Source organism: Bubalus kerabau, chromosome X, assembly GCF_029407905.1.
Source record: "Bubalus kerabau isolate K-KA32 ecotype Philippines breed swamp buffalo chromosome X, PCC_UOA_SB_1v2, whole genome shotgun sequence".
Lineage (NCBI taxonomy): Eukaryota > Metazoa > Chordata > Mammalia > Artiodactyla > Bovidae > Bubalus > Bubalus kerabau.
Window position 1 is genome coordinate 94,429,022 of NC_073647.1, and position 68,368 is coordinate 94,497,389.

Below are 68,368 nucleotides of genomic sequence, written 5' to 3' on the forward strand. Positions count from 1 at the left end.
ATCTGTGCCCATATACATATGTGCGGTGTTTGGGTGTGGGTACCACTCCAGTACTCTTGCCTGGAGAATCCCATGGACGGAGGACCCTGGTGGGCTGAAGTCCATGGGGTCGTGAAGAGTCGGACATGACTGAGTGACTTCCCTTTCACTTTCATGCATTGGAGAAGGAAATGGCAACCCACTCCAGTGTTCTTGCCTGGGGGGGGGACCCTGGTGGGCTGCCGTCTATGGGGTCGCACAGAGTCCGACACGACTGAAGTGATTTAGCAGCAGCAGCAGCAGCAGTAGCAGCATGGACCCAGGGTGTGGGTCTTTGTGTAGAGTGCATTATGGGGGTAGAGGGAAGCATGAGGTGGGCATGTGTGGTGTATATGGGCATAGATGCAGATATAGTGATGTGGAGGGAACCTGTGTGTGTGTGTGTATGCATGGAAGGTGAGAAAAATCTGTTTAGATGTGGGGTATGGATATGGAGTATAGAGAGGTATGCAGGTATCTGGATATGTGCGCTGGGGAAAATATATGTGTGGAGTGTGTATGGAGTGGTGGGAGAATGTGCATATATGTGAGGGGGTCTGTAGATGTAGGGATGTGTGTGTGTATGTTTGTGGAGGTGAGAAATAGTTGGACACATGGGGATGGATGTGGGCCATGTGGACATGTGGACATGTGAGGGTATATGGGTGTGCAGATGCGTGACTGACTAAAAGGAATATATGTGTATGTGTAGGGTGTTTAGGGATGTGAGGGTAGGAGAATAGAGATAAGGACAGGACACCAGAAAATAAATTGTTTTTACAAAACTCAGCCATGCCAAAATCTGGAAGCAGAGACCTGGCTTGAGGCCTAAGAGAAGGTGTGAAGTTTGAACTGAATTTCGAATGGCATCTCAACATTCCAGGAAAGGACCTAGGGATGTGCGTAAGCTCCGAGCAGTTGGGTAAAACCATGGGATAACAACCTTGTGACCACCGTCATTAGCACCAGCTAGAGAACCCAGGGGCTTGTTCTCAACTCCTCAGCCTTCTATCCTTCCTTTGAGAGCTCAGGCTTCCTTCTAGGCATCCAACAGGGAACCATACCTAGCACTCCAACCCGATAGTTGAGGGTGATGACGATGACGTTGCCATAACTGGCCAGGACACTGCCGTCAATCATGTTGCCTGTCCCTTCCATGTAAGAGCCTCCATGGATGTAGACCATGACAGGCTTGGCGCCACTGTCCCGGATGTCTGCAAGGAGAAGGGTTGAGACACAGGCTGGGTAGGCTGCCCTTCCTCCCCCACCCCCGCCAGCCCTGGGGTGGGGTGCGGGCAGCAAAGCTATCCCAGGTTCCAGGACACCACTGCCATCTCTGAGGGCAGGACTCAGGGGGCTGTTCAGCCCAGAGCTTGGGCCATCGGCCAGAGAAAGTCAGATTCTGGTGATGTTTTTAAAGACTGGTTTCAAGTGCCTCCCAGCTGAAGGCAGCCAGGTGTGCCTGATACAGTGAGTTCTACAGAGGCTATGGCTGAGCCCTGGGGGACAGAGGGCAGGAGGAAGAGAAAGGGCTGGTCCCTTAGCTGGATCAGTGAGTCCCTGCCCTGGGCACCCAGGAGTCCTGGGACCTGACATGGCTTTAGAGAGCAGGGGCTGGGGAGCCCTGAAACCCCCAAGGCTAGACCAGTTACATGGAAATACGGCCATTGGCAGCAGCTGGCCCCCCAGTGCAGACAGAGACAAGAGGTGTGGGGATAAGGGGCGGCACAGGAAGAGAACAAGGGAAAATGTGGGGACAGGGGAGAGAATGGCAGAGATGGGGTTGGGGGGACCTTACTGACATGGTTTCTCAACCATGTGCTCGTTTACCCCATTCTCCCTGGGCATTAGGCAGACTTAGCTGCAAACGCTGGGGATGGGGAAGAGGTGGGGCAGAACTAAGAATGAGAGAGCCCACCCCGAGTCAGCTCTGAGATGAAGATGGAGCCTCCACAGAGGCCACTCAGCAAGGGATTTTTAAGTGGTTGCTCCCAAGCCGTGACTGTCCCAAGTGGGGACAGGGCTGATCTCCTAGACCTGCAGCACACCCCCCACCCCCGGCCTGGGAGCTGGGCTGCACCCCGCTGCCCCAGCACACCCTACCAGCCACCAGTGGGCCCCCTTGAGCTGTGTGGCCCCCAGGGGTGGGGGCCAAGGCATGGAGGTAGAAGGGAATGCTCTCTGCTGCCGCAAACACAACCTGTTTTCCTGAGGAGGAAGGAAGACTGGTTCAACCGTCACCCAAAGATCTTATGCCATCCACTGCCTGGTCTGTGGCGTATTGGCCTCAGCCTGGTGTTTCAGCCTGGTTCTTGTGGCCGTCCTGAACCTAATACAGCCCCTGACCCCAGGCCATCTCTCTCTTTCTGGGCGAAGGCCAAGGAGGTTCTAGGTGGTGCTGTTCCCCAGCCCCTGGGGTCATCACTGCCTCCCTCCTCACTTCCCTCTCCCAGGAGCCAACCTCCCCACAAAAACACAGGGGCTCCTGCCATTCAGGTTCCTCTGTGCCTCTCCTCACCCCCCACCCTCCTCAGTCCTGCTTTCTCTCCACTCTCCCTGCTGCTCAGTTGGGGCAGGTGCCCAGGAACCACAGAAGATGGGGAAGGAAGCTGTCTCCGGGCAGTGGGGGACCCCGTAGCTCTGCTCGTGGTCCCCTGCTCCTGCCAGCCGTGTCCATCACCCTGGAACTCCCAGTGGCTGACCAGGCCAAAGATGGATGAACAGCCCAACGGCCTTGTACAGGAACAGAAACACACCAACGGACAGACAGACAGACAGACGGGGCTTCTCCCCATTGAGAGAGGGAGGGGCTCTGTGCCATGCACCAGCCGCCACGCCCTGCAGCCCCCAAATACCTTCATCTTCATCCCCGTCATTATCCGCTAAGTCCTCGCCCTGTTTCTTAGCGCCGGATCCTGGGGACCAGACACGGGGAGACACAACAGCACAGAACAGAGAACAAAACAGAGAGAGAATTCAAAAACAGCATGACTGCAGTGTGGCCCAGCAAGCCAGCTCTGGGCCTGGGCCCAGGACAGGCAGGAGGGATGGCAAGAACTGAGGGAATCGGTGGGCTGAGGCCCAGACCTTCATCAGGATGATGGTGTTGCAGGCCCCTGCTGTGCTGGCCTCACTGCACCTCCCTACCTGCCTCTCTGTCCCCAACAGCCTGTCTCAGCCAACCACCTTCCCAGTTAGGAAGGAGGCAGCAGCAGGTGGGCCAGGGCATGGAGCTGGAGACCATCTCAGGGGAAGGCCTTCTCCCAGGTGGAAAGGGCTGCACATGTGTACACAGGCCAGCTGAGCTGGAGCGTGGGGGCAGGCGCCAAGGGTGAGAGGTGGCATCACCACCATGTAGCTACAGACGTGAGCTGTCAGGGCAGAGCCAGGGACCCTAGTCCTAAGCTATTTGGGCTCAGTGGGCAGCCTCAAGCTGGGTCTCAACTGATCCTGATTCCCACAGGAGAAAATGGGAGATGAAGCTTTCCCTCGCTGGGACCTGCTCTGAGTAATGGCAAATGGGGCTCCTGCCCACAGGAACCAGGCCTGAGAGCAGCAAGCATTGCTCTGAGATCAAAAGACAGCCAGAGAGGGAGGGAGGGAAGAGAAGGAAGGGGAAAAGGAGAAAGGGACATGAGAGAGAGAGAAACAGAGATAGGGATGATGGTAGCAGCTCCTACCATGTACCGAATGGTTACCATGTGCCAGACACTCTACTTCTGCCATATTGTTTGATCCTTACACCCCAGTGAGGGAGGGACTATCTTTACTCCTGTTTCACTGATGGGGAAACTGAGGATCAGAGAAGCAAAGTGACTTGCTTAAGATCACACAGTTAGGAAGTGCTAGAGGTGAGATCCAAACCCAGGTCTGCTTGATTCCAAAGTCAATGGTCTTTCCACTGCACCATGCCACCTTTCTGGGATGGGGAAAGGGAAGGGAAAAAATAAGTCAGGAAAAGAGGTGGATCATGGGGAAGGGGGAAGGGAGGGAATAAGAGAAAAGAAGAAACTAGAGGAGAGAAGTTTAGGACCTGGCTGAGCTGGCACCAACTCTCCTTCCCATTCTAAGGAGACAAGAAGTTCATCTTGAAAATGGCTTTGAGAAAGAAGACCCACCACCCGGGTGCTGATCAGTGTGTGGAAACAGAGGTCATTCTACTGTACCCCAGGGCTTATCCTGTTGTCTAAGATATCAGATACTCTTGGCCCGGAGGCAGCAAATAGCTTTCTTTCTCAGCTGGTCTGGGTTCCCTTACAGCTATTAATCAAAACAGGAGCCGCCCTCAAATTATAAAATAACTTTTCAACTAGGGCAAGAGCCCAGCCTGAGGGGCAGAAACTGCCTCTGGCTTTCTGAACCTCTAGTGGTGCCGACAGTCTTAACACCTGAGGACAGCACTGCCCTCAGAAACCCTGTGGGGCCTGGGGCGTCATCACCCACGCAGCAGAAAGCCCCACCCCGTCCTCAAACAGCAAGGAATCACTCATCCTTAAACATGAATTCCCTCCAATTTGATGAAGGTGGAGGTGGGGGGACAGGGCACACCTTCCCCAGGAATTTCTTCATTTACTCTGGACCCTGACTTAAAAGATGCATCCCTTTTGTCCCCTTCTGGGAATGTCCCTGGCTTGCTGCACTGTCCCAGCCTCCTTTGTACAGATGCTTTGCTCCCTCTGCATAGCACTCACTGAGCAACTCCTCGCTGCCATGCCTGTCCCCGCCCCTCCAGGGACTATAGACCACCATCCCCGAGTCCAGTACCGTGCTGCTGCAGATGCCCAACCAGCCCTGCCTGCTCTGAACACACCACCCCCATAACCATCTCTGGGGACGGGTCTCCCCTAAGAGGCAGGCTTTTAAAATCTGTTCCAAATGGCCAACAGGCCCTGGATAGGGAACTAATTTGAGCAGCTAAATGACCAGATGCCCTCTCCCACGCTGTCTGGAACCCACTTCCCAGCTTGGCCTGTGGGGCTTCACTAAACCAGCTGAGTTTCAACACTAGCCTATGAGCTTCTTCAGAATAGCGATCAAGTCTTTAGTTATTTCTAAATCTTTCCTCTACCTCATATCCCTCCACATCCCAACAGCACCTAGCACATGGCCTTGCCCATAGTCAACAATCACGATTGGTAAATGTTTGAACTTGACTGGTGCTTCCAGGTCTGGACTCTTAGGACTGGACTGGACTGTCCTAGGCTCTTACTGGTGCTCTGGGGGATCAACAGCTCCTAGGAAATGGTTAATGTCATTGCCTCCCCCTCCATCCCCACACCCAAGCAAGCAACTAACTACGAGAAGCAGGTTTAACAGACCCTCTTCATGAATTCTTTTACAGGTTAAAGGAATGTTAAAAGGAATGTTAAGACTGGAATAGTCCTCTACCACCTTCAGATGCAGAAACGGAGGTTCTCAAAGGAAAAGACTTGTCTAAGGTTTCACTGTGAGTTAGCAGCTGATATGGGACCCAGGCTTGTGGCTCCCAGACCCATACTCTTTATGAAGTACCTCCATCTCCTATCTTCATTCATGCAAAAGCGTTTTTACTGATTGCCTTCTGAGCTCTTTACTGAAGCCCTGAGCTGGGTGTGGGGAGGTGGTGGAAAGCTTATCTCCGGGGCAGGGGACCTCCCTCAGAGCTTCAGTGTGCATCAAAAGCACAATATACACATTTCCGGGCTCTTCTCCCAAGAGATTCTTACTCGGTAGGGAATATCCAGTCCCTAATGACCCCACCTGGGGGAATCCTGCCCTATGATTTCAAAGGAAAACAAACTCCAAGCTTGCCAAAGGGTTGTAGGGACCAGGCTGTGATTTTCCACCTGTTCCTTAGTCTGTTATTGCTTCCAGTTGATTCACCCCATTTGTATTTCACCATTTGTTTCAGAGGGGAGGTGGGAATGACCAGATGGGAGTTGCCTCGCATGCTACAGTGGAAAGAACACTTCCCTGAGGGTCAAGAGACCCAGGTTTTGGTCCAGGCCCTGCCACAGACCAAGGAAGGGACCTTGAGCAGCAGCAAGTCACTCCCCTGGGCCTGTTTCCACATCTGTAAAATTGGGAAACCAACTCGTGCCTTATAAGCTTCCAGAGAAGGGAGGGGGGGTGGATTTTCTGAGGTAAGTATGCAAATACTTTGCAGAAAACAAAGTGGTGTTGGAACAGGAAGAGTTATTATACAGGTGGTGGGGGGACAAATTCCTCCTGGCAAGAGTGCCAATTTGAAATTTGAGATCTTGTGCCTCCTTTGGAGTCCACAGTTCCCAGAGACCTCCCAAGGTCTGCCATCAGGCCAGCCGGGGGCACTCAGCTATGCCCTGGCCAGAGGCGGTAGACAGGGTGGCAGGGTTACTACGCCTGGGTACCGTTTGGTCTAAGCTCCAGGGCTGGAGAGTTGAATCTCAACTTTCAACCTGGGAAAGAGCACGGAAGGATGAGTTGGCAGCTCCCTCACCAGGAAAATGGCAGAGCCTCTGGCTCCATTTTGGTGGCTTAGAGTTTCTCCTGAGGTGACCTGGAGGAAAGCACTGGCTTGGTCTTCGGCACACACTTTAGGGTGGAATTGGGGGCCAGGAAGTTTGAAAGAAACGGGGTTTTGCTGCTTCTGCTCTGAACCTGCCTTAGGCCACCAGAGCCTCCCTGAGGGGAGCCGGGGCCCTTGGATGAGGTGGAACTTATGCCTGCTCACCGACCGCCCCCTGAGCCTGGGCTACTTGAAGGAAGGCTGGGTCCTCAGGGGCAAGGGCAGGTGGGCAGGCAGCCCTCCCTCTCTCTCTCTCTCCCTCCCCGCCGGCTGGCTACCTACCTCCTTTCCTACAAATTTTCTTGTTGGGCTTTCGGGCGCATTCCTTGGAAATCCGCTTTACTGTAAAATGAATAAAAAACTAAAAAATAACAGGAGGCCTCTGCCCAGGGGCATGCACCCCCCACCCCCCAGGCCCCAATAGCTGCTCTGCAGGCGGCACATGGCAGAGAGCCTGTCCCACCATCTCCTTGTTTCTGTCACTTACCTTAGTGTGACCCCCGCGGGAGGAGGCATCAGCTAGTGAAAGAGGAGGCACCTAAGCACTGCCCACCAGGCTTGCCCCCTTCCCCCCACACACACCCAGCTCCCTTGGCCACACACACACAGGTGGAATGGCAACAGGGGGGCCCGGTGGAGCCAGCATCCTCCCGCGGGGAAGCTGCCAGCAGTGACCCATACTCCCCCGGGGAACCCCCATCCAGCATCTGGCCCTAGACCTGTCAAAGCTCTCAGGCCTGGCCAGGCCCATCCTGTGGTAACAGTGTCACTCACACATGGGAGCTCAGACAATGCTGGGAGAGGAAAGAACAGGGAGGAGGAAGAGGGAGGCCAAGCCAAGTGATGGTTAAAAGCCTTTTCACAGACAGACAGATGCATGCTTCAGGGCACACGACCACATGCCAGCCACAAACACGGTGGGGCGGGTGGGAAGCAGGGAGGGCACAGCGCCTGGCCGCACTCACCATCCTCCGTGGGCACATAGACGTTCAGGTAGAGGCAGTCCTCGTTAGGCTCCTGGATGTAAGTAGCGACGATATCCAAGTTGGCGGTGAACCAGACAGGAAGCATGACTTCGGGCACAGCTGTGTGGATGTTCTGGGGGCACACTGGGGGAAACTGTGTGGCGTTCCGGATGCCCGACCAGGATGGGGGCGGTTCAGGGGGCAGGAAACGTTTCTCGCCGATCGGGGGAGCTGCGTAGGGCACCCCAAGGTACTGGTCCACAGGCCCCAGGATCTCACTGGGCAATGGTACCCGGGCACCCCTTAGCTTCCCAAAGTGAGTGTTGACTGTGGGTGCTGGGGCCTGGGTACTGGCCCTCAGCACCAAGCTCAGGAACCACAGGGTGAGGCACAGGCTCCGGCCAACTGTGGGCTTGGGGCTCAGGGACAGCGAAGGTGGGCCAAGCCACAGCCACATGTTCCGGGCCGGGGGACTGGCAGGAGAGGCAGACTCCAGGGTCACAGCATCAGCCCAACAGGCAGCCCCTTCATGGCCACACTGACTTGAACCTCAAAACTGAACTCCCGAGGGACACCTACAGGTGCCCGGCAACGTACAGAGCAGGTCGTCCGAGCACCACCGCTTCAGAAAGGGGACTCCCTCAGGGCCAGACAGGCCTGTGGAAAGAGGGAAGTATGCGTCATCCAAGATGGTTGGGAGGACCGTGGAGTGGGTCTTTGGGGCCCTACTGTGCTCGGGCTGTTCTCTTATAGTTAAGAAAGGTTTCTTCACACCCGGGATTCCAAGGACCCTCAGACTGCCATTCAGAGCCATTCGCTGCACCCAGGGAAGTGGTTGGAAAAGCCAAGGGGATGGAGAGATTGACAGTTGTTGCCACTGTAAGTTGCCAGTCCCCAACTTCAACTTCTCAGCCAATGGAGTTCATCGGGGTCAACTGGAGCCAGAGTAGCATGTGGGGGAACAGGAAGTGGAGCTCAAGTTCCTGGGTACTCTTCCTGGACACTGAGCTCCTAGCCTCCAAGACCCATAACCCCCATAGGGTCCTCCACGTCAGGAGAGGGTAGGATTGTGCACCTCACTCCAGGACTAAGGCAGAATAAGGGAATATGCATCACATAAGCAAAGGGGCCCCTAGAGAGATCCCCTCTCTCACTGGCAGGGCAGGGGGCAGGACAGACATTCACAAGAGTCCCCAGGCCCTCCTGTACATTTCTCCACAGCCCTCTCTGCTTCCAAATACTTAAACATCAGTCCTTTCTGGCAGTTATCTCTAATTCACACGGGGTGCCAGAAACTGAGGCAGAAAGAAGTCTGCCTAGCACCCTAGGCATTGTTGATGCTCAGCCAGTGTAAAATAAACAACGGAGGGCGGGGGACACACACTCAGAGACTCATAGAAATAAACTCACAAAGACTCAAGAGGGAGTGAGAGAGAGAAAGCCGGAATCACAGACACTGTGATATTCACTCAGGGACATACATTTCAAACCCACAGAGACCCTCTCATATAGTCCCACCTTCTGAGACAGAGAGCTTCACAGAGCCAGAGACTCACAGAGAGATACATTCAGAGACACACACAGAGACTCACTGAAACCTAATCACACATACCACATAGGTAAATACCCAGGGACACAGGCAGCGTAATGGTGACACACAGGTGGAGACAGAAGCAGAAATAGCAACACCCTCGAGGCACACAGGCCTTCCGATACAACAGCTTACAGTCAACACACATACATAGGCACACACAGACACTCCCGCATGGACACACACACACACACACACACTTGAGTTTCCCCCTATTTCTCCCGCCTTCCAAGATTGTAGGCCTGCTCCTTTAAGAACTGGCTGAAGGGGTGGGGGAGGGAGAATGGGAACGCCCGGCCACCGCCACCAAGAGAGGGGAATGAGAGCTTGTGTGTGTGTGTGTGTGTGTGTGTGTGTGTGTGTGTGTGTGAGAGAGAGAGAGAGAGAGAGAGAGAGAGAGAAAGGGAGAGGGAGAAAGGAAGAGAGAAAGGAAGAGGGAAAGAGAAAAAGGAGGAGGAGGGAGGGCGGGCAAAGAGACTAAAGGGGGGCTCAGAGGAAATGGGGAGAAAAGTATGGGTGGTTAGATCCCAGACACTGCCCAGAATGCACCCGGGTGGGGGGAGGAGGGGAAGGGGTAGGAGTAGGGAGGTGGGGCAGGAGGGAGTGGGTGTGCGTGTGTGTATGGGGGGGCTAGTCCGCAGCTGAGTTCACACAATCCCCCCATTCACCGTCTCCATGGCAACTCCGGGGTACAGACCGCTCATTCACACGGCTTCCCCGCCAGCAACCCCCCCCCACGCCATTAACCCCCTCGGTGCTGCCCCTCCCCGCAAATTCCATTAACCCTTTTGAGATGCCTCCCTCTCCAGTAACCCTTGAGCACCAAATGCTCTTCTCCTGTGAGTCAATTTCCTGCAGCCCTTCCCCATGAACACCTAGACAAATCAACCGACCCCCAAACGCCCTCTGTACCCTAGGACCCACTGTGAGTCCCCAAGGCCAAGATCTCCATCCTGGTCCAACTTGCAATTTGGGAGAAGACAAGGGGAGGTGGCAAAGCCGGAGATTCAGAAAGCATCTGGGGGGTATTCTGGGCTGGAGCAGTATTGGGCGGGGGGCATTGTGCAGGAATGGACTGGTGTCTAGAACTGCAGTATTGGGGGCTTTGCGGGTTCTGAATGGTATTGGGGGATGGAGCTGCAATGGAATGGGTGAGGATAGGATAAAGGCCTCCGTTGGGGGGGGGGCTGCAGAGAGTGGGGGAGGGAGTCTGGCTGTGAGATGCTATGATGGAAGAAGGATGGGGCTGCACTGCGGGGGAGGGGGGACTGGCAATGTGCAAAACAGAAACGGGGCAGGGGGCCCTCAAGAGGGGTATTTTGATGAGCATGCGGGCAGGGCAGTGGAAATAGAGGGACCATGGGCGGGAGGATGATAAGGATGCGGGATTCAGGGAGGAAGGAGGTGGAGGGGAAATGCGGGGGAGGATTGGAGGGGGGGTCAGGGGTGCCGATGAAGAACATGGGGTTGAGGATGGGGTGCATTGGCTGGGAAGTGGAGCACCCCAGGATTGGGAAGGGATAGGATCGGGGCAAGGTATGGGCAGCTAGAGGATGAGAGACCGGGGCAGGCGGCCTCACCTGTTCCCCGGGCTGTTGCGAGCGACTGAACCGGGCCACGGACCACCCATATCGCTTCCAGGCCAAGGGCTCCGCACCCGAATCCCCGAGATCTGCTCTCCGGCAGCCTGGCTGCTGTGCCCGCGCACCGAGGGGGCGCGCTGCGCGTACCCGGACAAGGGGGGGCGCGGTCCCTGCCATTAACTCCTTTTGCGCCAGAGATGGCTCAAGTCCTGGGGCATGGCCCAATTCCTCCCAGGCTCAAACACACTCTCCCCATCCTCTCTCACACACACCCCTCAAATCACAGATAGACGATCTTCCAGGGCAGCTAGTTCAAACTTTACCTTCAAAGCTTGAGACCTCAAAACAAAGGGAGAAACTGAGGCACTGCCTGCAGGAGTCCTCAGTCACACTCCATGAAGACCAGCCTCCAGCCCACTTGGTATCCCTCACCTCTCCTCAGCACCAGCACCACTCAAGCACCAACAATAGGTGTGTAGTGTGGGGTGCACTTTGCCCTCATCCTGTCACTCTCAAAAAGGTCAGCGTTGTTCCTTTCTGTTGGGGCATGTCAGACTCCGGCTGTCAGCATGCCAGTTGTCCAACCATGTCAGTCTCTCCCACTCCAGACCCGGCTGTCTCAGTGTCTTGTGTTCTGTGTGTAGGGCACCTGTCCAGTTTCATTAGCCCCCCATCCGAAGCCCCTCTGAGTGTCCCTTATCCCAGCCAAGCCTCCACCCGTATAGTTCCTCAGAACGTTTCTGTCAGGATAACACAGGGCAGAAGAAAGCTTCAGTCAATTATGTTCAACTTTATCCTGTTGGACAGTTCCTCTCCTTGTGCACACTACTCTTAAATTTAGTAAGTCCCATCTGAGCAAGGGCTTCATGGACCTCAGAGGGACTTGTTTTTGGTAACTTGGGTATTGATTGGTGCTCCTGGTTTTACCAGCACACCTGACAGTTCCCAGTGCTAGAGTGCAACTATGGCCTGGATGGTATCCTGAAGTTGTCCAATCATCAGGTACCACCCACCTATGAGGTTGGGACTGGCCTCTTCCAGCCCCACCAGAGGGCTCCATGATAGTAAATCAGTTGCCTCTCATGGATAGTCTTAGATCTTGAGCCCCAAACCTGAAGGCAAGGGTGCTGAAAATGGCCCTGCCACAGTTCCAAATGTCTCTGGAGCAACATTTTTGAGTTTTCTCTACTATAAGATGGGAGTGAGGAGGTCACTCTGGGTAACTGTGAAGATGGGTCGTGTGAAAACAAACAGTTCCAGTAACAGAGCAGAGAGAGAAAGGGTGCTTCCTTTCACTGGTTTCTTTTCCTCCTGGAACCATTCTGCCCTTCCACCACCTAGGTGATGGCAACACTTACCAATGGAGGACAATGTTTTGTCCCAGAAATGTGACTCAGGGAACTTCTCTATCTAGGACATCACTTGTTGCATGATGGGGACCATACAAGGTGGCCCAAAGGATAGGCAGTGTCTGTCACCCCCACCCCCCACCCTGAAGCTTATTCAAAACCCAGTGTGGGGTGGGTGGAAGAAGAATCAGGTTCCAGTGATTTTTCCCCTGGTCCAGTGGCTCCTCCCCAATCCCAGCAGTGTTTCCTCCATGGAGACAAGCTATACAGAAGCCACACCATCTAGATGAGAAGATGAGCTGCCCTTATTGAGAGACTAAGGCTCTAAGTCTTAACGTATTGCCAGGTTATAGAAAGGAAGAGATGGTAGCAACCCAATTAGAATTCAGAAATGTAGGGGGTGGAAGGTGAACAGGAGAGATGATCTGAAGAGAATGAAGGTGTCCACTTGCTGGTCCAGCCCCGACACCCTTCCAAGAGCCCGCCCTTCCCGGACACGCAGATTCACACACTTTCTTTGCAAAGAAGCTCTGTGTATTGGGTGCAACAGCTCTGGGGTCTCTATATAAATAATATACAAAACCCAACAGCTCAATGCCTCACATTAACAAAAATACTAAAAACTCATTAAAAATGGAGCCTAAGGGAAGAGCCCCAACCACTACTGGTGCTAGCCCAGGAAGAGGACTGGGAATTAAGAGGAAATGGTGGGGCCACATCCAGTGTACAAGCAGTTCCTCCAGGTGGCTCAGTAGCGTCCAAATATGTTGGTACTGGGCTGTGGCTGGGTGTCTGTGAAAAACCAGAGACTATCAGGGATGGGCAGCTGAGCAGGGGCGAGGGTCTGCATGAGGAGAGCCACTCAGGCACCAAAGGAAAGGGGTAGAAGGCAATGCTTCCCCCTACAAGCTGGGCTTGAAGCAATCACCTCAGCCACTTTTACCTCTACCCTCCCCCCCTCCCCCTCCACCACCCCCCCCACCAGTTATTCTGCGGAGGCACTCCTTGGGCAGGAAGGCAGGCTTACTAGAGAGCTGTTGTTGGAGCTGCCGGACCAAAGCTGCTGTCTGTTGTTGTTGCTGTGTCTGCTGAAGCCCCTGGCGCTGGAACTGAGGTGAAAACAGGACATGGAAGGTGGAACTTGAATGTTCCCCATCCTTCTCATCCTCACGTCCCCACCCATCTGTAGAGGGCCTGGGCTTGCCTCCTGCCTCTCCCTAGCTGCACATGCTGCCGCCCCAGTGGGGGCGGGGGGGGGGGGCAGGGGCTGGAGTCCAGCAGCTACCTGGGGCTGGGACTGGGGCTGGGGCTGAGGAGGAGCCGCCTGCTGCTGCTGCTGCTGGTGTGCTTGTTGCTGCTGCTGTTGCTGCTGCTGCTGCTGTTGCTGCTGTTGCTGCTGCTGCTGCTGTTGCTGCTGCTGCCATGAAGACAGAAGAGATCCATGTAAGGAGAGCAAGGGGCTGAACCTCAGTGGTGGAGGGACAGGGAGAGCAGAGGAAGCACAGGGAACTCTGGGTCTGCTGCCTTCCCTGCTCAGGGAGCTGCAGAGAAAATCTCATCTGGAGTGCCCAGCAGATGACCCCCAACTCTCTCCAACCGGGACCCCTGGAAAAGTGGGGAGGGAAGGAACTAACTTCTCAAGGCCCCACTACATGCCAGCTCCCCTGCGGGTACTTAAGGTACTTGCACTGCCTCATTCTATCTTTTTGTCTTTTTTTAAATCTATTTAATTGAAGGATAATTGCTTTATAATATTTGTTTGATTTCTGCCATACATCAACATGAATTAGCCACAGGTGTACATATGTCCCCTCCCTCTTGAACTTCCCTTCCACCCCCTTCCCACCCCTCTAGGTTGTCACAGAGCACCAGGTTTGAGCTCCATGAGTCATACAGCAAATTTCCACTGGCTCTAATTTTACATGTGGTAATGTATGTTTTTCAGTGCTACTCTCTCAATTCATCCCATCCTCTCAATCCCTCTGCTTGTGTCCACAAGTTTGTTCTCCATGTCTGCATCTCTACTGCTGCCCTGAAAAAAGGTGTTCATCAGTATCATCTTTCTAGATTCCACATATACACATTAATATATGACATTTGTTTTTCTCTTTCTGACTTACTTCACTCTATATAATAGGAGAACCACCCAGAAGAGCCTGTGCCTCTCCTTGCTCTCTTCCCCTCCTCCTCCTCCTAGGTCTCCCAGGTCCCAGATGAAATCCCAGGGCCTTACCCGCAGGATCTGCTGCTGCTGCTGCTGCTGCCGGATATGGTACTGTTGCTGCTGCTGCTGCTGCTGCTGCTGCTGCTGTTGCTGCTGTTGCTGCTGCTGCTGCTGCTGCTGCTGCTGCTGCTGCTCAGGCAGGATGGAAGCCGACCGGATGCCGGCCTGGACACCCTGGGGGCCCAGTGGGGTCATGGTGCCTATCATGGGTGTTTGCTGCAGTGTCTGGTGGGAAAACCTACAAAGACAAGGAGAGGCAGAGATCAAGGCATGGGCTGTGGGGGGAGAGGGGCAGATGAGCCCCAGGTCTCTGACCCAAAAGAAATACCAACAGGCCATTTCATTCACTTCTGTCACCAACCAGAAGAGCCTTTTTGGCTTGTGACAGATTACTAAGTTGGGGAATGAGAAGCAAAGACAACCCCCTACTTTAGTGTCTCCTAACCTTCATGGTTAGGGATTTTTCAATTCTGTTGTAGCTGTTTTTCTCTTATGAAAATGAAACACAGCCTGAGCATAGGCTAGCTATTCTATAAATACTCACTAAGGTTGTTCAGCTTATTACTATTGTCAGGGTCTTGAAGACTGCTGAGTTCTATTGCTCCTTACACTTTCCTGACCCCAATTGGTACTTCACCTCAACAGGCTACTGGCTGGGTCCTTGTCTCAAGTCTTCTGTCACCTTCCCTTTGCATCCTCTCCACGTGGTGGTGGTTTAGTCGCTAAGTCATGTCCGGCTCTTGTGACCCCATGGACAGTAGCCTGCCAGGCTCTTCTGTCCATGGGATTCTCTAGGCAGGAATACCGGAGTGGGTTGCCATTTCCTTCTCCAGGGGATCTTCCCAACCCAGGAATCAAACCCAGGTCTCCTGCATTGGCAGGCAGATTCTTCACCAACTGAGCTATAAGGGAAGCCCATCCTCTCCACAAGACCCATGTTAATTTCTCAACATGCCCAAATCATCACATCATTTTCCTGACCAAGAGCGCTTTCGGATTGTGTCTCAACCCCATGCCAAGCATTCCAAGCTCTCTCTCAACCTGTCCACTCCCAGCCTATCCCTACTCCTTCCCTGTCATGAATCTTAAATTCCAGCCAAGCTCTTCTCCTGCCTGTCCTCCCAGCCACCCTACATGTCTTTGTTAATGCTATGTCCTCTACCTGGGATCTCCCTCCTTTTCCTCCTCCACACAAATCCAAATCACAGCTATCCTTCAAAGGCCAACTCAAGTCTGACCTCCTTCATGAAACTTTCTCTGATGATTCAGGCCCACAATGATATCATCCCCCACTTTTCCTGAATTCCCATTTTATTTGACAGCACCCAACTGCACAGCTGATTGTATCTTTCATTACCATGTTCTCTAAGTACTCTTCTGAATAAGTCTCTTCTTCCCAGCTAGAGTAAAAATTCTGTGTGGTGAAGGACTTTGGATTTTTTTCCAATAGTTTTCCTCACCCCACCTGGTCCTAGCATAGTGCTGGCCACACAGTGGGCACTTAATCAGTACCTCTAAGTAAGGGACTTTTCTTCCGGTCCACCCCCACAGTGTTCTCAACCCTAAGCTGCAGAACCTCAAGACATGATTACAATGTCTTTAGTAAGGCCTAACTGACAGTCACTAAGGTGGAAGGATGTGTTCACTGGTCCATTCCAGCACTAAACTGCTCTAATGGTAGCTAGATGACTCCTTCCCACACACTGCATCTATGAACTCCAGGTCTTTCCTTCTTACAAGCATATAAGTGATTTATCCTCTTTGGTTCTCAAAGAAACTTTGGGAAGCAGGCATGAGAGTACTGGCCACCAGTGCCCCTTCCAGCTCTGGCATTTTGTGTTGACAGGCCAGGTATGTGCTCTTGATGCCTCCAAAAGTTCTGACTAGTCTCACCACATCCAGGCCCAGGTGTCCCCAAATTGAAAGCCTCAGTGTCTCCGCCATGCCTGGCTCACTTGGGTACCTTTGAGTGGAGGTCAGCCCATGTCCGTAGGTTGGGGCCTGCTGGTGCACATAGCCACTGGGCCGCTGCTGCAGGTGGCGAGTAGGATCTACAAGAGTAGGATTGGTAGAAGGGTGGGTGCTCTGGTAAGGCTGGCTGGAGTAGCTGGGGGGCACCATGGTACCTGCAGGGCCTGTGTGTTGCTGCAATCCCACATGAGAAACATAAGGAGTATAGCCCTGGAGGGGAGGAGGAGAGAGGGTGTCAGAGCCAGGGGTGTGCAGACCAGCGTGCCTGGAGAGCCCCAAGTCTCCCCACCTTGCACCCTTACCTGGGAGGTCTGCAAACCGTACGAAGAACTGGGAGTCATCTGATGGACAGATGACTGTCCCAACATCCCTTGACTCTGTTAGAGGGAAAAAGGAAACAAACTCAAACTCTGGAAATGCTTTCTGGTGCCTCGTTTCTTGCATCTCCCACTCTCCATGTTCTTGTGAAGACCCCAAATTCCTGTGACCTTCAAAAGCCCCTCTCCCTGACGGCCCTCCCTACGGCCCCTCTCACTATCTTTGCCTGGAGCTGTTGGCGAAGGCGCTGTCCTTGGGGCACTGCAGGCTGCTGCTGTCGGTACACAGACGTCTTGTAGGAGGCAGGTTCCAGTCCCATGACACCAGTCATGGTCGTGGGCAGCACTCCAGGGTAAGGTGGGCGGGTAGGCAGCTTCTGCATCGGTAACCGCACAGGGCGGTATGGATCCACACGGGGGCCACCTGGAAAGGGAAGCCAACTGACCTCTTTAGGCTCTTTGTCCCTCCATCCCCTGCTCAGCACCCTGCGCATCTATAGCTCCTGGGAGAAGTGGCATCGCCCTTCAGATGGGAGGAATATTCGGGTCAGTCCCTCGCACCCAGTGGCTGGTACCCACCTGCTGGCAGTGGCTGGTTCTGGGTGTAGAGGCCTATGGAGCTCTGCCTGTAGCTAAGGTGGGAGATGGAGCTAGGGTTGGCATGGTGCAGGAGGTCTGGAGGCACTGTCACTCCGTAGGGGCCACTTCGGCCTGGGCCCATTCCATAGTCCTGTGTGAACGGCAGGGGAGGAAGGTGAGAGGGCTGGGGTCAAGTGGGAAAGGAGGGCAGAACAGGAGGTGGAGCTATGTGGCTCATTGTTTTAATTCTAAAAGTACTCCTTCCTCAAATGCCCCTAGCCCTCCCACAACCAGGATCAGGAAGAGAGTGGGGCTGGGAAAGACGTGCACAGGGACGGCATGCACAGGGACGGCATGCACAGGGACGGCAGCAGCAGTGCTCACTTCCGTCTTGGCGGCAGGCTGGCTGCGCTTCTTGCCCTTGGTGGACTTCTTCTTGCGTTCCTCAGTGCTGGGTGGAGCAGCTCCAGGTTTGTCAGTTTTGGGGGGCTCTGGAGCCTTTTTTTCAGGCTCTAGCAGGGTGGGGGCAGGGGGTTCCTCATCTTCTGGAGGCAGTGGCAGTGGCTCCAGGTAGTAGGCGCGGGGCCGGGGCCTCAGGTGTGTGTGGTACAGCAGCAGCCGCTGCTGCTCCTCTCCACGGGCCACGCGCCGGTCCACCCGGACTGTTCCAAACCAGCCCCAAGACAGTGGCGCTGATGGCTTCAAGCCCTCAAAAAGATCCCAGGGAGAGATCTTTTGTTTGGTGGAAACCTGAAGACCCTGCTCCAGAAAATGAGAAATAGTGAGCTGCTGAAACTTGGAAAATACAACACAGACCTTGAAGGCTTGCAGGAGAGGGAAAAGTATCTGTTGGCAACAAAAGAAAAAAAAGTTCATGGGTAGATTCAGGGAAGATGGTGAGAGGAAGACAGACACGGATATACACACAGGGGAGGGAGAATGAAGAGGGGACGGTAGGGAGCAGAGGGAGACAGAGACAGACACTGACAGTCAGAGGAAGACAGATATAGAAACAGGAAGGCAGAGAAAGAAAAGGCAGTGAGAGACTGAAGGGAGCCAGAGAGACAGACAGAGAAAGGGAGAGAGAGAAAAACAGGAAGAGAGAGACAGGCCGAGAGAGAGAGATACAGAAAGATAGAGACAAATAAGCAGGAAAACAATGAAGAGAACACCTATAGGAAAGGATTGGGCTTCCGATTTGGAACCCTACATCCTTATTCTCCTCTCCCTCTACTACACACAATGATTATGATTACTCAATAAATACTGCAACTCACAGAAAGAGGGGACAGAGAAAATCATGCTGAGATAGGTGGATGGGAGGAAAGAGATGCAGGGATTAAAGAGATGTGGGCCATCAGCCAGGCAGATAGGTGGGGTGCAGGCTGGGCTGGAGCAGGATGGGCTGTGGGTGGGGCAGAGGAAAGAGGCTGGGGTGCTGAGAAATGGGTGGCAGGTACAAAGGTGATGGGGATGATGGGTAGTGGGGAGGGGTAAAAGGAGAGACCAAGGAAAGAGAATGAGATTCCCAAGACAGGGAGAAGATACTTGAGGAAATTAAGTGATTATCTCACACCCCAGGGATGGTTCTTGCTTCCTCATGAAGCCCAATGAACTTGTTGCAGCTATAAGGTTAAAGCAGGGGAGGCTCTGGCCCAAAGGGGAACAAAGGTGGGAGGCAGGAAGCAGGGAGTGGGAAGATAATGGAACGTGCCTCCTTCTTGAAGATGGAGTCGAAGCCAGCAATCTTGTTCCCCTTGGTGTCAATAAGGGAGCCCTGCGGCTCACACGTGATCACATCTCGAGTCGGCTTGGGCAGTGGCAGCAGCTGGTAAACTTTTTCCAGACTATCCGACTGGCGTTCCGCCAACTCTTTCTGCAGGCACAAGAAGACGGGACAAGAGTTTCAGGACACAGGAAACAAGGAATGGGACCTCTCAGGGGCCAGCACAGAAGCTGGCCCGAAGAAAACCCTCAGTAAATCCTCACTAAACAAGTAACAAAGAAGACACAGATGTGTGAGGGAAGGGTAGAGGGGCAGGATGATGTCACTGAGGCTGGACTCCCTCAAGGAAGAGGGGGGAGGCCTCTAGGCCTTGCTCCCTCTGCTCACCCGCAGCTTCTTCACCAGGTTCATGTAGGCACGTTTGTTTTCCTCCATGCTGCCCTGGGAGATGCTGGACATGTCTGCAGCTAGGGTCCCATTGATGAGCACGCTTAGCATGTCCAGGACAGTGGTGAAGAGCTCGCTATAGCAGGAAGCCAGGGAGAAAACCAGAGGAGAAAGAGTTTCAGACAGAGATGGCCGGCTTGGACATGAGCAGGGAGCAGGCACCCAAACCGTGTGAGAAACCCCAGACCCTGGACCTCAGAGCCCAAAGTGTCAGCCACATCTACTTCCAGGGTCATGCACCTGGTTTGGGGGAGGGGCTCCTCTTGGGGGCGAAAGTGGAAGGAGGGGAGGGGGATGCTTTACTTGTTGGACTGCATGTCGACAGTGCCGCTGATGATGATCTCCAGGAGGAGCACAGCCCACTCCGTGGTCTGCTGGGTGCTGCGCTGCACTGTGTCAAACATGCCCCCCACCTGCCAGGGCCACATCAAGTCAGTCAGATGGCTCAGGGGCGGAGGCCAGCCTTTGGAAGCTCAGATTAGAACCTGGGCTACATGATCTCAGGCCAACGACTTAATTCTCGACCTCTCTGGGCCTTGGTTTCCTTACTTATGTAATGATGAAGTTAGACCAAAGGATGTCCAGGATCTCATTGAACACTCCACAATAGGTGTCTAGGGCTTCTCGGGCCCAGAAAAAATCTACAATACTGAGGCAGGGTCCCTGCAAGGATACAGTCTCCTTAACCACTTCCAGGTCCCACGTCCTTCAGGAGAGATGGGTTAATACGTGAAGATCCAGGCGAACCTGGGCCCTCATCTGCATCCTCGCCTCCCCAGGCTGGGGCTTCTTTGTCTGTGGTCCTAGCTCCACCCCTTTCCTCCTTCTTCCCGGCTCCCTCTCTCACCAGGTTGAGCCGCAGTTTGAGTGCCTCATGCATTAGCTGCTTTGGTTTGCAATCGTCTAAATACTGGTCATCTCTCCAATTAGTCACAATCTAAGACAGAAACAAGTACAACACACAGCTCGGATTTCATCGTGTCCATGCCAAAGCACCCAGGGTGTTCTTGTCAAAAAATACTGAAGATTAAGAGTACATAAGTAGCCTCTTGGCTGCATCCTCCTCCGCCCTCCTGCCTAGCTCCAGGCCCAAAGACCCATACCTGGTGGACCTGGCTGTAGAGCGAGGTAAGGAGTCCCTCACGCTGCTCATCCTGCCCCTTCAGACATGTCAGCACCAGGGATAAGAAGGGCTGCTGGCTCAACAGAGACATGCTAGAGACGGGAGAAGAAAAAGAGCAGAACCAGGTCAGGCGACTTCCAACCTCATTCCTCCAAGCCCCCGACTCTACTCTTTTAACATGTAGCCTCTTGTTTGACCATCTTTCTTCTCCTCCAATTGTACCTTTTTCTGATTTTGACCCTCACCTCTTTGACCCAACTTCTCTTCCTCCCTGGGCCTCCTCTCCATTCCACTCTGCAATCCCAGCCCCACAACAGCCACTTTACCTCTTTTGCTTTTGTCGATCACGTTCTTTGCGGGAAGAGGAGTCCAGGTGCTGGCCGTTCTCCAATTCTTCCCCAGCAGCCTTTAACACATGCCCCTGGACTGAGGTGGGCAGTTTGGCAATGAGAGGAGCCACCAGCCATACACCCGAGCGTTCTAGGGAGCTGGAGAGATGGCACGCGCAGGGTTACAGAGGAGCCAGGCAAGGCTGGAACAATCCCTCCTCTCTTTTCTAGATGGACATGCCTGACACCTCTGGGCAGCTGAAATCATTTGCACTACTGGAAGAGAAAACTCAAAAGGGGATGGGTCCTAACACATTTCTATTCAACCTGAGCACAGGCTTGGTCTTGCTGCTGCTGGGCATGTTGCTTGCAGCATTTCCAGAAGATGACCCTGTCTCTGCAGACTGTTGGAAAACCTCGATTGTGGCCTTGGCGATGTTCTCTAAGAGGGAGTTCATCTCCTAAGGAGGATGAAAGGCACAGGGGAGGTAAATAGGTTAGCTGGTGGCAAAGGCAAAGAGATAGTAGGAGAGATAGGAGATGAAGACAGAGGAAGGCACCTGTGGAGGCTGATGGGAGGGTAGGAACACAACTCTGTTGGGCATCATGCCCTCCACCACCTTGCAGTACTTCTCCAGTGCCCCACTGTCTTCTCCTTTACATACCCCCTTACAGCTGTGGCCACAGAAACAGCCTCTACTACCACAGCTGTGAACCTTCCCCACAGCTCAGAGCCCCAACACTCTCAACCCATGTCCCTTATCATCAGTTCCACACATCCGCCATCTTCCCATCCTCTCTTATCTCCAGAACCCAAAGATAGAACCTAGGCTCTTCTATGGCAGCCCCCTTCCCTGACACATATTGTTGGAAGTGAGCATGAGAGAGGGTCTGGGAACCACTCACATTGTTAGGGGTCTGCTTGATCATGAGCTGCAGTTCCAACGAAGACTGGCGCATGGTCCACTGGTCCAAGTTCTGTGACAGAGACCCCATCAGCAAGCTAGTCATCACTGTTTCATCCCAGCCACTTAGTACCCTGATGCCAGCCCCTGATCTCTCACAACCTTGAATCACATATGCCTGGAGGTCTGAAAGGGCCCTCGACTTCCCCTCTTTAGGAAAGATCACACTTAAATAATCCAAAATGGCTGAAAAAAAACTATCCTATTTCAAAAGTTGTTTTGAAAAAATTTCACATCTTCCCCAGTTTCCTGCTCCAGAGCCTCACATTCCTCTGCATCAGGAAGTTCTGCTTAACGCTTAACTTAAATCTTTGATGTTGAAGTTGAAGCTCGCCACTCCTGTTTTCAAAGTCCTTTACAGACCCGAGGGCTAGTCTTAGTTAATCTCTCTGAGGCATTATCTTCTGTCAGCTGAAGAGGCCTCATTCCTTTAGGTTTTCCTCAACAGCTTTATTTTTCCACCCCCCAGTCACATGAATGTCTGCAGCAGTGTGGTGAGGCAGGAAGGGTGCAGGCAGACCTGGGCTCCTATACTGACTCTAAACTTACCAGCTTCGTGAGTTACTGAACCTCGGTCAAGTTACTTAACCTCTTCAAGCCTCAGTTTCATTGATGCTAAAACAGGGATATTCATACCTACTTCACAGGGTTGTCAAGACTAACTGAGGAAATCTACATAGAGTACTGAGCATGGTACCCAGCATGAAGCAGCCATTCAATAAGCAGTAGCTTTCCAACAGCATTACTACTCATCACTGAGCTACAACCGACATGCTAGACACATAAGACCAAAACCTAGACCTCCCAGATGCTCTGTCTCCCACTGATAAGCCAAAGCCCTACTCCAGCCACTTGTGTGCCCTCACCCAATGGTTCACTCTTGAGTCTAGACCATATTGGCTTGACTTCAAAACCCATGCTGGAGCTGTTTCTCTCACCACCTTTTGTCCATATCCTCATTCATCTTCCTACTTAATTCTCCCTCTCTTTTTCTCTCAAAGTTCCCATCATTTCACCCCAGGTTCAGGCCCCACCACTTTCTCCAAGACCCCCGTCACCTTGGCCTACCTGGAGAATACGCTTAATGCGTTGCCGCTGCGGGTTTTCCCCATCCTCGTTGTCCAGCAGCCGATGTGGGTAGCAGATAAGCTGCATGAGGCGCTGGGCCTGGGCACTGCTCAACACTGGGTCTTGCAGGTCATTGCTGTCCTCACACAACGATTTAAGGCAACGTTCTCCTACCCATTCCTGAGGAAGCCAAGAATCAGGGGACTGGGCCAACCACTGAGGGGCTTAGGAATAAGGGGGATGGACCAGAGGTTGGTGAGGGACAAAATGTATGGCGGGGAGGTGGTGTGATCATGACAGGAAACGAGACTATATTATATAGCAGCATTTAAGAGGTCTGCGGGAGAAGGTGAGACTGACCTGCTGGCAGATGCTGCGTAGCACGTACTTGGCATAGACATCCAGACTGGCTGTCTCCACAGAGATGTTGCGGCCACCCTGCCTCCGACTGCCACTGCCACCTCCTCCCTCCTCCTCTGGAAGTTCTTCTGTTCCTCCTGTCACAGTGAAGCCCGAACCCTTCAGTTCCGCATCCCCTGCGGTTCACGGGTGGGAGATATGGAGTGCAAAGTGAGATCCCAATGCTGTGTGGAGACCTGCCCCAGAGCCACAGAAGCAGCACTCCCCAAATCCTGCCCTATGGGACAGAAACATACTTCCCTCCTTCCTATCCTCCAGAAAGGTCAGACAGACCACCTTTAGGAGGGAGAAAGACTGTCCTTTGTAGTTTAGCTGGCGCTCCACCCTATACACACTTTTGGCACCACTCTTTCTACCCCCATACCAAGTACAAACACAGCCTTGAGAACAGCAAACACAGCTCCATCCACGATGCGGTTCTGGGAGGCAGCCAGCAGGTGGCGGTCACAGGAGGAGCGGATTCCTACAGTAGGCTTGTCTGGTGGAGAGAGCTGAAGTCAGGGGGAAGCCAAAGTAGAAACAGTGGGGGTAGGGTAGCCACACTATCCTTGGCAGCCTGGCTTGGATGGAGTCACTTACTTCCATCCGATTGGCAAGGATTGAGTTGAGGTGTCTTGAAAAGGTGGAGGAGGATGCGGCAGGTAAGCCGGGCCCCTGGCTCAGAGTCCTGTTCACTGCAAGCTACAGAGAAGACACAGAGGTGGGGAAAGGATGAAGGTGGGCTATATGTGGGTTTGTGGGTGCTGAGGCACTAAAACGGTGGCTGAGGTCAGGCAAAAGGAGATAACACATTGGAGAAGAGGTGAGGGAGCCAACTGTTCTATAGTGCAGAGGGGAGAACCTGGAAGGGTCAGGAACAGGAAAGACTGGGGATACAGGTGCAGGGTCAGAAAGAGGCCCCTCCCAGCCTGAGGCACACAACAGAACTGGCTTCTGGTGCCACCAGGAGGCCCACAGTGAACAAGGAGAGCATGGCCATTGAGTGTGTATTGACATTGGGGGTTTAGACTTTCTAAGGGTCACAAATTGGTAGTTTACCAGCATTAAGGAGTGAAGGGATGGCCGCACAGCGAATCAGATCCTCCAGGAGCAAACACTGCCGAGCGATGAGGATGGCAACAAAAGTGGCCAGGGAGTCGTGAAAAGACAGGTCACTGACCTGGAGGAAAAAAGCAGACACACACCAGGACTCAGTGTGGAAAGAGTTCTCCTACTCTGAGTGCTGGGCCTCCATTCTGCATAAAGCTGTCCCTCCACTCTCACAGTCCCTGGGAGCAGACTCCTGCCCTGGGGACTGCCCGGTGCGCCCCCACCCCCAGTCTCACATCTACATTGCAGAGGAGGTCGTTGAAACCACAAGTGCCATTGTTAGAGGAGCAGCACAAGGCCTTAAGCACTCCCAGCCACTCTGCACTCAGTGACTTGCAATAGCCGGTCAGCTCTGCACACAGGATGGCGATGTCATTCACCCTGGGGAAAAGTACAAATGCCCTCAGCAAAAACCTTGTTCTGGCAAAACCTCAGACTCATTAACTTTTCATCGCCACCCCGGCTATAACCAAGGTTGTGGTACCTCCCGGGCAAGTCATCCCTCCCAACATCAGGCGGGAGCGTGGTGCCCATGCCTCACTCAGTACGCCCCATACCTATCCGAATCATGGTGCCCCACACAGACGTGCATAAGGGCATTGCAGACAAAGCTGTAGCGGTTAGCAGGGTTCTCACTAAGACTCTTGCCTAGCCCTGTGTAGGTGAAGGTGTGAGCGGCGGGGTTCTCTAAAGTGTCGATCATGAACTCGGGTGCCCAGCGCATGTTGGACTCTGACGGCTCCACGTTGCAGTAGATGGTATTCTTTACCTTGGAGCAGAAGTCGCTGTAGGGGTAGGGGAGAGGAGAGAGCAGTATTGAGGAAGTGCTAGTGAGCCAGAGGGATGGTCAGGAAAGAGGAGAAAAGAACAAAAAGGAGAAAATGAGGGACCAAGGGCCTTAAGGCAAGAAGAGGGGAAATGGGACAAAGCAGACCAACTGGGCTGGAAAGAAACCCAGTGAGGATAAGGCACAGGGGCCCCAGGAGGCGGGGAGGAGGAGCGTGGGCCCTGCAGGCATGGGCTGGAAGCAAGGCTGATGAGGAAGGAGGCCCACTCTGGGGACCAAGAACACTTAGAGGACACTGTCCCCAAATGACCCTGCAGACACAGCAGGGTGGTAGGCTGTGCTCTGCTCCTGAGTTGGGCGATAGCGAGGAGATGGGATGAGGTCCCACTCTCTACCCCTTACCTTCTACCTCTCTTACCTGAAGAGTTCCCCAAATTTGCTCTTTAAATGGCTACAGGAGGTGTACAGATCATAGAGATATGCAAGGATACAGCGTTCTGCAGAGGAACCATCGGATCGGTTCATCCCATGCTTAACTACGCCACACAGCCTGTCAAGAAAGGACAAGGTCGCACCTGGAGCAATGGCGGGTCTGGGCGCCAAGATTCCTGTCCCTCCGCAATGTTCTGTCCCCTCCCTACCAGGAAGGCATGCAATTCTGCATTGCAAGAGCCTTATGTGTTCTCTGCAAGTCATTTCCAACGGCCTTCACCAGGGCCCCGTGGGTTTTGGTTATTCTGAAGCTCCACTTACCCCTCAAAGACCTGTGCCATCTGGTCCTGGTTGAGGATGAGGCAGGCGTGATAGTGGCGCAGGACAGCCACGATGCACAGGCACAGGCTGGTGGTGTAGCTGCCCACCAGATCTGAGGATTTGAGAAGCAGTTCGGCCTCGACTACACTCAGTTCATTCAGCAGCTAGCAGAGTGAGTGGGGGTTGAGAAACAAGAAGAGGCCTCAAATGTTATACATCATTTCTTTTCCTGTGAGAAAACTGGAGCCCTTTCCTGCTAGAGATGCCTCAGCCTGGAAGGGCTCCAGTGGCATATTCCACTGCCCTTTATTCTATTAACAACAAGCCACATCAATGATCTACCCAGTGTCCAGGATACAATCCTATGAAATCCACAGTGGAAGGACAGTCTGTGCCCAGTGCTCTAATCCATCTCTCAGGCCTCCCCAGGGAGCACTTGAGTCTCTATTCCTGCTGGCTTAGCTCACGGGCCACTCCCCTGACACTAGCCTTTTGGTCCCTCCAAATAACATGGGACACTGGCTTGAGCCTCTGCTCTTGTCCTTGTGACCCTGTACTGCACAAACGCCCTCTCCTTCATCTCCCCAACTCCCCCACCTGAATGGCAAAGTCGATGAGGCCACTGATGCTGAGTGAATATTCCATGAGGTCGAAGATAAACTGCACATGCTGCACCAGAGGCAAGTGGTATGACATGCCAAGGGCAAAGCTCGTGATCTGCTCCAGAACATTCCGGGAGACCTAATAAGGGCAGTGGGAGTGAGATGGGAGTGGAGAGAGGTGAGAAGAACCAGGGCAGCAGGAAAGGATGATGGGGAAAAGGGGTGAGAACAGGAGGCTTAGCCTGCCTGGGGGAAAAAAAGATAAGGAGAGAAGGAAAACAGGACAAGGAGACCAGAATGTGGGAAGGGGGCTGGACTTAGGCCCACACCTGAGCCGTGACCTGGTGTTGGTCATAATGTGAAAGGTGCTGGAACTTAGCAAAGATATCCTCGGCAGTGGGAAAAGCTTCAGGTCGGTTTCGTCGCCGCTTCTGTCCATCCTCCCCACCTGAGGGGACAGTTGAAAGGGACCAGTCAGGACAGGGAAGATAACCAGGCAACTGGGGGTGGGGGGGTATGGAGAGAAGGCTATGGTGGGGAGGGAAAGGGGAAGGAAGGGAGGGAGGGAGGAAGGGAAGGAAGGAAGAGGGAAGATGGGAAGGGAGGGTCAAGGAAGGGGTGGGGGAGGGATGAAGGGAAGGGAACAGTGAAGCAAAGGTTTGGAGGACCACAGACTATGTGGACCTTAGAGGAGTACGTACAGGGAAGTGCTAGGTTGAGGGAGGGAAGGGAGAGGGAGGGCGGGTAGTATGGGGCTTACTGTGAGGTACCTAAGAATGTCAGGTCTCCAGGATTCAGAGGCACAATAGGAGCAAGCTGGTCTGCAGAGGGGGGGAATGAGGGGGGAAGTTTCAAAAGGACTAGAGCTCTCAGGAGACTCCAAGAGACAGGACATTGGGACATGACTGGGAGTTCCCTATGCTGGGGAAGGGAAGACTGACTAAGGCGCTCTTTGGGGGAGATCTATTTCAGGTGCCTCAAACCCACCAGTTTCTGCTGTCCCCTTGCGGTTCAGAACCTTCAGGATATCCTTGGTAATTTTCTTGATGGCATGGCGGGCATCATCTCGCTGCTTTCCCACCCCAAACAGTACGACCAACCGCTGGTTGCACTCATGGCTGCATGACTCCTCCTGCATCCCAGCAGCACCATCAGACTCCAGCAGGGATCACTCTCCCTCCTCTCAAAAGCATGCTCCATGCCCCTCAGCACCCCAGCACTCCAACCCTTCCCAGCATACCACACCCTTAAGAACAGCTCCAACCCCTCGGCAAAGTCCTTGGACAGAAACCTGGGCTCAGAACAGAGGGTCGGAAGGTGTTGGCAAACGGTACCTGGGGGATGGGAAAGTGTGTGGCATACTGCACATGCCGTGGCTGGTCATAAAGAACCCCAAGGGTTCCTTCTAGCTTCTCCTTGGGTGGGGGCTTCACCTCCTTCTCAACATCTGGTTTCTCAGGGGATGGACTGCCCTTCCCCTCACAGGGCATAGTAGGGGAGAACAACTAAGAGAAAGGCGAAAGGGCAGAACGTTTAGAGGAAGACAAAAGGATTGCAGGGGGCGCATAAAGAAACTCCCCAAAGTGGCATAACAGAAGGACCTCAGGAGCTGGATGCTTCCACACCAGTATGTAACTTAACTTACTGAGAAATCAGGCTTTTCCATGTCCTCAAAGAGCACACTGGAGCTAGGGTCAATGTCCATAGACTCTGAGAGCCCTGGATCCTGAGTGTAGAGAACAGAAGTGAAGCTGCTTTAGCCCTGAGGAGCTGCTCCCCACCATCTCAAAAGGTTGACTGGAGTTGAAGAGAGGAGCCCATACTGGGAAAAGCATTGGTTCCAGATCCAAGCCTTGACTGGTCCCTTAACCTCTGCAGGCCTTGGTTTCTCTCAGCTTTAAAATGAGGATAAAGATATCTCGTGGGGGTGGGGGGCAGGGGGTGGCGGGGAATTCCCTGGTGGTCCAGTGGCAAAGACTCGGCACATTTACTGCCGTGGTCCCTGGTTGGGCAACTAAGATCCCACAAGCTGTGTGACACAGCCCCCGTGAAAAAAGAAAAACAATACCTCACAGGTCTGTTGTGAGAATCAAATGAAAAAAAAAAAATAAATAACTTGAGAGTGCTTGCTAAACTGCAAAGCACTAAGCAAATCCTATCCTCCTTTTTTGGTAAAGGATTCTCAGAGGACTCATGGAGCCAGGAAGATGGGGCTGTCAAGAAGAAACAATCTAGGACAAGGAAAAGCTCACTCACCTCCAGCTTGCTGCTGCTGCTGCCCTCAGCCTCCTTGCGCTCTGGGTCATCAGCTGGGTCATCAAAGGGAGAGGGAGGCCGGGGACCAGGGGCTCCGAAGGCAAGGTCCCCTCGGGAGATAAGGGTGCAAGTGTACATGTTGTGGGAGAAAACATCATGTCGAATCAGTTCACAGAACAGCAGTACCAAGTTAAAGAATTCCACTCGTTCACTCTCACTTCGGGGGTCCGCTGGAGAGAGGGAAGGAGAAAAGATGAGTTAGAGGAGCACAAAAGAGACAGGCAGAAAGAAAGAAATACACCGAAGGCATGGTGCTCCTAGGTACCTGAAGTAGACAAGAATAGGAATGACTCAAAAGAAAAAAAAAAACCAACAAAACCAAAGCTATTGAGGGACAAAGTGTGGTTGGTTATCCTACCCCACCTTCTGCCCCACACACCATCTCCTAAAGGAATACAGCATCTCTACTATTTATACGTGAAAATGCGTCAACTGCATGCTCTCATTCTTATTCTTATCTTTATTTTTTGACCCTGTTGAACTGTAAGATGATCAAAGACTAGAATTATGTCCAAAAGTCATTATGCTTAGAGCTCAAGACTGAAATATATTCCAGAAGGCCCTTCACTATGCTTTCTGATGACAGGATGGCTGAGTCTAGGCAGAGGGAACCAGAGAGTGGCAGGTCCATACTCAGCATGGGAGCCTGTGTATCCAGAAACTGTAAGAGGACATCTTGGAAAATGGGAGCACTGGGAGCAGAAAGGGAGCCAGAGGCAATGGAACCCTTCTCATCTGCAGCTTCCGATTCTCCACAACGCTGTAAGATGAAAGAACAGACTATAAGATTGGGTTTCAACTATTTCTTCACTCGCCCATGTGCAATCCTTGAACTACTGACTGTTCTGCTTCCATCCCCAAGGTTTTTACTTCCACTCCCCTCCCCTGACTCCCATTTTCTTTACCATCTCCCAATTGCACCTTGGTCGCTTCTCTTAACTCTGACATGGTTCCGTTCCTTTCTACTTTTGCCTTATGTCCTCAAATTTCCCTGTACATTTTCTACCACTTCTTCACTCTCACAATTTCAACTTTGGTCCCACTACCAGCTCAATCTGGCTTCGATCCCAACTGCCACTGCCCCATGGGCTGCCCCTAACCTCAGCCTCAATCTCTGCCTGTCTCTTCTCCAGCAGCTTGGCTACCACCATCGCACGATGCCGACCAGAACGCTTGCAGCTGACAGCCCATTCACACAGTAATGATACCACTGCATCATCATCTGAGGAGATCTGGAGACCAAAGGAAGATAGGGTAAGTAAGGTAGAGTTGAGGACAAAGAACCAAGTTCCAATTTCCTAGTAACTAGACTCCATTTTTGGAGAAGGTAATGGCACCCCACTCCAGTACTCTTGCCTGGAAAATCCTATGGACAGAGGAGCCTAGTAGGCTGCAGTCCATGGGGCCACACAGAGTCGGACACGACTAAAGCAACTTAGCAGCTGCAGCAGACTCCATCTTAAAATATCCTAGGCTCAGTAAGATGGGTAGTCTCTTCAGACATCCTCTGGCTTCAATGCCTCACCACACTTTCCCCTCATATATACTGTTGCTTTTGCTCTGTTTTTCACTTCTCTTCCCCTTCTTGCTTATTACCTCGTGCCCATCCTTGCTAGGCCCCAATCCAAAGATTCGATTACAGAGGGAATCAAGAGAGTTGCTGAAGTCAGAGCGTTCAAAACTATGGCTGTCCAACACTTCCAAAGTATGGAGTACTCGTCCAATGGTGAAGCCTAAGGAGGAAAAGTGGTAAAGGGGACTTAACTAGAGGCCTGGTCTACACCAACTCTCAGATCTGTATGTCCTTACCATCCTGATCCTTTCCCCAAACATTCTTCTTATTGTCTGTCTTCTGGCACCCACCTGCAGTAGCTTCCTGGCACTTATCAAAAGACCAGCGAACCTCAACGGCCTGTCCTCGTTCCTTGATCTGTTGCTCGATCTCCCGCAACTTTGCACGGACCTGCAAAAAGGAGGGCTTTAAGGATGTAGTAAAGCATAAAGAAAAAGGCCAGGGCTCCAGGCTAAAAGAACAGTTGCAGGCGCTAGGTCACTATTTCTGAACGGGTAACTTCTCACATCCCAGTCCCCTGGGGGTACCAGGCTATTGGTCAGACTTACCTGCTGAGTGAAGGCACTGTTGCCCTCTGGCATGGGCAGGTTGGAGGGGGCAATAGGCAGGTGGTCAAGTGGTGAGCCAGTCTTGATTCGACTATCAGTCAGTGAATAGTGCCAAACCAGGGCACTAGGACAACACAGCAGGATGGTCTGCCAGACAGAAACAGCTAAGTCAAACTCGGTTTCCATGGCTACCTGTCTAGAAGCCCACTATAAGACCCCACCCTTTGGCTTCTGATCCAAGTCATTCTGAGTCCCTGGGGTGGCACCACTCCATCTCTGAGCCCCTCTCCTCATCTACCCTCCTAAAGGCTTTGGGTCTGCTATTTAGGCCTGGATGGGTATTAACTGAAAAGGAACTAACACCCCATGAATGAGAAGCCAACAATTTCCAAGCAAATTCTCAGTGCCTACTTTTGGCCCCAAGTTAGAATCACTCCCATTTTCTAGGACAAGCACCTGACTCTTCTCAAGATGCCTCTTAATACTAATACTTTCATGGGACCACCCAGTACCTACCTGAAGGATACAGCTGAGGCCAAAAACTAGGGGCCGGTGCTGAGGGCACATAAGCAGGTCACTAAAGGGTGTAGAGGGTGTGCTGCTACTTGGGGGCTGAGGAGCAGGGGTGGTGGGCAGTGTGCTTGTCGACTGAGCAGACATCACATGAGATGAGTGACTGCTCACACCATCCAGCTGCAGGGCCAGTCTCCGTGTACAGAAGTAGGCGAGGCGGCGGGAGAGGTACGCAGACTGAACAAACTCTCCAGAGTACTGTGAAGACATGACGATCAAACCCCCCAGTTCTCTCCGAGGGACACAGCTCTTGTGCCTTATATCTCCTCAAATCCTCCTGAGACCCCCCCCACCAAATCCTAGGCCTTACTCGAAGCAGCAGAGGCAGCAGCAGTTTAAGCAATTCATCCTCTCCAGGGCGGATTTTCTCAAAACACTCAAGTACCCAGGTCAGAAACTCATGTCTGTCCAGCATTCCGTCCTATGGACACCAGGGGTGGGAAGGCGATGAGTTTCAAACAGGGACTATTAGAGATGAGGCAGAGAAAGTAAATGAAAGGATGAGGAAAACCACCAGTGGGGCAAGGTGGCAGGTGGACTCTGCTCCATGTTGGCAGAGTATGAGGTCAGGCTCATTTCTATGCAACACGACACACTCTCCTTCCTACCTGAAACATGAACATGGCCAGCTTCTCGTTGTAGTCCCACTGCCGGATTGCCATCTCAACATCATGGGGCAAGGGCCCTATCGTGGAGCCACAGCCCCCACTTCCAGCAGGCCCTGGCCGGTAGTATTCAGCCATCTTTTGAAGCTGCTCCCATAAGCACTTGGTGATGATCTGAGTCCATTCTAAAAAAAGATGGGGAGATGGCTATTTTACAATGTCCCTCTGCTTAGAACACCTTCTGTCCCTCACCTCCACTCCCAGTCACCATGTTTCTAAATCCTATTCATCCCCATATAGGCTCTAGTCAAATGCCACCTTCAACAACAGGTCCTACTGTATAGCACAAGGAACTACATTCGATATTCTATAGTAAGCTATAATGGGAAAGAATACAAAAAAGAATGTAGATAAACACACACACACATGTATAACTGAATCACTCTGGTGTACACTAGAAACTAATACAACAGTATAAATCTACTATACTTCAACAAAATAAATTAAAACAAAACAAAAACAAATATCACCTTCCTAAAGCCTTTCCAGGTATCCCCAAAAGAAAATAACCTTTATGTTCACGGAATTCTCAAAGAAACTTCTGCCTCCATTTTTTTAATATTACATAATATTATTTATTTATTTTTGGCTGCTCTGGGTCTTCATTGCTGCACACAAGCTTCTCTAGTTGTGGTAAGTGGGGCTAGTCTCTAGTTGGGGAGTATAGGCTTCTCGTTGTAGTGGCTTCTCTTGTAGAGCACAGGCTCTAGGGTGTGCAGGCTTCAGTAGTTGGGGCACATGGGCTCCAGAGCACAGACTCAATAGTTGTGGCTCACAGACTTAGCTGCTCCGAGGCATGTGGGATCTTTCCAGATTAGGGATCGAACCCATGTCTCCTGCACTGGCAGGTGGATTCTTTACCACTGAGCCACCAAGGAAGCCCCTGCCTCCATTTTTGACATTATGTTTCTATATTTAATTATGGGATTTGTACAGTGGCCTTAGCATCCCTACTAGACTATAAGCATCCTAAGTGTAGGGATTAGGTAGTGATTATCTTTATAGCCCAGTACCCACTCCAGTGTTCTTGCCTGGAGAATCCCAGGGATAGCGGAGCCTGGTGGGCTGCCGTCTATGGGGTCGCACAGAGTCGGACACGACTGAAGCGACTTAGCAGCAGCAGCAGCAGCAGCAGCAGCACACATACAGTAGATACTCAAGACACTTGATGTTTACTAACTGAGTGAATGCAAGATACAAGCAGAAGCAAGGAATATAGATGAGGAAGGAGAGTAATTGCAAGGTTTCTCCACCACTCTTTGAAGTGATCAGTGGAAGGATCCCTGGTATTAGGAGTTACTCACCTGTGAAGGGGTCAATATGTCTCTTCTTAACCTTGGTCTCTGAGATTGCTGCATAGTAGGCACAGGTCATCTTAATGAGCCAGGCGGCCCGCATCACAGGCACTGTGTATTTGGCTAAATACCCAAACACTTCTTCCTTCTTACTGAAAATAGGGACCTGAATGGACATTGCAAACAGTGAGACTTCTCTCACCCCAGTGAGCTGACACCCATGTACTTCAATCTGAGAATCAGAGGGTACTTGGTACTCACGTTCCCCTCTTTGGCCTGAAGAACAGGAAACAGTACCTCACCTTTTTGGCTAGTTGTGTGAGTGGCTTGGTACCAGCCAGATCAGTAAACCAAGTGTTAATGGCACTCTGGGATCGTGCAGTCACCAGCCAGAAGTTGTCCTTCTGGTTCACTTGGGGCTTCCTTCGACCAATGTCAGGGAGGGTGTTACAACGTAACTTCTCTGTAATGATGCTGTTGAAGTTGGAACTGATCTGAGGGAAGAAAACTACACCTCAGGGTGGGAAGAAGGGGCAGAAAGGTGGCTGTGCCTTTGATGGGCAAATGCCAATGTGGTAGCATTAGGTTACAAAGGAAAACACCGCCAGTTAGGTCATCCCTTTACGTCTTCCCAGCCTAGGGCCTTTGCTCCCTCTCAGATTCTTCCAGCCTTTTCCTTCAGCCTGATGGGGTTGTCTCACCTTGGCAGGATTAAAGTTGACATTCTTGGCAGTGCCATGTTCATCCCCAGAGACAGCAGGCTGGTTATTGAAACCTTGTTTTACATTCAAGGCCGTTAATTCATCCTGAGGCAGGAAAACAACATTTTAGCTTTTTTCTTCCTTGGGGGAGATGGTGGTGGTGGTGGAAGAGGGCAGAAGAGAAGGGAACAAGGGTGGAAAAAAATAGGAAAATGATTGGGGAGTAGATAACACATTATTATTTAAAAATAATCTCATATTCATTTGGACCCCACCCTCACCCCCACAGTACTAAGATTCCCAATCCCCAGAGCTCGCTCAACAGCACTCTTCCCTTGTGAGTTTACAAGCAGCCTTAGTTCACCCAGCCGCCTCAGACAACTTTCTGAGGTCTGTGTGTAGAGGGGGCGCCTCCAGCGTGGCCCCAACATCACTCCCGGTTCTAGCTCAGAAACCAGCCCCCACCTCCCCCAGGTCTTACTCTCCGACACCAGTCCACTTTACTCTTCCCCCTTTCGGGACTTGCGCTCCCACAGAGCCGCCCCGCCCCCGCTCCCCCGAGCCATCAGTGCTTCCTCCTATGCCGATTGCTGGCCCCTGGCCCCCTGGGAGCCCGAATTTCTGAACTCACCTCCTTCTGTTTGGGATCTTGAGGGTACACATCAGGAGGCCCCAGCCGCGGCCGCTTCAGGGGCCGGTGTTCGTAGCTCAAGATCCCAAAGGCCGCCATCTTGCTCAGCCCGTAACGACAGAGGCGCCAGCCGGGCCCGATCGCGGGGGGGGAGGGGGGGGGCGGGTAGGGGAGAGGGAGCCGAAAAGAGGGGCGGCGGTGGCGAGGACGGCAGCCGAGAGACTACAAGGGGCACGTTAGAAACTCCCGATCTTTGCCGGAAACTACCGAGGGAAACCGAGGGACGCCGGGAACCGTCTGACAATACCGACCGCAGCAGGGGCGGGCCCAGCCCGGCGTGGGGCGGAGCTCCGCGCCCCCGGAGCTTTTCGGCGCCCGCCACGGGAGGTGGATTTCACTCAGTCAAGATTCCTGCAGCGACCACCAGTCGTGTGCTGCACTGGGGATACGAACCTGCGAGGTGGGAGGCGGCCGAGGCGATGAGCTCCTACTGGAACTGGGTTCTCGGAGCCTCTCTCAGTTCTCGGCCTCGAATAAGGGCTAGATCGTCTGTAGGAACTCTTGCCTTTTTCAACCGCTTCTTCGTTTTCGCATCTGAAAAATAGGTATACTACTAACACCTCTTTTAAGGGACTGTTGCGAAGATTAGAAACTATATATGCATGAGAAAGCACGTGTTAAGCCCTGAAAGGTCGGCTCTAATCCCTCAAGGTCTTTATGATACATCACTGAGGTTCTTAACCTCTTGTGTTTCACAATCCCATTAAAATGCTGATGGAAGCTAAGGCCCTTCTTCCCAGAAAAAAATGCGCATAGAGATATGCAAAATAGATACTTTCTAAGAAAAGGAGTATGGCAAGGCTGTATATTGTCACCCTGCTCATTTAACTTATATGCAGAGTACATCATGAGAAACGCTGGGCTGGAAGAAGCACAAGCTGGAGTCAAGATTGCCGGGAGAAATACCAATAACCTCACATATGCAGATGACACCACCCTTATGGCAGAAAGTGAAGAAATAAAGAGTCTCATGATGAAAGTCAAAGAGGAGAGTGAAAAAGTTGGCTTAAGGCTCAACATTCAGAAAACGAAGATCATGGCATCCGGTCCCATCACTTCATGGCAAATAGATGGGGAAACAGTGGAAACAGTGTCTGACTTTATTTTGGGGGGGCTCCAAAATCACTGCAGATGGTGATTGCAGCCATGAAATTAAGAGACGCTTACTCCTTGGAAGGAAAGCTAGACAACCTAGACAGCATATTAAAAAGCAGAGACATTACTTTGTCAACAAAGGTCTGTCTAGTCAAGGCTATGATTTTTCCAGTAGTCATGTATGGATGTGAGAGTTGGACTATAAAGAAAGCTGAACGCTGAAGAATTGATGCTTTTGAATTGTGGTGCTGGAGAAGACTCTTGAGAGTCCTTTGGACTACAAGGAGATCCAACCAGTCCATCCTAAAGGAGATCAGTCCTGGGTGTTCTTTGGAAGGACTGATGTTGAAGCTGAAACTCCAATACTTTGGCCACCTGATGGGAAGAACGGACTCATTTGAAAAGACCCTGATGCTGGGAAGGATTGAGGGTAGGAGGAGAAGGGGATGACAGAGGATGAGATGGTTGGATGGCATCACCAACTCAATGGACATGAGTTTGGGTAAACTCCGGGAGTTGGTGATGCACAGCGAGGCCTGGCATGCTGCGGTTCATGGGTTCCCCAAGAGTCAGACAGGACTGAGCTGAACTGAACTGATACAGACTAGATACTTTGTAGGGAGATTCTTAGGCCCTCTCCTGAAGTTTATTCATATATCCTCTAAGGGTCCATGAACTTCAGGTTAAGAATCCTTGCTCTATCGAGAGAGGCACCTACTAAGTGTCAGATGCTTTTCAGACGTTGTCTCTAATCCACCCACCCCCCCCTCCAAAAAAACCAGTGTTAGGGATATTATTGTATCCATTTTGTGGTTGAGGAAGCTGATTTTCAGAGTGGAAGTTCACTTGCCCTGTGTTGTATGGCTACTGAGTAACAGTTGAGACTAGGCTACTGAGTAACATTTGAAACTAGGCTACTGAGTAACATTTGAGATTAGGATTTTTTTTTCTCAACTCTCTCTTCCTCTCTCTTTTTTTAAGTAGTGTATCATCTCATTGCTATTCTTTTTTTCTTGCTTTTTAAAGTTGACCTGCATTTGATGTACAATATTATATAAGTTACAGACATACAATATAGTGATTGACAATTTTAAAGTTTAGTTATTATAAAATATTGGCTATATTCCCCATATTGTACAATATATCCTTGTAGCTCATTTTATACATAAGTTTGTGTCTCTTACTTCCTTACCCTATATTTCCCTTCTCCTTTCCCTCTCCCAGGACTTCCCTGGTGGCTCAGGTGGTAAAGCACCTGCCTACAATGCGGGAGACCCGGTTTCAATCCCTGGGTTGGGAAGATCTCCTGGAGAAGGAAATGGCAACTCACTCCAGTATTCTTGCCTGGAAAATCCCATAGACAGAGGAACCTGGTAGGTTACAGTCCATGGGATCGCAAAGAGTCAGTACACAACTGAGTGACTTCACTTTCTTTCTTTTTTCCTTTCTTTCTTCTTTCCCTCTCCCAACTGGTAACCCCTAGTTTGTTCTCTGTATCTATGAATCTGCTTCTTTTTTTAATAAGTTGAATTTATTTTTTAAATAAATAAATTGAACCAACAATTCACTAGTTGGTTGTATTTTTTGCTTTCTTTCTTTTTTGACCGTACCAAGCAGCTTGCAGGATCTTAGTTCCCCGACCAGACCAGGGATCAAACCTGTGCCCCCTGCAGAGGAAGTCCTGAGCCCTAACCAGTGGACTGCCAGGTAATTTTCTATTGTATTTTTTTAGATTTCACATATAAATGATACTGTACTTTTCTTGACTCTTGACATTCTTTCTATAATGATATTGCCTTTTAGAGAAAAGATAGAGTGCTGTAATAAAAGTAACAGATGACAATAAATCAGTTCAGTTCAGTCACTCAGTGGTGTCCAACTCTTTGCAACCCTATGGACTGCAGCACGCCAGGCTTCCCTGTCCATCACCAACTCCCAAAGCTTGCTCAAACTCATGTCCATCGAGTTGGTGATGTCATCCAACCATCTCATCCTCTGTCATCCCCTTCTCCTGCCTTCAATCTTTTCCAGCTTCGGGGTCTTTTCTAATGAGTCACTTCTTCACATCAGGTGGCCTAAGTATTGGAATTTCAGCTTCAGCCTAAGTCCTTCCAATGAATATTCAGGACTGATTTCCTTTAGGATTGACTGATTTGATCTTAGTCAGTCAACAATAAATAGAAAATAATAAAACTAGCAAATAACAAATAAAAGTAACAATAACAAAATGCTGTTGAATCAATGGGAAGACTAATTCTGGTTGGGGAGATGAAGACATATTGGAGAAAGTAACATTTGAGCTAACCCTGAGGAATTTTGATCCACGGAAAATTAACATGGTTTAGAAAATAAGCACAGTGCCTGGCACATATGAAAGCCTCAATAAATATTTACTAAATAATCAATTTATGTAAATGAGTCTCCAGTTAGATCTGTGTTTGGGGGAAGGTACATCTGGCAACAGAATGAAGAATGGATTTGAGAGCAGGGGGCCTTCAGAAAGGGAGGCCAGTTCGTGGGTTCTAGTACTAATGGTGATTAGAGGGAATAAAAGGCTGATTTAGCACAGTGGCTGTGGTCACAGAAAGGAGGACATGCCTAGGAGACACACAACAGGAGAGCTGATCGGATTCTCAGGATGAGGAAGGTGGAGAAACTGATAATGACTTTGAGGTCTCAAGTTTGGGTGATTGAAAGGGTGATGATACCATTAAATGAGATACAGACACAGGAAGAGAAGCAGATGCAGGGCAAGATGAGGAGTTTGAAGGTAGCATTGTTGTTCTTTCATTTCTGAAATCTTCTTGTAAGTCAGACCTCCTTGCCAGTCTCCACAGGGACCCAGCTCTAGAAACAGCTAAGGATGGATATTCTGATTTGGATTAGGTCAGAGGAAAGATAGCTATAGATGTGCTCATGGGAGCCAAGACTGCATTTTCTGTCCAGCCTAAGACAGTAGAGCTTTGATAGCAGTTTCAGGGTAACTGAGTCAAGGAAGACGTTTAGCATCGAAGGAGGGGAGGTTCAGACCCTCCACTCTATGGGATGAAACAATTTAGATGAGAAGGTGATTGGGAATGGTGGTGGTGGTGAACAGATCCTTCCCAGGATCTAGGTAGTCTGAGGATTCTTGAGTCTGTGACAATAGTGGATGCCCAGCTTTAGTCTCTACCTAACACCACATTACAGTGGTGGTGTTATACCTACAGATTAGATTAACACCTCATCTCCTGGAGGAGTTAGCCTGTGTCATAGCAGACATTCACCACACCCTCCGTAAAGCCCTGGTTTCTAAGGTTCTTTCCACCGGAAGTTATGACAGAAGGAAATGTGTGGGTGGGGAGGGGTAGTGGGTAAGGGGCCCAGGTTCCTGACACAGTCAACACCCAGGGAACGAAGAGTAAGCGCCATGTTGAAGCCACCGTTGCCACTCAGATCCCTCTTATTTCTCCAGCTACCTCTGCTGGGGGTGGGGCTGAACCCAAAGTTCCTCACGCCCAGTGGCAATGAAGACATTGGTGGGAAACCTGGGACTGGAGGAGGTTGGTGAGAAGGGAAGCTGTGGGAAGGGGGGCGCACAGAATCCTGCAACCTGCCACCGGGCATTAGAAGGATGCGGGCAGAATTTAAAAGTACTGTAGGGAGGGCAAGGGAAGGGTTCCTTGCTTCACTCTGCTTCTGCTTCTGACCATGTTGTCTTCTCTTCCCCTCCCCCACTTCACTTTCTCTCCAACCTAGACTTCTTCCTGACTTCGACACCCGCTGGGACCCTCGATGTTTCCACTCTGCCCCTCCCAGAGGTTCAGTGTTTTGTGTTCAATGTGGAGTATATGAATTGCACTTGGAACAGCAGCTCTGAGCCCCAGCCCAACAACCTGACTCTGCATTATGGGTATGAGAAGGGGAGAGGAGGCGGGGGTGGGGGGGACGATGGGGTGGAGGGAGGAGGAGGTGATGTGAAAGACTAGATGTGAAAAGACTGTGTGGGGACCAAGAAAGGGAGTAGCCAGCACCCTAAGCTCTCCACTATTTTCTCATGGGGTAAGTCATAAATCAGTTTAGAGGAGCCGAGGCTGGGCTGTGGAAATCTGGAGTACCCAGGTTTATTTACCTCACTGTTATGCTCCCTTGAAAACCTTCTCTAGGTACAGGAACTTTAATGGTGATGATAAACTCCAGGAGTGTGGCCACTATCTATTCTCTGAAGGAATCACTTCTGGCTGTTGGTTTGGAAAAAAGGAGATCCGTCTCTACGAAACGTTTGTTGTCCAGCTCCAGGACCCACGGGAACACAGGAAGCAGCCCAAACAGATGCTAAAATTGCAGGATCTGGGTAAGTTGGAAAGGAAGGTCAAAGGATATTGTGGGGTATTGGAGTATTTAAAGTGGTGTTCTTTCACCATAAGTGTATGTGGCAGAAAAGAGGAGGTGAGGGATAGAATGGAGAAGGGAGGAGGGCTCAGGGGCACTACCTTCAGGATCCTGACTTATCTGGGTCAGGGAAATGACCACACATGCACACATATCTCCAGTGATCCCCTGGGCTCCGGAGAACCTGACGCTTCACAACCTGAGTGAATTCCAGCTAGAACTGAGCTGGAGCAACAGATACTTGGACCACTGTCTGGAGCACCTGGTACAGTACCGGAGTGACCGGGACCGAAGCTGGACGGTGAGTGAGTGGGGATAGCAGCCCAGGTCGAGCAAGTAGGGATAAAGGATTCAATCAGCCAATAGGTATGCTGGTCCCCAGCTCCTGCTCTCTGCTTCTCAGTTCCCCCGCCCACCTTCCACCCTCCTCCTCTGACTCCTTTCTCTCTCCTCATCTTTGAGTTTTCTTTAAGGTTTCCCTACCCATACTCTTCCCAATACCAGAAAGGCAAGTAAACAAAAGCATTCAGTTCTGGTCAGTGAAGGTAGCAGTGTGACTTGAATAGTCAAGAGAGGAGGGAGAAACTGAGAAGAACCAGAAGATGATGTGAGATGGGAGTGGGTGCAGCAGTTTTCATTCTCCCTTCTTCTATAAACACCCATCTTTCCCTTACTCTCTTTCTCCTCAAGGAACAATCCGTGGACCACAGACATAGCTTCTCTCTGCCTAGCGTGGATGCACAGAAACTCTACACGTTCCGTGTTCGGAGCCGTTATAACCCACTTTGCGGAAGTGCTCAGCATTGGAGTGATTGGAGCTACCCAATTCACTGGGGCAGCAATACTTCAAAAGGTAAATTGGACCTAACGCATCACCCTGACCCATGAGCCGAGTACCCCAACATTTCTTACACCATTGTCTTTTGCCCTGCCTCCCTACCACTAAGACCCCAAACTTGGTGGCCCATCTCCCCTCACTGTTCAACTCCAACTCCCAGGAAGCAGGATTTTTCTGTGTAGTGTTGGATCAGTGTGTTGTTAGAGTAGGGGGAGTGGGTTGAGAAGGAGGCTGAGGGGGTAATTCAAAGGGGATACAGAATGTGTAAGATTTCCCTGCAGCATTTCCAAAAAGCCTGCATGGTAAAGATGGCTTTTGGAACCAGGCAAATGTAAGGTTTAAATCTGCCTCTGCCACTTCCTACCTCTTTGACCTTGGGCACATCACTCACTTTTTTGATTCTGTTTGTTTGTAAAATGGACATAATAATTGCTCCCTGGCCCCTCAGGAGTTGTGAGGATTGAATACACACACATATAGTGTTTAGCACAGTGTCTGGCACCAAGTTGGCACTCTAAATGTTGGCACGTAGTAGGGGTACTACAAATGTTAGGTCTCTTTTCCTTTCCTCTTTTCGACAGAGAATCTTGAGAATCCAGAAAATCCTTCGTTGTTTGCATTGGAAGCTGTGCTGATCCCTCTTGGCTCCATGGGATTGATTGTGAGCCTCATCTGTGTGTACTGCTGGCTGGAACGGTGAGAATTCCAAATCCCAGGAAAATGAGGTGGGGGGTGGTGGTGCTGGGAATAGTAGAGGAGGGTTATTACAGGGTCTCCAGAAGCAGAAGGCGGACAGTAAGGAATCACCCAAGAGGATCACCCAAGAGGGCATGAGGGTGAAAGGAAGATGCAGGCACAGGCAACACAGAATCATTTCATTCCATGTGGGAGAAGGGGGAGAAGGATAATAAAAGAGTGTGACTGATGTGCTCCTACTCCCTCTTTCTCCCTGCTCAGGACAATGCCCCGAATTCCTACCCTCAAGAACCTAGAGGATCTGGTTACTGAATACCAAGGAAACTTCTCGGTGAGAACACTGTCATGCGCAGACTTCAGTGTGTCAACTGCCACCAACTGCCTGCCAGCTAGACAGAGCATGGGGGAAGGAAGGGAGGGGAGAGGGGCCTGCACTAACAGTCAGGATGTGGCCGGCCATTTGGGGGATGGGCTCGACACAGAGAGACACCGAGAAGAACTGATCCTAGATTGGTTGAGGCAGATGGAAACAGTGGTATTGGGGGGCCAGGAGTGTGTGTGTCTCTTCTGTAATCACAGTGGTTGCAAATCAGGAGAGTTCCCTTGGCACAGACCCCTGACCTGGAGATATTTGTCTTTAGGCCTGGAGTGGTGTATCTAAGGGACTGGCCGAGAGTCTGCAGCCAGACTACAGTGAACGGCTCTGCCACGTCAGTGAGATTCCCCCCAAAGGAGGGGAAGGGCCTGGGGGCTCCCCCTGCAGCCAGCACAGCCCCTACTGGGCTCCTCCATGTTACACCCTGAAACCTGAGCCCTGAGGCCCTGGCAAGAACCCAAGGTCCTGGAGCCCTAAACTGTGCTAACTTGCCCTTGTCCAGCCAACCTGGGTCCAATGCTCACCTCGCTGCCCATGGCTGATTTTGAATTTTGTTTCCCCTATCACTGCCCCCTCATTCAATATCTCCTACTTGAGAAATGCCCCTTGGGCCGATCCATGTTTCTCATCTCCCCCAGTCCAGCCCTTCCTTCTCACCATATTGCTTCTGCTGTCCCTCCCTCCCAATTTCCATCTACTCTTCAATTGTTCCAGAAACTAATGAGAAATAAAATTTCTGTTGATAATCATCAAGGATGTCTATTGTTGGGGTGGGGAACAAGGGAAACGTGGGATCCAATGAGGGTGGGAGGCACAGTACTGAGGGCACAAAACAGGAGCCATGGGCTCTGCCACGGCAGCAACGGCTCTACAAATTCCCTAGGAAGGAGCTGCTCCAGAAACAGACTTCACTCTAGGTGTCCTACACTCTTTCTGGGGCCCATTTTAGAGTAAGATTTACCATGCTGCCCTGATTTTCTTTGGTTATTGTCATTGCCCCCATTTTCAACACATTTTTATAGACCCTACCCAGGTTCTTCTCCCCTTAGCCTTCCTCCACCTTCTGCCACACATAGCACTTCTGACCTCATAATCCCTCAGCTGCAGCCTCAGGCCCCACCCCTAGGGATGTTGGCTATCCACAACTGCCCATAGCTCTCTCCTGTCTGCCCAGTCTGGGCCTCCTCAGTCAATGTAATCCATCTGCCTCTCCAGCCCCCTGATCTTATGGGTCCACTTGGCCCCTCAAGGCCTCTAGGACACCCTCCTTCTGCCATGACATATCAAGGCTCTCTTTGAAGAGTGAGAAGATCTTGAGAGCATGTTCATCTTTATCAAACATGGAGGTGAGGGGTATCACAGAGCTGGAGTCTATGTGTAGGGTTGGGGGTGTTGGAGGGGCAGTGGAGGGCACAGGGATGGTGTAACTGGGGAAGGGCCACATGCCCCATCCCGTCTCTTCTCAGATAATCAGAAGTTTCTGGCCAATACTAACTGTTCTGTCCTTCTGCTGCTGCATTATGCCCGCTGTAAAGTGGGGTTGCCTACAACAGGTGAGGAGTGTGGGGAGGGGACTCATGGCCAAGGGTCTGAAGTAGTAGGGTCATCAAGCCTACTACTTCGAGCCCCCAAGTCCTCCTGGTGGCAAGAAGAGAGCTCCTTGAATCCCTGCAGCTTCCTCAGCCTGTTCTGGATAGGATCACTGGCCCCTTTCGCTCCCGCTCCCCTTCCTTAGCTGCCTTAATTACTCTGTGGCCTCCCTCCAGAAACCACCGATTTATGTGATGAAACAGGGACAATGAAGTTGTTTTTTCTAATGAAGACTCCTGGAGACTTTGCCAACAAATTCCTTACAGCTCGAAACACCTACTACATTTGTAAGGTGGAGCGTGGGGCACCAGGTAGAGACTTGGGAGCATTCCCCAGAGATAGAGCAAGGCCCCAAAGCTGGACTGTGAATCCAATCCTTCAAATAAGGGCCCCTTCGACCAGATCCAAATTGACTGTCTCTAGTCAAGCCTAAGAGCATTGCCTTCATGACAGTGGTTAAATTAGCACATTCTGTGCCCCCAACCCCCACCCCGACCTGGCTGAGGGGTGGACCCGAGGGGAGGAAATAAGTTACACCAGCCCAAGGTAGTATGGAGTATTAGGGTCCTGAAACTTTGGGCTTTGGAAGAGAGAGGCTGGGTGACGGGGCTGGGTGTACTGCACTACTGTATTCACAGGAACTACAGTTGAGAGTGCCTACAAAGCATTTGTGCCCCTCTTGGAGAACCCAGAACCCAAGCTTATTGGTAAGCAGCATGATGGAGGAAGGAGGAACGTGGAGGGTACTGGATTCAGCTGGGTGATTGAGAATATAGGCTGGGGCTGGTGTAGTCTGTCAGGTAGGATCACAGGATCCTAGGTAAAGGGGTCTAGAGTCTAGGTCCACTTCAGGAGTGGTGCTTGGCTCAAACCAGGTGGATGTGTGTGTCTCACTCACTCCTCCTTGCCATTTCTCAGCCATCTTCTCAGTACATCTCCCTATCCCCACCATCTCATTCCCATCTTTCCCTTCATCTTCTGCTTTTAGAATCTTGGTGTCCTGATTCCCACTGAAAAGAGTAAAGCTTAGGCACCTTTGGGTTACTTCTCAGCCTAGCTTTAGGCCCGGTTACTCCAAGTGATCCTGTGAATGATGGAAGGGCCAGGATGGGTAGGGAAGGTCTCTAGTACTCACAGGTGTGTGTGTGTGTTGGGGGGGGGTGACTTTCCCTGGTTCCTAGATGCCTTGCGTACACAATGTGACCTCCTGGAGAGGAGTCGAATGAAAATGCTTAGAATCCAAGAAGCCAAGAAAGTCGTTCCAATTGAATCCTCTGCGAACCTCACAGTAAGCCTTACCAAACATGGTCTGTCCCAGGAGCCTCCTTTCCCCACCTGTCTACTGAAGGCTCCTCTGCCCCGGCTCTCTGGGGTGAATTTCCTTCCCAAATCCAACATTCATGCCCAAGATCTGCCTCTCACCTCTTTGGTCCTGCCTTTGGCCCTAGTTTGTAGAAAACTTCTCTGCAGGGGCCTTTTTACTTACTGACCCTTTCCTTTTCCAGTCCAAATCATCAGGACGATCAGATGAAGAGGGGACCACTCCCAGGGCTCCCGTCTTGAAGACCAGAGCGGACTTGGTCAGTAGGAAGGATAAACATCGCGAACAAAATAAAGTGACCAAGTGAGAGCTGCAATGAAATCACTGGCATTTAATGTGAGGTTCCTTCTTTCAAGAAAGACTTCTCCCAATATCGACACCAAGGCTTAAATCTGCCCCAGGCATTGTGGAGGCTCTCAGGATCCGTAGGAGCAGGAGAGGGCAGGGGCAAGCACATGGGTGGGGGGTGAGGAAAGGCAGCGAAGTATAGTACAATAAGCCTTTGAGGGACAGAGTAGGGGGTGGGGTCTTTTCCGACCAGACAACCTCCCCTTGGGAGGCCTATCACAGCCCGCCTACTCCTGCTGGGGTTAGGTGATGGGATGGGCATCTTCCCTCCCCCACCGTACTCCACCAAGTCCCCGGCTGAAATTCCCCTGCCCCCCACCAGTCTGCCTCTGGGCAGTCCCTATCCCGGCTCCTTCCTTATCCACAGGGGAACAGAGAGGCAGCAGAAACCAGAGCTGGTTATAGGCATTTATTGAATTAATTCATTTATTGATTTGACACACTTCCCCACTCCAATCTAGCACACGAAACAATCTGGGTAGGCCAGGCGCTGACACAGGAAATGATGGGAACCCACAGCAGGGGCGGGGGAGGGGACAATGCAAAGAGGACTGGGGGAGGGACTGCTTTGGGGGCTAGGGTGGAGAATGAGCCCCAGATGGCCTTCCCTAGCAGGTGCTAGTAAACCTGATCTACATTCTCCTCCATCCCTGCTCATTTCCCAGACCCTCAGCCAAGCTCCCCAGCTCCCCCTTCCCTGTTCTGCCCCTCCCCCTGCCTGCCACCACACACACTTCCCCATAACCCCTGCAGTCAGGCAAGGGGAAGAAGGGCAGGGACAGCTGTCTGGGGCCTGGAACAGGGAGGTCTCTGTGCCTAACTTTACCACCCTAAATCCTTCCCTCCTTCTCTTCTCCCCCCTCCCATCCCCTTCCCAGGCCACAGACTCATTCCAGGCCCTAAACTGCACTCTCCCACCATAGCACTAACCCACAAGGGGTCATGAGAGAGTGTGGCTGCACCCCACCACCACACACTCCCAGGCACAAGGTGACAGGATGAAGGCACCTGGCTTAGCTTTTCCTCAGGGAAACTCCAAGCTAGTTCAGCGCAGACCATGTTCTAGACCTGGTCCTCATGGGAGCTCTTCCCTTTGCCCCCTGCTCTCTGCAGGCCTAGGGTTCTCTCCCCTGTCTCCCCCGTGTTTCCAGGAATAATATCTGTAGTGTTTGCATCAGGTGACTATGGCAAAGCCTTCCAAAAAGAAAAAAAACATTCTCCCCATCACTAACACCTTGCCACTGTTAAACATCTCCCTATTACGTGTTTATATTTCTTTAAAGGTTTACAAAAAGCCTTTCTGTTATCTGTAGTCTTCCAAGGGTGATTTGGCTTGGTGAGCCACAGCCACTCCAGGCTTCATACCTTGGCCCTTCCAGATCCCTGTTACACCCCCAATCCCACACCACTGGCCCAAGAGGCCACTGAATAAAAATCTCAAGCTCAATCCAGCCTGGATCAGCTCAGATAAGACTCTACAAAAAATCCTGCTCCCAAAGGCAGGGGTAAGGCCACTGGTGACTTCACATTTCCAACAGTATTGCCCGCCCATGCTACAAAATCTATGGGGTGGGAATGCGTGGGGTGGGGAGCCGAGGATGGCTCCCTAATTGGCACAGTGAGAATAAACCCTCTCCCCTTCCCCTCCCCTCTCCCTCCCCACCCCCCAGCTATATCTTTATAATTTTCTTAGTACCCAGGTGAGCAGACCCTACTCTAGCTCTAAAGCAGGGTCCCAAATTCCCTGGGAGGGGTCAAGGGTAAAGAGTGGATATGGGCACGCCTGGTTCTGTCTCTGAAGCAGGGAATGAAGCTTCCAGCCATGGCTCAGGGATCTGTGGGAAGAAAAAACAGAGGACAAGGTCAGAGGCTCATCTGGGGGCATGACAACTTTCCATCAGCAAGAACCACATTAAGGAAAACAGACAGCCCCTCCCCCATCTCTCCCGTGCTTCCGTGTAGCGGTGAGCGCTGCTGAGGGGCCTTGGAGGTCCCATCTGGAAACTATGCCACTCTAATGGGACGTCCTCCCTCTAATTCCCTGGGACCTCCAGCTACCCCTTGTTCTCAATCTTCCCCTTGCTAGATCACAGGACTAGCTGGACACCTAGGAACAGGAATAGGTTGTGAGATGCTGCCATGACTAAGATGGGCCATACCTGGCTCAAAGTTGAAGTCCAGTCCTTCGTCCCCATCCATGAGGTCATTGATGATGTTATCCATGTCACACTCCAGGTTCTCCATGTATATGTCGAGATCAAGATCCTGAGGCATTCGGTCGTGGCTTGGAGCTTCAGTAGGAGGTGTGAGCACAGGAGCCCCCAGGGGCTTGGGGACCGGAGCCCCCGCCATGACTGGAGGTGGTGCTGGTGCTATCATCGGGAGGGTGGGAACCAGACCGCTGGGGCCTGCAGCCTCTAGGGGTTTAGGACACAGGCCACCCCCCGTGCCTAGCTTACTGGAGGAAGGTATCCCCCCCAGCAGCAGAAGTGTTGGAGCCTGGGACAGAATGGGATCTACCTGGGTCATGAGGACATCGGCAGGAGGTGGTGGCGTATCAGAGGTGAGCAGAGCCTCCAAAGACTGGGAGCTTGAGAAGCACCCTTCTCCTGCTGACAGGGGCCCCTCTGCTGGGCTGAAGAGAGAGGTGCTGTAGGTGTGTAAGGGGCCCGGAACCCCAGGATGCTGCAAAGAGAAGCCAGAGAGGCTGCTCCGAGACAGCAGCGAGTGGGGAGATGTGAGATTGAGCCCATCTAACAGCTCCAGATCTTCTTTCAGGGTGGGAGGGACACCCCCTGCATAGCCACTGGCTGAGGCTGGCATTTCCTCTTCTGCCAGCACCTCAGGCTCCGGCTCCCTGGGGGAGGGCCGGGTGCTGACAGTGCTGGCATTCGAACTGCTTCGTGGACGGAAGGTGCTCCACGCATCGGCTTCCTCTCGGTTTCGAGAGCAAGGGCTGCCTGACCACTTGGCAAAGTGGCCAGCAGGGCTCCTTGGAGTGGCACCTTCACGTGGAGCGGGCAGCACAGCTGGTTTCTTCTTGGGGGTTTTGCTGCGGCCCCGGAGCAGCCTGCTGCTGCTATCCATGGAAGCTGCCCGGCGGCGGGGTGCCTTGCCGCTCTTGCCTCCCTCCGGATTCAGCATCCACCAGGAGCTCTTGCCAGTAGCCTCGTTGTGAACCTTGATGAACTTGCTATGCAGGGATAGGTTGTGGCGGATCGAATTCTGGAGCGGGCAGAGGCAACAAGAAAGGGAGGTCAGTGGTCAGCAGTCCAGTCAAAAAGGATACTGGGGCGTGGCCGGGGTGGGGGGGGCGGTCCTGGAGATGCAAAGTTAGTCAAATTCGAGGGGAAAACAGGCAACAGTAGGGGTGGGAGGTAGTGGCAGGGGAGGAGACCACACACAATTCCCACCTGAAGACAAGCTTCTTGGCCAGACCTCTCTGCACAGAGGGCGGGGAGACAACCAGAGCCTCGACCTATTCACAGGGCGCTGCACCCACTTCCCCCTGAAAAGCTCACAGCCCTCTACCGGACCCAAGTCTCTGGGGGCTGCCTGGGGCTTGTAAGCATTGGAAAGACGCACTCCTAGTTCATCAAGAATTAGGCTCCAGTGGGAAAGAGCATTCCACAGCTCCACCCCTTTCCTTGAGTGCAAGCTTGGGTGGAGTTTACAGGACAGTGGCACAGCAGCAGCCCAGGACAGACCCACCCTGTCCTGAGTCAGTCTTCTGAACAGGCTGAGGGGCTGGAACCTTAGCCTGGCTGGTGCTCCACTCTACACAGGGCATTTGGGCCCTGGCACTCTACAGGATTTGCAGATTCCTTTTTCCTTTTTTTTTTTTTCTGATTCCTTCCACTGCCCCCCCCTCCCAGATTCCTTGACACACACCCTCAACTACATTCTGGCCAGGCTTCTCCCTGTGCCTCAAATACACCAGGCCCCTCCCTCCCTCCCTCCCTCCTTGTCCGGAGAAGGAGCTACCCCCTCTCAATTCTACTAGCTTGTCAAGATCAACCTTCAGTCCTTTCGCTTTCCTAAAGTGGTTGCTTGACTTCTGCAGCCAGATTTCTTGTTCAGTATTTTTCATCTGTTCCACACAAAATTTCCCCAAATCTATATTATGTTGTTTATAGTTTCAAGTAATTTGTATTATCAATTGTAAATGCCAGGACATGTTGTCCAGGTAGGCAGCCCTCCTGCAGTGGCCCCCTCAGAGTGCCAAGCTCCCAGTACGTAATCAATATCTGTTGCCTGATTGACAGGTGGCCCTTGGGTGAAGAATGGTGAATCTCCCCTTGAAGCTCCGTCAGCTCTTGAGTGCCTTGGGTACTAGAAGCTCTGTTTTTCCTTCCTCCCTCGCTGCTGATATTCTGCTAGAGATAAGTTTTTTTCCCAGGGGCCCAGGGAGCTGAGATTGGCAGCTTCTTGAACCCCTAGAGCAGCTTATTTCTACTGGCTGCTCCAGGCTAGTTGCACCATCCCTTTGTATCCGCAGGGCCTCCCCCACCCCCTCACCCCCCACCCCCCACCCCACCACCCCCGCACCACCCCACCCCCACCCCACCCCCACCCCTCAGGAACCTCCCTTCTCTTTCTTACCTCCTTTTCCCCACTTCTCGTCAGGAATTTCTGCATAGGAACTCTAAACTTAGGGGCATTTGACCTCCCACATGAAGCTCTTTAGTGTTTAGAAACTTGGGAAGAGCCCAGAGGCCTTGGAGCAACTAGGAGGCTAAGGCTATGGACAGTCAGAAATCACTTCATGTGTTTCAGCCAGATGCTCTAGATAAGGAGAGCCTTTGCCTGGGAAAATATTCTTAAGTGGCCTCTTGCTCCAGGGCTCTCTAGCGAAGAACTCCTTGTCTCCCTGGGACCCTGCAGTAACAGCACTCCAACTACTCTGGCCGCACTAATGTTTTGGGTTCCTTCAGAGAATCACACTTGTCCATCCAGCCTGGGCTCTTAGTAACTAAGAGCCACAGTTACTTCTGGCACTGTGATTTCTACCCCCTCCCCACTCCCCCCTGCTTTTCCAACTTCTAACTCTGGGTCTACTGAGAAGGTTCATTCCCTTCCCTATACTCGGTACCCATGAGTGCCATTTGCTCATCCCCTCTTCTTTAGCCCTTGGAATTACTACCTCCTACAGCCTCTTACTTGGAGAGGTTGGCTCCCTAGAAGCCTACCGTTTTTACCTCTTGGAAGGAGGGCACCTGCTGGTTGCTCCCCAAGCCACCTAAATTACGCCTTCTTGTTCTAAGTGAGTGCCGCCCCCTGGTGGGGTGGTGGTAACCTTGGCATATCACCAGGGAAGCCAGCTCAGGCTTGGGGGTAGGGAGTGAGGGGTGAGAGCCTTGCAGGCTCCAGACTCGGCCTGATTTGGCTTTGCCATCATTCCATGGCAGCGTGGATTAGCAGATAGAGTATATGATTTATAGTTAGACCTGAGTTCAAGTCCTCATTCTATCGATTTTGGCAAGTTTCCCAACCATTCTATACCTTAGTTTCCTAATACATAACATGTGGAATCTCAGAACTGCTGTGAAGATTAAAATTTTTAACTACTTTGTAAATGAAGAAAACCCAATATAAGTGTAAATTCTAAGGAGGGACTACACTCCCACAGCATAACTAACAACTCATGATTATTTCTTCTACCCTGGAAAATGAACCTAAGGGAAAAGAAAAACAGCTGTGCAGGCTGGGTCCAAGGAGGGGAGCTCTTTATGAGCTGCGACTGTGGCGTGGCAGTCTACCCAGAAATAGTGCCAAGGGTCTCAGTCAGCTGTCTTGCTTTCTTTTCTGCCCAACCCCAAGGGATACTGCAGACTCAATCCCTCGATGTCTTATACCTAGAAGAAGACCCTCTGCTCACTCAACCTTCCGTATTTCCTTGCACGCTGGTCTCACCACCTACTGGAGTACAAGGCGTCAGTAGGAGTTGAAGCTCCCTAACTTTGTGAGTCCCATATTTCTCAGGACAATCTTTCGGAGCATCTAGTGCAATCCCTCCTCGCAGTTTCCTCATGGGAAGCCAAGGGAACCCCCGACCTTATGTTCTAAAGTCAGAGCCCTATTTTTTCCCATGAATATTCCTCAACAGCAAATGAAAACTTCCCCCCACAACTTGGATAGCTCCTGACTAGGGAGAGTTTCTCAGCATTATATAGGGTAAACTGAGGCAACCCCTCCTTTTTTTTTTTCTCTTAGTGTGTCAGATCCACTTCCTTCCCACGGGGGTATCACTCTTTACCTTTCGCCAATTCATTCCATCTTCTTGGGTAGCAGAATCCTAGAACAGTACTTCTACCCTGAGGTACTGGGAGGCAAGCAGGGAATCCAAGTAATCCCACAGGAATGGGAGAAAAGGTGTTGGGGTGGGAAGTGGGGGAGGAGGGAAGGCTAGGTTCCTGCAGGGAATCCACACAGTTCCCGCTGTACATAGGATAAAGACTTCTCTGTGGGGATAAGTGTTTTGGGCAGCCCAAGCCAAAGTGCTGGGAGTGTTGAGCAGTGAGCAGAGAATTCAGTTTTCTCCAGGGCAAGGACAATGTCTTATTCATTGTGATCCTTCAGCATCAAGCACCTAGCAGCATATACTATGTCCTAAGTAAACGCTTGTCTAATTGACCGCGGAAGGTGGATCTCTGGGGTAGGGGTATAAAAGGGGAGGCAGAGTAGAAGTAAGGAGACGGGTGGGAACCAGGGGCAGATAGGTATTGAGGGGGATCATAGTTACCTTCCATCCTGCTGAGCTGTTGCTGTCACCCTTGTCCTTGAAGTAGGGCACCGTGCGGACCATCCACTCATAGATCTGGGCCAGTGTCAGTCGCTTCTCGGGGGCGCTTTCAATGGCCTGGCTGATGAGTTCTGCATATGACTGATTTCCCCAGGCATTCCGGCGGGAGCCTCCCTTCCGAGGACCTGTTACAGCCCCCAGGATCCCGGGCTGGGGACCCCCTGCCGAGTCTGGGAGCCTGGCGGGCAACAGGGTCGGCTGGGTGCGCCCGTCCGAGCGCCCCTCCGGGTGTACCTTCTCTCCCAGACCTGACTCCACCTCGGACGGCTCGGACGGCTCGGGAGCGAGCTCTGGTCGGGGAAGGGGCCAGGTGCAGGAGCGGGGACGGCTCTGGGGTTCGAAGTCGGGATCGAGGTCTACGATCGCGGCAGCCTCTCTGGCTGAATTCTCATTTACTGGATCCATACGTGAAGTTGGACCTCCGCCGCTCAGCGTTCAGAGGAGCCTGCCACAGTCCCTAGCGATGCCTCCCCTCAGGGGGGAAGCAACGAGGGCCAGGGGGCACATTCCTGCCAGTCCTCAGAAAGTCTCGAACTTCCCCTCACCCCTGGATGCTTGATCCTAAGCTGTCCCTTGCACACAGTTCTCCGTTTCTTCTCTGCTACAGGCTGCAGCCTCGGAGCTCTTTCTGAGACACCACCTGTAACCTCCGCCTAGCGAAGGCACTTTTCTCCTAACCTCTCAGCTTCCTGCTCTTTTAAACCTGAGGCTCCGTATCCCCTCACAAATCTTTCTCCCATCACAGAACGCCTCTTTAGCCGCAGTTCCCTCCCCCTTTTAAGTTGCTGCCCCCCGGACACTCCTCCTGAATTTCCTCCACCCGGATCACTGCCCTCCCCCACGCCCCGCTCCCTCGCGTCACTTGCCCCTCCCCTGACTCCCTCTCCCCCCGCCTTTCCCCTCCCCCCCCCTCTTTATCGGGTCCAGGTCTCCGCGGCCCCAGCCTCTCAAATTCCCGCACCAATCCCCCTATCAAACCCCCCACCCCCCGCCCCCCGGGTTTCCCTTTTGTTTTGCTCCAAGCAGCGGCCCCCGCCTGACGTCTCTGTTTACCACTCGCCAGGGCAGCCATCTGCGCACGCGCCTGAAGAGCGGGTTGGGAAACCGAGTTCTCTAGTCGTGCCACCCTGGTCCGGCATGGGGACTACATCTCCCGTCCTACTTCGCGGTCAGCCCGATCAGGGTGGCAGGAGAGCGGCGTGGCAGGATATAGAGAGGGGGAACATTAATTATTATTATTAGAGGTGGTCTCGGACTTTTTCTTTTCGTTGAAAATCATTTTCCTCCCCCACCCCCTTCCTCCCTCCTCCCTAGTGATTCAGGATCGCTAGATGAGCGTGTGGAGAGATGCTAGACCGTTCCCTCTTTCCGTCAGAAGAGGGCAAAAGGAAAAAAAAAATGCGGTCTCTGCAAGAAGCAGAAAACCGAAAAACAAGAAGCAAAGAACTAACGAGGAAATAGAGTTGTTTTAGTGTTGAGGAGTTGGTCAGAGGGCTTGGGGAATATAAACGAGTGGTTAGCTGATCGTAGTGTCTCCCCTACCGCCCTCCAGTCGGCATACGCAGTTCCCACCGATAGTGCGGTTGCTGACCAATCAGTTTTCTCCACTGACTCTTCTGGCCTCTTCTCAAATATTGATATTCTCCAGGTTCCCATCCTCGGCGGCTTCACTTCTCATTCAACAGGTTCCAAACAGAACTCATTATCTGTTCTTGCGCCCACACTCCTATCCTCTGGATACTCTTATCTCTGAATTTGGTTAATGGTTGTCCTAATGTACCCGGTCTCCTAAGCTAGACTTACCCTTCGTCTTTTCATCTCCCTAACCTCCCACATCCAAATCCCAGTTCAAAATCTTATTTATCAGTGGATTAAATTGCAGTATCGCCTTAAGCCGACCTCCTACCATGAAGTTTTTCCCAACTGCTGTTTATGTTCTTTGCTGTCAACAAAATAACTTTTCTAAGAAACACTCCTGGTAATAACAACTAAAATTTATGGAGCACTTATTATGTGCCAGGCAGTGTGCTGATTGCTTTATGTACATTAGCTCCTTTACTCCTCAAATCATCCCTGAGGTAGATACCCCTGTTATACCCATTTTACAGACAAGGACACTAATGCTCAGAGATTTAGTGACTTGCCCAAAGTCACACAGTTAGCAGGCAGGAGAACTGAAGTATCACTTATATGTGATCTTAGCATTTCCCTGCTTAAAACTTCCTTTGATTTTCCCTATTCCCTATGCGATAAAGTTCAAACTCCTTAGCAAGGCATACAGGGCTCTTCAGATTCAGGCTACCTTTCCTGCTTTCTCTTTCACTGGGCACATTAAGTTCCAATCAGTCTGAGTTTTGCACTGTTTCTTGGAAATATCATACATACCCTTTTATACCTTTCCCTCCTCATCCTGGAATGTTTTCCTTCTCATTATCCTTTCCCCAAGTCTCTTATTCTGGAAAACTCCTATTCAGTCTTCCTGGTCTCCCTTAGGTATAATTAGTTCTCCCTTTTCTGGAAGCATTCCCAAGCATTTTGTGCAGGCTTATGTTATACACCATAAACTGTATCATACTGTAATTCCTTGCTTTTAGGTATCTCTTCCACTGAACTGTGAACTCCTTGATGGCAGAGACAAGTTTTATGTATCTCTGCGACCCCACATAGTAGACATTCAATAAATGTTGGTCGAATGAATGAGATAAGGAATCAAATCACATTGCACTCGTACATTTGAGAACGTTTTAATAAATGTATCATATTTATTTACCGCCTAGCCATGTCCCATTTTTCCTTAGACAGAAAGTTCCTAGGGATAGGGACTGTAATGTAACTTATCTGTATAGTGCCTAGAATTACACCATTGGCAGTGTGGCTTGATACATGCTCTGTGATGACTAGTCCTACCTCCCATCAAGGTTGTAGGGCCATACAAGCCAGAATTTCTCAGAGGCCACAGCACATTGGACCTTCAAAGTGATATTAGTCTGCTCATGGTAACATAACCATTTGGTTCTACATATTTCCACCTTCTTTTACTCCAACATGCATTTGTCATGTAAGGGGTAAACAGAAGACAGTGTATTCACACCTGAGGTCCAGACTAGAGATAGGAGACAGTTGCTCACAATGACTGCAGACATTTCCTGTCCACGCCTGGGATATTTGGTAAGGGCTGCACAAACAGTGAATTTGGTAGAGGGGGGAGCCTTTTGGGCACTAGGTCACAAGGAGCTCTCTTCTAACTGAAACAGGTGTGGTGGCAGACCATGCAGAGCTGCTGAGACAGGGAAATGGCAAGGTGGGGCAGGCACTTGTCCTGGCTTGAGTTATCTTGCATTATCTCCCTTTGTGCATTTGTTTGAAAATGTCCACCTCTCCACCAACTCATGTCCATCACCTTAAATTTCAAATTCAAGTCTAAAAACTTACACGCCTTGGAAACTTTCCCCAACTAACCCAACCTGACAGATTACTTAACAACTCTACACCTCCCAAGCCTCTATGAACTCTGTTTGTATTCTTTCATTTTGTGCTGGTGGTTACATGGCTCTTCATTTCATGAGGGCATATTCTCTCCCCAACTAGAGTACAAATTCTGCAATCAATCCACAAATGTTTATTGACTGTTAAGATGAGGGTATACCTTGGGACTCTGGACAGGTGAAAATGACCATAAACCATCGGACCAGATGCTTTGGGAGGGTGAGCTGAAGGATCGATGGAATGGTAAGAGCACTAAGACTTTAAAGCATGCATCTAGAGAGGTCAGAGTTATGCACTTTATTACTGTTGCTGTGTTGGAATACACAGCAGTAGTCAAGAAAGAAAGTTAACAAGGTAACCTTGGAAAATAGAAGAGACATCTTTCAGGATAGAAGACCAACACAGATGCAAGCTACTATATACAGGATAGATAAACAACAAGGACCTACTGCATAGCACAGGGAACCATATTTAATATCCTGTGATAAACCATAATGGAAAAGAATATGAAAAAAATAGATACATGTATAACTGAGTCAGTTTGCTGTACTTCAGAAATTAAACACAACATTGTAAGTCAACTATACGTCAATAAAAAAAAAAAAAAAGAGGACCAACACCAGGTCCCCAGAAAACTGGCATAGTCATAAATTATGAACAGAAATATGGCAGGATATGGGTGGGGAAGGGCTTTTTCCCAGTTGCAAGCCCAAAGTTGATGATCTCAACTGGCTCCCCTTTACCCACTTGTTTTTTCCCTCTTGATTGTCAAAGGGCTTGGCTCTCTTGCCTCTTTCACCGCTACCACCAACTCTTCTACCTGGGTGCCACCCCTCAAGCCTGCTGCCAAACCGGCTTTATTCATCCGAATTGAGATAAACATTTCCCCACTTCTTCTTACCATACCCAGCTTTGGAAAAAACCCCTCCTATCTAAGATTTGCACAGGACTTTTGCTATTACCTATAGTGAAAGATGCAGGGGTTAACAAAAATAACGAGAAAGCTCAAAGAATCTCAGCTTGTCCCTGGTCTTCACGGACGAGTATGGAACATACACGTTTTTGTAACCCTCTTCCCTAAGTCCTTCTTTATGTGTTTCTGTGAAAGATTTCATGTTCTTCTCTTAGAAGCCAGCAACACCCTCCCAACCCTGTCGTTGTTTTTAAAAATCTTTTTAGTTAATAAACATTTCGTAAGAGCCTACATTTCCAGACACTAGGCTACGTGCTTTTGCATAAAGTACACCCCAGACTAAAATCCTAAGATTTAGCCCCAAGTAGATTTGAGTTGGCACTACTACTAAGATTGAGGCAGCTTTCAGTCCTTTCCAAACCTGGAAGTCAGTCTGATGTAGTGAGAAGAGCTCTAGATTGAGTTGGGAGATTGAGTCCTCATTGTAGTTCTGTCACAAACTAATTGAATAATGATAATAATTGCACTACTATTAATAAGTAACATTTACTGAGTTTTAATTTTTTTTTCATTTATTTATTTGGCTGCATTGGCTCTTAGTTGTGACCAGAGGGCTTAGTTGCCCTGAGGCATGTGAAATCTTAGTTCCCCGACCAGGGATCGAACCTTCACCCCCTGCACTGAAAGGCAGATTCTTAATCACTGGACCACCAGGGAAATCCCTATTGAGTTTTTATTATGTATTAGGCACAGTGCTAAGTGCTTTACAAAGATTATCTGGTTTAATCCACAGAATAAGCATGTAAATTAAATACCATTACTATCTTAATTTCACAGAGGAAAATGAGACTTAGAGAGGGTAAAGGGACCTACTTAAGATCCAGAGTTACTAAGAGAGAGAGCAGAGATACAAATCAGGGCCAGCTGACTCCAGAGCCTGCACAAATCAATTCACCTCTTTGGCTTTGTTTTTTTCTTTTGCAAAATGGGAATTTTGTATTAGGTGATCTCTAAAATCTCTCCTAGGTCTAAAATCCTATTTTCTGTGGTGCTTAAGATGGGTACAAGACTCCAGATTGAACTTTTGGCTTTAGACTGCCTTGAGCTTACACTTCACACCCATATAAATTCTGTCCTGGCTTCCTGCAGGAATAAGGTCCACAAAGCTTCATCTATCAGTATTCTGGCTCTTTGAACTGATCTTTGAGCTTTCTCATTAACCAGTCCTGTAGGCCTCTATGGTTCCAACCTTCAAACGGCATGATATTTACTAGGCTTATTATCAGAAGAGTGTCCAAAACACAAAAAGATGCTTGTATTTTATTTTTTAAAATTTTAACTTTTTTATTTTTATTTTTTTCCTTGGCTACACCTCACAGCATGTGGAACTTCCCCAACCAGGGATCGAACCCGAGCCCTCTGCAGTGGAAGTGTAGAGTCTTAACCACTGGACAGCCAGGGAAGCCCCAAGATGCTTGCATTTTAAAATTTTATGAAAAGAGCTAGATGTGATACTTTATATGCTATATGCTCATAATTTTGTTTAAAATATGTTGAGAAAAAATAGGAAGAAATGTTTAAAAGTGTTAACGTGTTTTTTTTTTTTCTTTTTGCTTTCTTATATTTTTCTAATTTTCTTTGTGTATAACTCTTAAACTAAGGGCACTCTTTCATGTTTTGCTCTTTCTATAAGGAATTTGAGGCACTTTACCAGAACAAAAAACAGTACAAATGTCATCAGATTATAGAACTAGATCATCAGAGGCATGTAGAGGATGAAGCAGCTAGTGTGCGATGACTGAACATTAAATTAATCTCCTGAGCTGCCTAGGGGAACAGGGAAAACACAGTAAATTACACAATTCTTGTTATCAGAATGAAAGACACGTGGCCATTCCTCAAGAGAGATAGAGACTTTCGTCACTAAATTCTTTTTTCTTTCACTTGAAAAGACAGCGCTCCAGCAAACAAAATTTTTTGAAAAAAATACAAAATTTGTAATCCTATTTGCCCTCATACAATTTTCAGCTTTGCCTTTTACAATTTTATGAAAACTTTTTTCAAGTTTCCTATCCTTGTCCACAGACACAAATAATTTTACATGGCTGCAATTAGATTCTATGTACCATTTTGTGTTGTTGCTTTTTTCAATAAACATATCATAAACACGTTTTCATATTTAGTCTTCCAGAACTACAATTTTTACCAGCTACATAATGGTTCATCGCTGGCACTAAATTGCATAAGAAATTTCTCATATGGGATTTACCATAACGGATAATGTCCTCAGTAACAGTTTTGTAATGCACACAGAAGAGATTTTCATATTACTTTCTTGTAACTGTCCTGGCTAAAAGCCAAGGGTATAACATTAAAGCATTTCTGCAGGGGCCGAGCTAATATGGTTCAGGCATGTAACCTTCTGGTGCTCTAAGGCGGTCTGAGGACACAACTTAAAATGCCACCTAAAGGAGTGGATAGATAGAATGTCCCTTACAATATATTCCATAAATATCTCTTCTCACAGTCAGGCTTTGACAGGACCTCAGAAGCTGACTATACTTATTCTCTGATGAAGGCTAGAAGTATTGGTATGCTCTGTTATTGACTGAGGCAGGATCCATATGTTTTGGAAGCCAAATGGACAAGTGGTTGGGTGACACATGAACGTTCTGGCTTGAAAGTTGGGAAGTTTGACCAACTTTGTTGCCTGCATGGAAGTTTACCTCATATCACCATGGAGGTAGGGTGCAGGTGATGTCAGATTTTTCTTAGGAAGCAGCTTTTGGAACTGAGTTCCACACCACAGAGGAGGTATTTTTGATCTGAACAATTTTCAAAACCCATAACCAGTCAGGTGGCCTGAGCATAAGAAGGAAAGTCTTGTAGATATTCCAAAGGACCCTCTGCTTTTAGGAACTGTGGGATCCCATGTGTCTGCCAGTATGAATTAGCTGCAGAATGGGGGTTTATATTGACCAACTGAATCTTGGAGACTGTCACCAAGGACAGTTGAAATTTTTTACGTAAATCATGTTGAGCTGTTATTTCTGGCACTAATTGTGTACCAGAGCGCATTGCCTCTGAAGAACCACATCTAATCTGTAGTAATATTATGTCAGCAGCATAAAGGTGGATTCTTCTTTTATTTAAATTTTTTATTGTATTAACATTACAGCCACAAGAAAAAAAAAATTTTTTTAATAGAGAAACAGAAGAAAATAATTTCCCACAAACTCACTGTCTTAACACAACTATCATTAGAATTTTGTGTACGTCTCTTATTTTTTTCAACATCAGATTTTTACATATTTATATTCATGCTTTGGCCACCTCATGCGAAGACTTGACTCATTGGAAAAGACTCTGATGCTGGGAGGGATTGGGGGCAGGCGGAGAAGGGGACGACAGAGGATGAGATGGCTGGATGGCATCGCTGACTCGATGGACGTGAGTCTCATTGAACTCCGGGAGTTGGTGATGGACAAGGAGGCCTGGCGTGCTGCGATTCATGGGGTCGCAAAGAGTCGGACACGACTGACCGACTGATCTGATCTGATCTGATCTGATTCATGTTATGTATATAAATATGTGTCCTTTTAAAAAATATTTATTTATTTGGCTGCATCGGGTCTGGGTCTTAGTTGCGGTGTACTGGCCTAGTTGCCCTGAGGTATGTGAAATCTTAGGTTCCCCATAGTATGTGGGACCTTAGTTTCTTTGACCAGGGATTGAACCCATGTCCCCTGCACTGCAAGACATATTCTTAACCACTGGCCACCAGGGAAGTCCCTGTGTCCTGTTTTAATATTTGCAGTTGCACAAGTAATACATGAGTACATTTTTCTTTAAAAATTTAGAACATTACAGAAAAATCTAAAAATTCCTTTGGTCCCTTATCTCACTCACCTTTCTTCCCTCCTTGAAGTTAACACTGTCATGGGTTTGATATGTACTCTTCCAGACCTTTTAAAAAATACTCTTACATAGGAAGAATGTAATATTGTTTTGTGTGCAATAAATGATTACATTCAGCAATTTTGAGATCTATCCTTATTGATATCTCTAGTTCATTCCCTTTAACTGCTGTATTGTATTCCATTTAATGAATATGCCACATTTCATTTAACCATTCCATAAGGGAGAATTCTTATCTTTGTGTGTGTGTGGGGGGGGGGTAAGAGGCTTAATAATTTTGCTAAACTGCCTCAGCTTCCCCAGTGTCACTCTGAGCTGAGCATATTAATGCAAAGAGACAACCTGAAATTAAAAAAAAAATAAGTCACTTTAGGAACACTACTACATTGTTGGTGGGAATGTAAACTGATACAGTCACTATGGAGAACAATATGGAGATTTCCTTAAAAACTGAAAATAGAACTACCAGATGATTCAGCAATCCCACTCCTGGGGATATATCTGGAGAAAACCATAATTTGAAAAAAATACATTCTCCCCAATGTTTACTGCAGCATTATTTACAGTAGCCAGGACACTGAAGTAACCTAAATGTTCATCAACAGAAGAATGGATAAAGAAGATGTGGCAAATATATACAATAGAATGCTGTGCTGTGCTGTGCTTAGTCACACAGCTTACTCTGCCATAAAAAAGAATGAAATAATGCCATTTTCAGCAAAATGGATGGACCTAGAGATTGTCATACTGAGTAAAGTAAGTCGGGCAGAGAAGGGCAAATATCATATGATATCGCTCATTGGAAAAGACTCTGATGCTGGGAGGGATTGGGGGCAGGAGGAGAAGGGGACGACAGAGGATGAGATGGCTGGATGGCATCACCGACTCGATGGACATGAGTTTGAGTGAACACCAGGAGTTGGTGATGGACAGCGAGGCCTGGCGTGCTGTGATTCATGGGGTTGCAAAGAGTCGGACACGACTGAGCGACTGAACTGAACTGAACTGAACTGATCGCTTGTTTGTGGAGTCTAAAAAAAAAGCTACAAATGAACTTATCTACAAAACAAAATAAAGTTACAGATGTAGAAAATAAATTTATGGTTACCAGGGGATTAGGGAGGAGAGGGATAAATTGGAAGATTGAAATTACACATGCACACCACCCTATATAAAATAGCCTTTCTCTTCTCCACAGGATCTTCCTGACCCAGGACTTGAACCAGGGTCTGCTGCATTACAGGCAGATTCTTTACCAACTGAGCTATGAGGGAAGCCTATATAAAATAGATAACTAATAAGGACTTACTGTATAGCACATGGAACTCTATTCATTACTCTGTAATGGACTATATGGGAAAAGAATCTAAAACGAGTGGATATATGTATATGTATAACTGATTCACTTTGCTATACACTGGAAACTAACACAACATTGTAAATCAACTATACTTTCATAAAGGAAAATTTTAAAGTCACTTTATATGCAGATACAGAGATGCTTGGTCCTCAGATCGCCATCCTGTGAGTCTAGATTCTCAGTGCTATCCAATAGAAACTTCTGTGTTGATGGAAATGTTCTATATCTGTTCTATTTGATACAGTAACCATTGGCCACATGTACCTATTGAGCACTTGAAATGTGGCCAGGTGATTGAGGAGTTGAAGTTTTAATTTAATTTAAATTTGGTCAAATGGCTAGTGGCTACTGTGTTGGATGGTGCAAGACTCTAGCATATAGTAATGGAAGCCACAATTTTCTATACTACAAATTATATCATCAGGAGCTCTAAGACAATTGTGTCCCACTCTCTAAAGGTCAATGAATGATGCTAAGACCTTGTGTCAGTCCTTTTACATATCCTGCCTTTAAGGTTCAGTCTCCTTGTTCCTGATTTCCAGATGTGTTAAAAGATGGATTATCATATGGAAAAGACAGGGTTGCTAGAAAAGCTTTCTGGGAAATGACTGTACTCAAATCAAACCATGTAGAAATTAATTTCTAATTCCAGCACCCTCACTTGACATTTGATAATTGAATCCCCCCAACCAACCATCCCACTAGCCCAGTGAAAGCTTCAGGGATAACAGAGCAGTATACAAAGTCAACAGAATAATATGAACATCTTACAAAAACAGTCTTGGCTATGAGCAAGCGTTGTACAGTTAGTCGAGTTGTTTGTCATAAATGGGTTTAGATCCAGCAAGAACTAATCTACTTGTTTTCTATAAATGTCTCTGGGACTTCCCAAATCCTTATCCAGATCTCTTTTATCACCCAGAATGTTCCCAACCATCCCACATAGTCTGCTAAATCTATAGCTCACATAGTTAAGCACGTGGTTATGCAATTTGCTTTCAGAGTAGGCTCCAGAATGTCCAGACCTAGTGTCCAGTTGATCTTCCCTGGCAACATCAGGCAGATATGACAGCACATGTGGGCTGAAGAAATACACAGTCTGCCCCTGGGGAATAGTGAAGCACGAGGCACAAACACACGTACTCTTAATACAGATAATAATAAAATAACACAAAAAATATGCTAGCTATGCCTGTAATAAAAATCCATGACCAGCTCCTCTTTTTCACGCGGGTGCCAATGTATCAATGTATATACATACACCTATCCCCTTGTTTTTATCTCCCCACTCCCCTTTCCTGTTCTTTCATGTTTACTTTCTCTGATCTTTTTCTCCTTCTGCCTCTGGCAGTTTCCACTGCGGATTCACTTTCTTCTTTTCCTGTGACCGGTCTTACAGCATCCTTCAACAAGGTCATGCACTCAGTTAATCTGTGAGCGGTATCAGGCCACTAAGGTACAAGTTAAAGAAAAAGGAGGTTTAACACAGTCCTGTTTTACTCATGATTTAGTCCGGAATATCAGAGGACTTCTACCTACCTTTAGACTTTCTATTTCAAGCTTTTTAAACAAGAAAGTCTTCCTACAGTCAGAATAGAAATAATGCTGTTTAAATAATTTGTTCTTTAAAGAAAAATTTTGAAATACAGAAAAGAATTGCTTAAAGTAACTGTGGCTCCATCACCCAACGAAAAACACAGTTAATAATTTGGTTATATATCTTTCCAGTATTATTTTTCCTTTCCACATAGATTTTTAAACAATGTTGTATTCACACTATACATACAATTTTGTGTTTTTGGTTTTGTCTTTCTCTCACTCAACATATAAGTATGTTTTAAAATGATTACACAGATTTATAAATACAATTTTAGTGCCTAAATAATATTCTATCAGTTGGATGTATCATAGTTTAACGATTTCCTTATCACTAGACATTTATCTTGAAGTGGTATTGAATGAGGATTTTCACAAGCATTGATTACCAAGGAACTATGTTAAGCACATATGATAGTCTCCAAACAGTAATTGCCCATGAAATCAAAGGAAAATGATAGTTCAATAAAAGATTCAGTTTTTCAAAGCACAGTAGACTTCTCCATAAAGTTTAAAAGAATGTAATAGTTTTCAATCTTATAGTAGTGTTAGAACCTCCCTTTCCAAGATGACAGCCTGGCATAGTAGAAAGAAAAAATACTCTGGAATCAGATATTCTTTTCTTTATTCAATAAATATTAATCGAGTGCCTATTACATGCACTGTAAATACACCAATAAGGAAAACATAGTGCTTGCCCTAATGGAACATTCAGTCTAATGGAGGTCACAGACAATCAACATGGTTAATTACATACAGCATGATAAATACTAAGATGGGAAAAATATGGGGGGCTATTGATGTATTAGTGAGGGACACCTAACTTGAACTTGTGGGTCAGGAAGGCTTCCTGGAAGAAGTGGTATCTAAACTTAGTTGTGAGAGACGAGTAGGAGTCAGCAGGCTAAAGATAGGAAGGGGACTGGAGGAGAGACTCTGTATTCCAGACAGAGGGAACAGCAAGGATAAAGGCTTACAAGCATTACAGAGACTCTCTTCATCTGAAGTGGTCTTTATTTTGCCATCATTATTAAATAACATTTTTTACTGAACATATTAATAGAATTCTGGGTCAATAGTGATTTTTTTCCCAGTAATTTAAAGATGTTTTTCTACTGTCTTCTAGCATCCATGGTTTCTGAGAAGTCAATTGTTTTTGAATCATTACATGTAATGTACTATTTTTTTCTGGCTGCTTTCAAGATTTTCTCTTGATCTTTGGTTCTTAGCAGTTTGACTATGATACACATAAGTGCAGTTTTCTCCGTATTTATCCTGTGTGGGCTTTGCTGAGGTTGAATCTGTAAATATATGTCCTTCACCAAATTTGGAAGTGTTCAACCATTATCTCTTCCCATAATGTTTCTGGCCGTATTCTCTCTTTTCTCTTCTTCTGGGATGCTAATCACACATATTTTAGACCACTGATGTTCTCTCACAGAGCTGTAAGTCTCTGTTAATTTTTTTCAACCCTTTTCTTCTTCAGATCAGATACTTTTTATTGCTATACCATCAAATTCACTTACTTTTTCCTCTGTTGTTTCTGCTATTAAATGCATCTAGTTAATTTTTTAAATGTCAGATATTGTGTTTTTCAGTTTTAGAATCTCCATTTACTTCCTTTTTTAAATATTTTCTATTTCTCTGCTGAAGTTTCCTATCTTTTCATTCATTTCCAAGGCATTTTTACTCTCCTCATTGAGCATCATCATCTCAGGGTTGGCATCCATTGTTTTCCCCTTGAAAATGTGTCACATTTTCTTGATTCTTCATACATTGAGTGATTTTAGAGTGTTTCCTAGACATTGTGAATGTTATGTTGTGGAGTCTCTGGATACTGTTATATTTCTCTTAAGAGTGAGGATGCATTTGTTTCAGCAGGCAATTAACTTGGTTAAATTAAAAATAAAAACCCTGCCTTGCCTGTGATGGGTGGCAGCTCAAACTCAGTTCCATTCTTTTATCTTAGATGAAAGTTGCTTTCAGTCTGCCCTGTGCATGCATGGTTTAGGATAAGTCTTGAGAGGAATTTATACAGATAATTCAGGGCTCCTTTTCTCAGGATCTCTTTCTGATCTATTCCCTCACTTTCTAGAGACTGTAGTTTCCCCAGATCCTGTCCTCTGGCTCTTCAGGCTAGAAATAGGAGGGTTTTCTATTGTACTTTTAGCCATGTGGTTGGTGACTGCAGCCTGTTGTCAGGCTAAATCCGTAAAAAGTAGGAACCTTGGCCTATGCTGTCCCTTTCTTCCAAGTTCCAACCTCTGTCCAGTGTCTGCCTACTTTTGTTTACTCTCTGGAGTTTTCAGGTGTGTGTGTGTGAGTGTGAGTGTGTGTGTGTGTGTGTGTGTGTGTGTGTGTGTGTGTGAGTGTGTGTGTGTGTGAGTGTGTGTGTGTGTGTATTTTGTCCAGAGTTTATAGTTGTTGCTGCTGCTGCTGCTGCTAAGTCGCTTCAGTTGTGTCCGAGTCTGTGCGACCCCATAGACAGCAGCCCACCAGGCTCCCCCATCCCTGGGATTCTCCAGGCAAGAACTCTGGAGTGGGTTGCCATTTCCTTCTCCAATGCATAAAAGTGAAAAGTGAAGGTGAATTTGCTCAGTCGTGTCCGACTCTTCGCGACCTCATGGCCTGCAGCCTTCCAGGCTCCTCCGTCCATGGGATTTTCCAGGCAAGAGTACTGGAGTGGGGTGCCATCGCCTTCTCCGTTATAGTTGTTGTTGAGGGCTTATTCCACCAAACCTGTGAGAGATTCTCAGATGAGCTTACTTTATATTTTGGGAGGAAGAATCATAGCCCTCAACTTCTCTCTTTTTCACCTTAACATTTCTCTATATTATTACCCATATCCTCCTCTTGCTTCAGAGGAAAAAAAAGGCTAACTTGTTTGCTTTTTCCCATCACCTCCTGTTTTTAGCAGGAACTATAGTTATTCCAACCATTTTATTTATTCAGTTATTCAATAAACATGTATTGAGTCAGGCACTGAACTAGGCATTATAAGTATTAATAATAAGAGCAAGTCAAAATAGACCTTACTTCACTGAGACTGCTCTCTTCAAGGTGATCAAAGGTCTGGCTTCTTAATCACCAGATCAAATAACCTTATCTTAGTCTCATCCTTTCTAACTTCATTGATCCATCCTCTATTGACTCTGGTAACCAGTCTCTCCTTAAAACTCTTCTTTATCTCTCAGTTCTCTCACCTCATTGATTTCTCTTTTAATTTTCCAAGTAGAGGAATTCTCAGAGACCTTGTCCTTGGCTCCTTTCTTCTCTTGTCCTTGACAGTCTTACTCAACCTTAGTTTTTCAACTACCACTTCCATGCTCCAGACTCCAAGTCTCTATCTTCAGTCCTCATATCTCTCTTGAGATTGAAACTTGAATTTCAGCTGTTTGTATCCACTTGGTTGCCTAACAATTACATTAAACTGCACATAGACAAAATCCAACTCCTTATCTAGCTCCTGAACCTACTCTTCCTCCTGTGCTTTTTGTTTTGGTTAATTCTTGATACCATAAGGGTATAATTAAATAAGGGCTGAATCAGGGCCGTTGCAAAAGGGATTCTCACGTTGGGTGGGAAGTTTAACAATACAGAAAGCTCTAAAGTTCCTCCTAATTCTGTGATTCCATTATGGTTCCAGCACAGTGTTATCCATTTCCTTCAAGGAGCTGGGAATCGAACTGGGGGAGAAAACAATTGAGTGATAGTTCTGACTTCAAAGGGCTTCCCTTGTGGCTCAGACGGTAAAGCGTCTGCCTACAATGCAGGAGACCTGGGTTCGATCCCTGGGTTGGGAACTTCCCCTGGAGAAGGAAATGGCAGCCCACTCCAGTATTCTTGCCTGGAAAATCTCATTGACGGAGGAGCCCGGTAGGCTACAGTCCATGGGGTCACAAAGAGTTGGACACGACTGAGCCGCTTCACTTCACTTCACTTCACTTCTGACTTCAAATAAAAGCAGGAATTCAGAGAAAGGAGATAGTGTGCAAAGCTATTCAAAGGTAGAAGCTATATCCTCTATTTAATTTCTATCCTCACAGCACCCATTCTCTACACACTGTAGAAACTCTATAAAGACATTTTGAATGATTTTTGTAATCATCATTAATGTTTATTGAGTACACATTGAGTGCATAGTTCTTCACTAAATGATGCGGGGGTTAACCGAGATTTGATGTAGTCCCTGACCTTTCCCAATCAATCAGTCAACCAACAAATATTTGCTGAGTGCCTATTATTTGCAATACGCCATGCTAGGCATTATGGGGGACACATGATGCAAGAGGAAATAAAAGTTGTAGTCTTTTCACTTAAGGAGTTTACAGTATGGTTGGTAAGATGAGACATAAATAAGTACAAAACTAATTAAAAATGTGAGTCAGAGCCAAATGAACACTACAGAGGATAAGTTTGTAGAAAATTTCAAAAGTACAGATTACTGTAGACTGGATGAATATGGAGGTTTTATGGAGGAGGTGGGACCTGCACTGGGCTTTGAAGGATGGACAGAAATTAAATAATCTTGAAGTTACCATAGGCATTAAGAAGATAGAATTCAATACAAAAAATTTCAGATTAAAGGGCAGATGAAGAACATCTAGGCAGGAGCAGGCAATTTACACCAGAATGTTACTAAGCTGTTGTTAGTGAAATTCTACCCCTTATTCCATTTTTTTTTTGGTCTTTCTCCCCTTTTTCATTTCCTAATTCTTTTTTTCATCTTACTCCCTTTATGGTGATATATAGGGCTAAAAGAATCTTTGTGAGGCAGGTTGAAAACCTGGGCTCAGAAACCAGACCGTGTGGGTTCAAATCCTGGCTTTACCATTCATTAGGTGTGTGATTTTGGGCAAATTGC

At 49.3% G+C, this 68,368-nt stretch overlaps 5 protein-coding genes across 15 annotated transcripts in view; 2 read left to right on the plus strand and 3 right to left on the minus strand.

Moving 5' to 3' along the window:
* NLGN3 (neuroligin 3) overlaps positions 1–7,966 on the minus strand; it is a 19,784-nt gene extending 11,818 nt beyond the window's left edge. The window contains exons 1-3 of one of the 2 annotated variants that reach the window (XM_055563228.1): positions 7,510–7,966; positions 2,874–2,933; positions 1,083–1,232 (exon numbers count right to left, since the gene is read on the minus strand). In XM_055563228.1, coding sequence (XP_055419203.1) covers positions 1,083–1,232; positions 2,874–2,933; positions 7,510–7,966 — 667 coding nt within the window. The remainder of the gene's footprint in view (positions 1–1,082; positions 1,233–2,873; positions 2,934–7,509) is intronic. The other variant, XM_055563229.1, reaches the window with a different exon arrangement.
* A 4,578-nt stretch (positions 7,967–12,544) lies between these two features.
* Positions 12,545–34,865, minus strand: MED12 (mediator complex subunit 12). 8 transcript variants are annotated; one of them, XM_055563791.1, is made up of 46 exons: positions 34,735–34,865; positions 34,104–34,208; positions 33,705–33,896; positions 33,412–33,568; positions 32,051–32,232; positions 31,753–31,863; positions 31,386–31,640; positions 30,870–31,016; positions 30,612–30,711; positions 30,345–30,481; positions 29,849–29,980; positions 29,382–29,508; positions 28,689–28,918; positions 28,078–28,158; positions 27,767–27,937; positions 27,420–27,564; positions 27,203–27,253; positions 26,762–26,880; positions 26,428–26,571; positions 25,831–25,994; positions 25,496–25,627; positions 24,848–25,075; positions 24,527–24,671; positions 24,240–24,360; positions 23,781–23,882; positions 23,566–23,679; positions 23,142–23,317; positions 22,782–22,961; positions 21,655–21,726; positions 21,076–21,209; positions 20,746–20,907; positions 20,400–20,511; positions 20,144–20,233; positions 19,600–19,709; positions 19,237–19,372; positions 18,838–18,999; positions 17,508–17,882; positions 17,124–17,274; positions 16,763–16,968; positions 16,530–16,604; positions 16,383–16,437; positions 16,220–16,307; positions 14,266–14,494; positions 13,318–13,449; positions 13,060–13,141; positions 12,545–12,824 (listed from the first exon to the last, which is right to left on the minus strand). In XM_055563791.1, exons 1-46 carry the CDS (start codon positions 34,831–34,833, stop codon positions 12,781–12,783), a joined length of 6,462 nt encoding a protein of 2,153 aa, XP_055419766.1. In that variant the 5' UTR covers positions 34,834–34,865; the 3' UTR covers positions 12,545–12,780. The 8 variants fall into 8 exon arrangements, with proteins under 8 accessions (XP_055419766.1, XP_055419763.1, XP_055419765.1 ...); XM_055563788.1 differs by having other exon boundaries at positions 17,508–17,969; XM_055563790.1 differs by having other exon boundaries at positions 16,220–16,437; positions 16,772–16,968.
* A 4,336-nt stretch (positions 34,866–39,201) lies between these two features.
* IL2RG (interleukin 2 receptor subunit gamma) lies at positions 39,202–42,911 on the plus strand. The gene is made up of 8 exons (XM_055563708.1): positions 39,202–39,431; positions 39,628–39,781; positions 40,035–40,222; positions 40,422–40,561; positions 40,951–41,113; positions 41,680–41,794; positions 42,056–42,125; positions 42,436–42,911. Exons 1-8 carry the CDS (start codon positions 39,218–39,220, stop codon positions 42,610–42,612), a joined length of 1,221 nt encoding a protein of 406 aa, XP_055419683.1. The 5' UTR covers positions 39,202–39,217; the 3' UTR covers positions 42,613–42,911.
* A 422-nt stretch (positions 42,912–43,333) lies between these two features.
* Positions 43,334–45,597, plus strand: CXHXorf65 (chromosome X CXorf65 homolog). Its single transcript, XM_055563999.1, has 6 exons — positions 43,334–43,516; positions 43,637–43,723; positions 43,937–44,071; positions 44,399–44,467; positions 44,942–45,048; positions 45,266–45,597. Exons 1-6 carry the CDS (start codon positions 43,492–43,494, stop codon positions 45,386–45,388), a joined length of 546 nt encoding a protein of 181 aa, XP_055419974.1. The 5' UTR covers positions 43,334–43,491; the 3' UTR covers positions 45,389–45,597.
* A 231-nt stretch (positions 45,598–45,828) lies between these two features.
* FOXO4 (forkhead box O4) lies at positions 45,829–53,062 on the minus strand. Of its 3 annotated transcripts, none has more exons than XM_055564550.1 (4): positions 52,172–53,062; positions 47,950–48,654; positions 47,589–47,694; positions 45,829–47,264 (listed from the first exon to the last, which is right to left on the minus strand). In XM_055564550.1, the coding sequence occupies exons 1-4, from the start codon at positions 52,634–52,636 to the stop codon at positions 47,257–47,259; spliced, it is 1,284 nt and encodes a 427-aa protein (XP_055420525.1). In that variant the 5' UTR covers positions 52,637–53,062; the 3' UTR covers positions 45,829–47,256. The 3 variants fall into 3 exon arrangements, with proteins under 3 accessions (XP_055420525.1, XP_055420524.1, XP_055420523.1); XM_055564549.1 differs by having other exon boundaries at positions 47,589–47,801; XM_055564548.1 differs by having other exon boundaries at positions 47,589–48,654.
* Between the last annotated feature and the right edge of the window lie 15,306 nt (positions 53,063–68,368).

What these genes read in the sequence shown, in the direction of transcription:
- FOXO4 (XM_055564548.1), bottom strand. Translation starts at nt 52,636, where the DNA reads ATGGATCCAGTAAATGAGAATTCAGCCAGAGAGGCTGCCGCGATCGTA. An exon ending in ACAGCTCAGCAGGATGGAAG is followed by an intron (nt 48,655 to 52,171) that starts GTAACTATGATC and finishes TGCCCGCTCCAG; the next exon opens with AATTCGATCCGCCACAACCT.
- CXHXorf65 (XM_055563999.1), top strand. Translation starts at nt 43,492, where the DNA reads ATGTTCATCTTTATCAAACATGGAG. An exon ending in CATCTTTATCAAACATGGAG is followed by an intron (nt 43,517 to 43,636) that starts GTGAGGGGTATC and finishes GTCTCTTCTCAG; the next exon opens with ATAATCAGAAGTTTCTGGCC. An exon ending in AATCCTCTGCGAACCTCACA is followed by an intron (nt 45,049 to 45,265) that starts GTAAGCCTTACC and finishes TTCCTTTTCCAG; the next exon opens with TCCAAATCATCAGGACGATC.
- MED12 (XM_055563785.1), bottom strand. Translation starts at nt 34,833, where the DNA reads ATGGCGGCCTTTGGGATCTTGAGCTACGAACACCGGCCCCTGAAGCGG. An exon ending in GGGCTGACCTCCACTCAAAG is followed by an intron (nt 14,495 to 16,219) that starts GTACCCAAGTGA and finishes TTGTCTTTGTAG; the next exon opens with GTTTTCCCACCAGACACTGC. An exon ending in AGCCCCAGTCCCAGCCCCAG is followed by an intron (nt 13,142 to 13,317) that starts GTAGCTGCTGGA and finishes TTTTCACCTCAG; the next exon opens with TTCCAGCGCCAGGGGCTTCA.
- IL2RG (XM_055563708.1), top strand. Translation starts at nt 39,218, where the DNA reads ATGTGTGGGTGGGGAGGGGTAGTGGGTAAGGGGCCCAGGTTCCTGACA. An exon ending in ACCGGGACCGAAGCTGGACG is followed by an intron (nt 40,562 to 40,950) that starts GTGAGTGAGTGG and finishes TTTCTCCTCAAG; the next exon opens with GAACAATCCGTGGACCACAG. An exon ending in AATACCAAGGAAACTTCTCG is followed by an intron (nt 42,126 to 42,435) that starts GTGAGAACACTG and finishes ATTTGTCTTTAG; the next exon opens with GCCTGGAGTGGTGTATCTAA.